Genomic DNA, 72089 nt, shown 5'->3' on the forward strand with positions numbered 1-72089 from the left:
AAGTGTTGTAGGATGAGGTAGAGTTTGTAGGGTACAGATGTGTGATCACAAATGACAGGGGGAGATGGAGGGACAGTGTCAGTGGGGGTCTCTGGCCTTGTTGATGAGGCCAACTGCAGAGGGGAAGAAACTGTTCATATGGCGTGAGGTTTTGGTCCTGATGGACCACAGCCTCCTGCCGGATGGAAGTGACTCAGAAGGTCTGTGTCTAGGGTGGGAGGGGTCAGCTGCAACCTTACCTGCACGCTTCCGGGTCCTGGAGGTGTGCAGGTCCTGGAGAGATGGCAGATTGCAGCTGATCACCTTCTCCGCAGAGCGAATGACACGCTGCAGTCTGACCTTGTCCCGGTCAGTGGCAGCAGCATACCAGATGGTGATGGAGGAGGTGAGGATAGACTCGATGATGTCAGAGTAGAAGTGCACCATCATCGTCTTTGGCAGGTTGAATTTTCTCAGCTGCCGCAGGAAGTACATCCTCTGCTGTGCTTTTTTGATGAGGGAGCTGGTGTTCAGCTCCCACTTCAGGTCCTGGGCGATGATGGTGCCCAGGAAACGTAAGGACTCCACAGTGTCCACCGGGGAGTCACACATGGTGATTGGGGAAGGTGTGGCTGGGCTCTTCCTGAAGTCCACTATCATCTCCACAGTCTTTAGAGCATTGAGCTCCAAGTGGTTCACACTGCATAAAAACTAATAACGTGTAGCGGTGACCTCACTGAAGAGAAAAGATATGAATCAGAAGTGACTTGGTGGTAGATTTACCTCAGTGGAAGTAAAGGTCAGCACACAGAGCTGTGCAGCTCAAAGCAAGTGAACTATTATGTTTATTATGTAATAAAGATTGAAGGCGCAGGGAAAGCCACAGACTCAAGGTTTTAGTTGGATATTTTATTGGTTCCACTGCTCAACAAAGGGAAGATATAACTTTACGTGCTTTCCTTTGAGCGCTTTAAGACATGTGAGGAGCACTCACGGTCTTCAGAGGGAACATTTCAGAGACCTGTGTCAACATTTAGATTCAGGCCGAGCAGACTTCTCTCCTCCAACATGGAGCGTCTAAAAACACACCTCCGCCTGTTTCTGTGTCTCCACATATAGGAGGCAGAAAGTGTTTGTTCTGGTGGCCGTGCCCCTCAGGACAAACCTTAGTGATGTAAGTGAGTGCATCCTCCTCCTCTGAGCAGCAGCTCTGATGAGCACCACTTTACTCACCAACATTTACAGGCACATGCCTCGTCACAATGAACTTTTGGCCTTCTTGAAATATGAACCTTTTCCACTTTCCAGCTAAGTAAGACCTCCCAAACACAAGACAGTAACGTTTGTAAGGCGACACGTAGTTCAGGCATTCTTCTCTGTGGGTGTTTGGTGATTGAGAGTAAGCAGAGCACAACACACTGTGAGCAGCGACATGAAGACTCGATGTGTGAGTGATGAATCTGTAAGAAACTGAAGGTTTCCTTTAGCTCACTGTGGTTCCGGACTGAAGTATCTATATGATTGACAATGAGTGAATGGATCCTCCTGGAAGCTTCTCATGAGGTGATATGTCTTTCAGTGACATATCTTAAACTGTTGGATGTGTTGTTCATTTTTGGAACTGATACAAAGGTAAAAGTTTACGATGATGAACGTTAAACAACGATAAAACCTTGGGCTAGCTTCTACTAATACTAGCTAGCTAACTAGCACTGTGGACGATATGGGAATGATGAGGAAACGTTTGAGGAAACGTTTGGTGTTACGACCCTCATCAAACTCCCCGTGGTCCACAGAGGAATCACGGTGTACACACGGGTCAGGTGCTCTCCGTAAACAGCACTACAGTCAATGTGACCACAGAAAAGGAAGATCAAGGTAACTAACAGGAGGGAGGACTGGGGGAGGAAGGCTCTCAGCCCACAGAGACACGCTCACCCCCCCCCCCATCACTGAAAACATTCAGCTCTGGGTGGATTGCGACATCGTTCTCCCTGTGAGTGCGACTGTGTGAAAGGGGGGGACATCTTTGACTGACCCTCAGGCTGCTCGATACATCGGCGTTGTGTCATGCTACATTGGTGTCGCGACGCTCACATCCAGCTAGCCTTTCAGCTGTGACTCAGTGATCCAGAAGATCATATCAGATAATCTGATTTGTGTCTCGATCTTCAGGCCTGCCGGTTTGAAAGGTTTGTTTCTGGGCAACAGGACATCTCTAAAAGCCAGACTTTGACATTTTGAGAAATAGGATTCTCTGCTGAGAGTGAGATGAGAACAGGCTAACAGGCTGTAGCTTCATATTTACCTCACAGACATCACGTTAGTTATTATTATTATTATTATTATTATTATTATTATTATTATTATTATTATTATTATTATTCTTTCAAACTTAAATAACTTCCTGAAACAATTCAGCTCCATGTTGTTAAACTGTCTCCTGACAACACAAAGATGTCTTCATGTGAGGCTGGGCCGTGTCAAAGCCTGCTGACATGTTACCCAGGACAGCGTGACCAGACTGTCTCCTGGGGGGGGGGGGGGCTCCTCTCCCAGCATCAGACCACACAGCTCAGCCCTGAGACCTGTCAAACACAGCTGGGACATCTCCCCTCCTCCCCCTCCTCCCCATCCTCCCCCTCTCTCCTCCCCCTCGCTCCCCAGACTCCAGCAGGAAGCTTTGATTCAGGCTTGTTGAGCAGCGAGGGGAGCATTTCCATTTTTATCTGCTGGAAGAGCCTCCTCCTTGAGGAAATCTGCTCCTCATCAGCATAAAGCAGCGCCGCGTCCCTCCTTCAGATGCACTGTAATTGATACAGACATGATCTGGGAGGGGAAGAAGCAGAAATCTCTACGGCCGATCCGCCATGACTGCTTCTGCTTCTTTTGTTGCAGGTTCAGCAGAAATGACGGGCTGTGTTTTCTGCACCGGCTGTCACAAACTGCGAGTCTGTCCTGTGCAATAAGTGTCACGAAACATATAGTCAAAGTCTCCACTGCCGCGCGACTGTCATCTCCTGAACTTTCATCGCCAAACACAAAGTGAGGCAGCTGCTGAAAATAAATGTTTTGAAATGTTGTCGCCTGATGGCTGCGGTGCACGCTGCACAAAGACAATAATAGGTGTGGAGTGTTTGAGACATCACTTCCATAGCTGCCGGCTCTTTCCCCACTCAAAGGTCATAAATCAAATAGTCTTGGTGAGCTCACAACGGATTAGTGCAACTTGTTATCAGGTGCAGGTCTTGAGCAATGTTCAGGTGTCTCCACTTCCTCTCTATTGTAGCTGTAGACACAGGATCAGTGGTGTGTCTTCAGTATAAAGAGTTGATGATTGTCTACTGCGCTGTGCGTCTTCACACATGACGAATTATGCTGACGGCTACATTTCAAATACGCCTGAGTGTGCAGAGCAACAAGACGTCTCGTGATGCCTCGTGTATGAAGGTTAACAGTCAACAAGTTAACGTACAGAACAATGGGATATGGCAGTAAAGCTGAGTGGGACACGACTTTACAAAACAAAGACCGGTAGCCCCTTGGCCATGGAATAATCTACAAAAATATTCATATCCATTGTTTCAGTTCATCAATTAAAAGCGGGATCACCACCAAACTCCTCTCTTATTTTAGGATTGAGAGACCCCTAGAGGCAGAACATGACCCATTGTGCGTTTAAATGAATGATTACAATAGTTTTAACTTTGTGTATCTAAGTGTTGTCAGCAATAAGTTCATGAGAAATGCAATATTTTGTCCATGGAGCTCACCAGGTGCTAATAAATCAAGTTACTGTGTGTAATACACTTAATGTTTGGTGCATCACTTAGAGCAGTTTAGAATTGTATTGTTATTTTTTCTAAACAGTGAAAATGTTATTTTTTTCTACACATTCCTGATCTCAATGAGAAGACTTTACACATGCACAGTAATGAGTAGTCTCAAATATGAAAGATAATAACAGGAACACTGGAATAATAATGTTGCAGGAATGTTGTGACTAAAATACCATGCAGCTGATTTCCACTGTGCTCTTACAGCACTTGATAAAAGTTGCTAAAGGCAGCAGCAGACGGTGCATCCCTCCCTAACCCCACCCTAAACCCTCCCTCCTCCCTCCTCCTTCACGCGCAGATGGGGAGAAGTTTGCAGCCTGCGGCGCAGTCACTGTACATTTACCGTGTTTCGTTTAGGGAGCAGCAACAAGAAGAAGAAGGAGACGAAGAAGAAGAAGGGAATCTGAGGACTATCAGCCTGCACAGCTCTGCTTTACATCTAATCTGTGCTCATCATTTATGTCGCCAAACTAGAAGCTCCGCACGCAGACTGTAGTCTGTCGGAGGGTTTAGCCTGGTCCCGAAGAAGAAGAAGAAGAAGAAGAAGAAGAAAAAGAAGAAGAAGAAGAAGAAAAAGAAGAAGAAAAGAAGAAGACAGTCCCAGTGAAAGTGATAACAGTCAGAATGAATAACAACAAAACCGAGAAAGAAAACGAGCAGAGTGAATTCACCAACCACGAAGAAGAGGTACGTCTCCGCACGCGACACCTACCTGCTGTGTTTATCACTATAATATTCTTATTAGCTGGTGAAGTGTGGAAACTATATTATTCTAATGATTATTACTATCTGCCCTTCTTTTCTCTGGTTTCCGGAAGGAACTCATTCTTTAACAAAGCTGTGCACCTGTGTTATTTATTTTAGATATAGAAGATTGAAGCGTTTTTTATTTCTCTTACTTTGTGTAACCTCTTACTGTAACCATGTACTTTCCCTTACGAATAAAAGAAAGTACAACACATCCTGCAGCAGCAACACGGCAGACCATCGAAGAATCATTAATAATAACTGTATAATGAGAAGTGTGGAGCAGTAATGAAGAGTTGGGAGCAGTTAGTTAGTTTGCACTGAAGCTGAGGGAGCACTGGAAGTTCAAACAGCTGCTGCAACATGTACGCAACCCCCCCATTACAGAGGAGCCTCTCAATGACATCTTTACACAAACTAGATTGTTTACTTTGTGCTGAGAATTTATTTTCTCTCAAACATCTTTCCTCTGTAAACATTCACTATCTGTCCACAACATATCCTTCTCCCTGGATAAGGAGGGGGGGGGGGGGGGGGTCTGGAGGGGGGGTAGGGTCCGGAGGTTAGGGTATAAGGGTTGGGTCGTCACTTCCTTCCACAGCGCAGTGACGTCAGAAAGGTCTGTGAGATTCTGTGAGGTTCTGTGAGTTCTCTTGGAGAATGAGATTACAGCTCAGTAATCTTGGTCACTTTGTAATTGAATATCAACACAGCCGGCCTGACGGAGCACCATATTTGGTCCACTGAGTTTACAGTGTGTGGATCTCTGCAGCTACACAGAGAAAAGACTTTATTCTCTTTATGTACTCGTACAGGACAGACTTTCAGTACTTCAGCTCTTCAGTACTTCAGTATTTCACTGGACCAGTACAAGACAATAGATAATCTACTTTATTCTATGAAAGGTTGACAAACATGCTGCTCACACATTCTCAGACCGGCGCTACAACAGAAATTCAATTAAAAGTCAAATAAATAAAGATATATATATATATATATATATATATATATATATATATTAGAGACATTTTAGATCCAGCAATATATAATAATAATAATAATAATAATAATAATAATAATAATAATAATAATAATAATAATAATAAGTATATTAAATGACTGAGGGCTGGCCTCAGATTTATTTCCAACGATCAGTTCACACATCATGTCTTCTGACAGCTTTGTTTTAGAGCATTCAGTCCATTAATCCATCAGAAAATGACCATCAGACCGAATACACAACGCATCGAGTAATCTAGAAGAGAAGCGGCAGAGACAGTAACGAGAGGAAGCTAATGGAAATATATTAACGTAAAGTTAGACTGCACCAGTTCATCTGCAGACACACACACACACACACACACACACACACCCACACCCACACACACACACACACACACACACACACACACACACACACACACAGACAGGCAGGCAGGCAGGCAGGTGTGCAGACAGGAATAATGTGACTAATTTGTGAGCATGACTTGCACTTTCCCACATGACTCATGAGCATTAGAGTTCAGTACAATACAAACGTCCTTATGGAAGACCAAGTGACTAATTTGACATTTTCAGCTGTTCTACAGAATCTCCAGACCTCCTCACAGAAACACTGACTGTAAAATGGCAGTAGAGCAACATAAACTGTGACCTCCTGAGAGACTTTCCCAGCCTCTCACATGCTCCTCCTGCCTCTGCCACTCAACGGGTCACTGATTCAGGCAGTGAAGCTGCGCAGCCGGCTCGGCCTCTCGTGCCTGCTTCACTGCTCAACCTCACACGCCATCATCGGCGGTGTGGCGATGCTTAAAGTTTATCTTGTGTGGACCAGTGCGCACCAAACATGGGCCTGCTGCACAGCAGGTATGCAGCTTCCAGCATCTAATCTTCTGATAAGCTTTATTATCAGGTGTCTGGATGCTTTCACGTGCTGCGGCACTCAGTGGCCACGGATGCAGTCGAGGCGACGCGCCGACCCTCGCATGGTGGACGTCAAAGACATGTTTCCAGGCCTTGTATGGCCCAGAGGCCTCTTCAGAGCACATTTCTTAAATGTTTAGTTCCTTCTGGAGTGGAGAGAGGGAAGTGTTTTCATAGTGACGGAGCCAGGTGACGTGTTCCTGTTATCAGGAGGGAACATGTGAAGGCACAAAGCCCAGTTCACTGAAGTTAATCATGTCAAGACTTCCTTCTCTCCTCTTAGTGCCAAGGTGATCTGATCATTGCCCACGACCAGCTTCTGTTCTGTGATAGTAAATAGAAGCTCTTTGGAGGAGTGTTTGGATAAAGACGTCACCTTGGGCTTCAGGAAGTTATGAACTCCATTTTACTCCATTTTATAGAGCAAACTATTATCAAACAATAAAGACATCATCCGTGAGTGTCACCAGTAATCACTGTAGTCATGTGTGAGACACTTTGATCTGCTGGGTTTCTGATCATTGTTGGGCCTGTTTTATGTTAATAGACAGCTCCACAGGGCCGTGCAGCTCGTGAGTTTGTGGAATGCGTCACGGCTATGTCGAAGCGTGACCTTTGACCTCCTCGCTGTCAAGCTAACCGCTGTTTGTTTAAGGAGCGCCTGGAGGTCCACCTGAGTTTTGACAAATGAGTGAACACGGAGGATGGAGACTTGTGTTGTTTCTGCAGCATGAAGTCATATTGAAAGTGGTGTAAGAGTAGCGCAGCAGGAGTTTGAGCCATCTGTTGACTCTACTTCTGACCATAAACATGTAAGTGGATCTTTACAAGCGCCCAAAGAGAAACAGAATATCACTCAAGCAGAGTTCAGCGAATCTCCCCGGGGTGTAATTGGATTGTGCTCGGCCCTCTCTGGGTCTCCAGCAGGTCCTCTTCAAATAGCAGGTCATGTGGCCAGCGTGACCTTTTCCACGAGGAGATGTAGGTGGAGGAGCTCGGAGCAGCGGTGCACTGGGCATGTATCTATGAAAAGGGCACGCAGATATATTAACGCGCTGTGACATGAAACGTTACGAGAGGGGAAAGTGGCCATGATGGGAAATCATACAAGAGCTCACGGATCGTTGCAGATACTGTACTCCGAGATTTAGATTAGGAGTATACAGTCACATGACGCAGAGAAATAAAGTTCATACAGGCTCCACGCACTCGTCTGATAGGTAGGAGGTTATTTATAAAAGTGCGGGGGGGAATTGTCGTCTTATCTTAGCCATTTGTCAGCTGCACGACAAGAGGTATTTGAAAAGACAACAACATGGCTTAGCGTCAGGAGCGGCTGGCAAAGATCCTGCTCACTGAAGAAAGGAAAAATAATTTAAATATCTACAGCTATATATATATATATATATATATATATATATATATATAAAAGTGGCCGTGAGTGAAGTCTTTCTTTAAAAGGCCTCCGCTGTCAGCTTTGTAATTACTGTGAAGACGTGTGAGCCTCCTCAGCGTCGGCCATCTTGTCTTGTGCTTCTTCTGTCACCTCCACTTAATATTGCTTACTCACAAGATGTAATTATCCACCCGCTCCTCTTTCTCACTCAATAGTTCTCGAATTCATCTCTCTCCTCTAACCCCCATCCTTCCCTCTGCTCCCCCGCTACACTTTAATCTCCCTTCCTCTCTGTTTCCTCCTCTCCTTCGTCCCTCCCTTTTCTGCGCTCTTTATCTTACTTCCTCCTTCTTTCCCTCCGCCCTGGTCCTGTTTGTAATTTGCCACTCTTCTCGCTCTTCAGTCCCGGTAGACTAGCTCCTTACCCCTCATGGCCACACGCTGACAGCCTGGCGCTGAGGTGAACAGAAGGACTTTTATGGTCATGGGAAGAGCCTGGACCGGAGAACAAGGAGAAAGTGTCCCGCTCCAACTGTCCGACCGTGAGCCTCCAGCCGAGGTCAAAGGCTGCAGATTAGCTCCTAAAGATGGAACTATAGCTTCTTCTTCTTCTGTGGTGCATTGTAGGCTTTAGTGTTGTCAGACCAGCTCCCAGGGAAGTGAAGAGTACCTGCTCTCCTCCTTCATTCTCATGTAGTCTGGTGGAAATGATGTTAATTTATTAATCATTTGGTAACATGCCCGCTGCTAAACTGTGAGTATTTCATGGTAGATATGTTTTCAGGATATTTGGCCTGTTGGTGGGATAACAATGAATATATTCAAAATAAGTGTTTTCTGACATCTTACCGACAATGATTACCGGATGATGAAAATACTCCCCTCATTTTACTAAACATGTAGTAATACAGCTGTTTCCCCTGTATCAGCCTTTAAAGCAGAGTTACAGCAGCTTCAGTGAACGTTATGGAATAAAATGCTAAAACACGATGCAGTAGTTGCACAAACAGATCAGAAGTTAGCAAACATTGTCCAGCAGCCGACGCCTGTGTGCATCTCACGTGCTCCCGTGCACTTTATTAGTTAGAGGCCGATTGAGTTGTGACACACATCCTGGAAATAACATATATTTAGAGCTTAAAGTCAGTCAATTGATTCATAAGTTAATAGACAGATGATTATTTAACAAGGCAGAGAAATGTATTTTATAATTGTATATTAATCTTCAAAAGAATCCATAAAACCCATAACAAATAATCAGAGCTGTCTCTAAGGCAGACGAAGGAGCCGTCCTCGTCTTCATGCACTCTGGTCTCCATCCCCGCCCTCGCCCTCTGGAAAGCAAACAGTTTAAGGTGTCCACTTGGGCAGTTAATGAGCGCTGTGGAGGAACGTGAAGTCCTTCATGGAGACGCATCAGAGGACAGAGAAGAGACTGTGATGGACTCAGAGCTGACAGCCCTTCACACGTCACCCACATGACACCTTAGGGCTGAGCAACGAGCACATGTGTCTTTAAGACTCCAGCGTCATGTCTTCCAGGGGAGGAAAGAGCTGGAGCAGGGAAACGTCAGTGAAGTGCTTTTCCGAGGTCGTTTGTTTTAAATGTCTCTTAAAGGTTAACCTGTTGGAACATTTACAGGCCGCCGCTGAGCTGAGTCGTGACGTAGAGAGTGTGCTTAACCTCTCAGGTGACCCCTGACCTGCACAGTAACCTGTGACCTGCCGATCTCTGCCCATTAATAGACACACACAGTCATCCATTTATGGTCTGACACCTCCCAGAGTCAGTGTGAGAGAGGGATGGGGGGGGGGGGAGCGGAGTGAGTCTGTCAGTCAGTCAGTTAATATCGATGTTAGAAGCTCTCGCAGGCTTCAGCTCAGTCCCAGAGAACAACACTGTGTTTACAATGAAACATAGGATGGCAGCTTTGTATCACACACAGATGCTACAACAGGCTGCCGGACCCTCTTTAGGCTTCAAGGTCGGAGCTGCCGCATGTGAGTGTATCTGTTAGCACACACACAGGGAGGGAGAAACACACAGTAATCATCTCACAGCTCTCCAAGGTCGCGTCCCTCGTTCCAGCCACAATCAACGGTCAAAAAAGCACTCAATTAAAGCCCCAGCAAATGTCTGAGAAAGTCACACAGAGCGGCGCCGTGTAATGAGGCATTTCAGGAAATAGGCGATACACGTTTACGCACGCTGAATAGAAATGACACATTAATAAGTTGTGAGGGAATTTGATTAGACAAACCAAGCATCAGATGAAGTGCCTTCTGTGCTGCAGAAAATGTAAAATACTTAAATGTAAGTTTAGAAAGGTGTTCAGATGTACAGCAGTTCTTCTTCACGGCGTTTGGCAGTGAAAGGAGGTTTGGAGAAGAAGAGCAAAGGAGAGCTCAATGCTTCTTCGTATTCCTGCGTGTGGCTCGTTCAAGGATCATTGAGTTTATTACAAGTTGGATCTTATTTCTCCAGCCGTAGTATATTCACTAAGTTAAAGGCTGACATTTCAAACAGCAGTCACAGAAAAGAACGTCCAGGTTAACCAGACTCGGGGAGGGGAACAGTAACACTTCCTGGTACACGTTTGACCTGCTGTTCTTTTGGTTCTACTTCCAGATGAAGTGGTGACCCGTTGTATGATAGTCTGAATGACTTTGTGTATCGTTGCTTGTTCCATTAGTAGATTAACAACAGAAAGATGAATTGTTCCAGTAATATTCAAGCAAAGATGCCAACTGCTTCTCTGGTTCCAGCTTGTCCAACATGAATATTTGCAGCTTGTGAATATCCCGACACCTTTTTAAGAAGGTTGTTGTTGAGTTTGCACGATGCAACAAGTCCCCCACCGGCTACATGTGCACGGGACTATAAGTGAGTATTGATTTTCATATGCAGTAGGAATTTTTGGAATAATGGTGTGAAAGTGTTGATAAGGCGAAGATCATATCATATCCCGCCCTCCTTCTGCAGCAGACCTTCAAGGTGCACTGACGGAGTATCAATGAGGGGAGGCTCTCTGGGTGGGGGTGCATTGATCTCCTGGGACTCGCTGCAGAAGTGGCCTTAATAGGATGTGATGTTTTTGGCCGGGGGCTGCACGCTCCGCTGTCTCAGGCGTTGCCAGGGAACTGCAGCGGCACGCCGGCTGTGAAGCCCTCCGCTGGTGTGCGGTGGGTAGGGGCTGCTTCTGATCCTGTTGGTGTGTGAGCACGCCATAAATGGTCAATGATTCAGAGGCCTGGAGCCTGCACTCAGCACTATGGAGATGTAGCTATGTGACTCACGAGGAAGCAGTAAAACAATGCTTCTGAAAGCCAATAAAACAGGGGCCATCGGCTCTATGCAGGATGACCTTCAGTTAACTTTACTACATGAGGAAACTGATGTTTCACCTCAGCAAACATGCAGAGTGATCCTGTAACAGCAGCAGAGAACATCTGTATCCAGCCCACCGCTCATGTATCACAACAGCTGACGTCAGGAAGTGTCAGGAGCGAGTCAATGCCCCATTGTTCAGAGTGCTGGCCTCAGACCTCCATTTAAAGATGTAACTTGTGAGACCTCCTCAGGATGTGTGCCAAACGTCTGAGGTACATGATCCTCACGTTACGAATCCTACTTTAAAAGTCTTGCTGGGGTCATGTGCAGCTTTATTTCCAGCACTACTACCAGTGTTTCTGCTGCTCTTTTATATATATATATATCATATATAATACGAATAGCCTTCTGTGCTGTCCGTGCCTGGTGCATCCCTCCTGTTCTCTCTTTGTTCTCCCTCCGCATAAGGAGAGTTTATTTAAGCAGAAGTACCAGAGACAGCGCAGTGCCGGCCTGCAGCTCCTCTCAGATAAGATAAGATACGAGCGGAGGTGAGAAAGTCTCGCAGGGTGAGATCTTTTGGCAGGACGACGCGCTGACTCTCGCTGCCAGTTGCTAAGCTCCTTTGTTTGTGTGTTGCTCTGCCTGGCATCAGCTGGTGTCAGGTTACATGTGGGAATGAGGCGTTGTGTTAGTTCAGCAGCTCCTTTGTGAATCTACTATCTAATAAACCTTATTCTAAATATATAATATTTAAATGTCACATTATTGATGTGGGTGTTTAGGTGTCTATTCTTTGTTTTTCTCATGTGCACTAAAGCAATTATTTTTCTTGCACCAAGCCAACTTCAATTAGGTGATAATTCCAGGTATGAGGTGTGATAAGTGCCTGTTTATTAAAATAATAATTGAATGTTTGCCCCAGTTATCTTATAAAGGGGGATGTTTAATTATTAGTAATTGTATTGTTTTGTAAAGCCTAAGAGAGGTTAAATGCAGAAGAAGACAAGAGGACATGTCTGCATGTGCAGAGAACAGGGCAGCCATGTTTTCATCCTCTGAGTGAAGGAGTGAGAGTGTCAGTGTCTGCAAGTACCCACAGTACTAAAGAACACATCAGGTCTGACCAGAACGTCTCAGAAGACTTGTTCTCTTTCTTCCCTTTCTATACATTTCATTATATTTTAAGATCAAACAGACTAAATATAGAAACTACAAGCAGCACAATCAAAGTGTTTGTTTCTATGAACTAATAACAAGTTATATCAGCGTGGAAAGATATTCGATATGGAAGATATTTAATAAACACATTAGCTTTCTTTCCTAATTTTTCCTAAATCCTAACTTTGACCGTTGATCAGATTCTTCATCTAAAATGTCAAAGTTGTTACTTTAACAAAGTATTTCAAGAGCAATCAGAACAAAAGTCCTGCTCATACTAAATGTAGCACAAAAGTGAAGAGCAGGAGAGAAGAATCTGCCTGTAACATTATACACAACACATATGGTACATGAATACATATCGCTGGTACTCCTGTGTACAGACTGAAGAAACAAGACATAGAGTGTTAATTAGTGACCTTTACGAGAGCTCTCCTTACCTTCGGACTCTATTTTACTTTAACATTGTTTCTTAAGTCTCTTTAAGTCCTTTATGAACACTTATTGTCTGCTGATGTTACACAAATTTGAGGTTGTAGGTCACATGTGCACTTTAATAGTGTACTTTGAATACAGCAGTAAAAGTTTACCTGCATTCATTCTCTTCTTCATCAACACATTTAATAATAATAATAATAATAATAATAACTTCTGTTCACTCTCATGCTACCCCCCGCGTGGTTTCTGTACAATCACATTTCCTCTGTGTGCTAACAAGTTGAAAAGTAAAGTGTAAAACTGAGGCTGGAGCTGCCATAAAGCCAGCAGCAGAACACGAGCAGAGAAGTGTTTAACGGGTGCTCAGATCCTCTTCCTCCTCACCTCATCTGTTCCTGCCAGGTCTGAGAGGTAGCTATTAATACCTGAGGAGGTTAATGAAAAATACATGCTCTCCTTCTTGTGCTCCTCAGGTCCGAACACTCTTTGTCAGTGGGCTGCCGCTGGATATCAAGCCGCGGGAGCTCTATCTCCTCTTCAGACCTTTTAAGGTATGTTTGTATGTTTTAGACGGCTGCAGCTATTCTTAGCAGCCGTCGATGGACCTCCATTAATGGTGATGAAATAAACGGCAATGGAAACTCTCCTGCGAGCTGCAAGTGTCTGTGTTCCTAAAGCCCAGGTTCAAATACATCTTGATCCACAGAAAGCTGTGTGTGTGTGTGTGTGTGTGTCTGTGTGTGTGCGTGTGTGTGTGTGTGTGTGTGTGTATGTGTGTGTGTGTGTGCGTGTGTGTTCATACTGTGTCATGTATCACTGGCTCGCTGCCTGCCACACAGAAACAAAGCTATTTGCTTCAGAAACTCCACCTTGTCCCAAAGAGTCCTGCCAGTGACTTCAGGTGACTTCAGGTGACTTTAGGTGACTTCAGGTGACTTTAGGTGACTTCAGGTGACTTCAGGTGACTTCAGGTGACTTCAGGTGACTTCAAGTGACTTTAGGTGACTTCAGGTGACTTTAGGTGACTTCAGGTGGCTTCAGGTGACTTTAGGTGACTTCAGGTGACTTCAGGTGACTTTAGGTGACTTTAGGTGACTTCAGGTGACTTCAAGTGACTTTAGGTGACTTCAGGTGACTTCAGGTGACTTTAGGTGACTTCAGGTGACTTCAGGTGACTTCAGGTGACTTCAGGTGACTTTAGGTGACTTCAGGTGACTTCAGGTGACTTTAGGTGACTTCAGGTGACTTCAGGTGACTTTAGGTGACTTCAGGTGACTTCAGGTGACTTCAGGTGACATTAGGTGACTTCAGGTGACTTTAGGTGACTTTAGGTGACTTCAGGTGACTTTAGGTGACTTCAGGTGACTTTAGGTGACTTCAGGTGACTTCAGGTGACTTCAGGTGACTTCAGGTGACTTACGGTGACTTCAGGTGACTTCAGGTGACTTCAGGTGACTTTAGGTGACTTCAGGTGACTTCAGGTGACTTTAGGTGACTTCAGGTGACGTCAGGTGACGTCAGGTGACTTCAGGTGACTTTAGGTGACTTCAGGTGACTTCAGGTGACTTTAGGTGACTTCAGGTGACGTCAGGTGACGTCAGGTGACTTCAGGTGACTTTAGGTGACTTCAGGTGACTTCAGGTGACTTCAGGTGACTTTAGGTGACTTTAGTTATTTCAGTTAACGCAACATGTTCTTTCTTTGTTGCAGGGCTATGAAGGCTCCTTGATAAAACTCACTTCTAAACAGGTATGAGTGTTTCTATACATGAATTAACCCTCCGTTCCCCAACACCCTCACTTCTCTCTGCTTTGTCCTGTTTCCCCTCTCTGTGTTCTCAGGTGACTATGACAGATTAGCACTTTTTGTCAGGAAGTACCTGGACATTGTTATTGGGGGGAGGGAAGGGAAAGAGTTGCACTAACTTGCCTTTGGCAGGGGGATCGTCTGCTTGTAGTCCGTGGACTCCGCTGGGATGTGCGGGGGGTATGGAGACGGGGAAAGAATTTGAAGTGTCAAAGCGAGCGCTTTGACGACAGCAACACTGACGGCTGAGTTGTGCCTCCGGGGGTGCATGACTGAAAATGAGCTCTACTGGCAGGTGTCCACATCCAGAGATAAGCAATTTAGCTTCATGTCAGTGTTCTTATTAGTTTCCCATACAGACAGCACACGCTCATTAGAGAGGTTTAGTGTGAGTTTAATACCTCTAACACCAAGAACAAAGGACTTCTTCTGAACAACTAAAACCCTTGGCATGCGTTGGGCTTTCTCTCTTTGTGGCTGCATGCTATCCAACACTTTCAAAAGGCAATTAGCAGCTATTGTAATATACCCGTTACATTTGAAGTTGGTGGGGCCTATGGCGATAAGTGCTAAATGCAGGTGTGTGTTTGAAGTTTCATCTTCTGTGGTCGTCGCTCTCGGTTTGTCCGCTCATGGTAGTTGTGAGGTGTCTCACAGACCCCCAGCTGCTGTACCAGACGTTTACATGTGCAGCGTCACTGACCCGGCATCATGCTGTTAGTGAAGCTAACTTCACCTGCAGGTTGAGCTGTGTGAGACTCTCAGACGTTCATATATCCTCCTGACAGATGTCTGCAGATGTTTCTCCTCTCTCTTGTGAGACAAACAGTAATGACAGTGGCGGCGTAAATCAATCGATCCCCCTCCAGGAACGCACGGCCCTCCATATATAGAGCTTCTATTTATATTCCTGAGACACTCCTCCTGCTCCTCCTCCTCCTCCTCCTGACTCTGTTTTCATCTTCCTCCTACTCCTCCTCCTGACGTCTCTCTGTTTTCATTTTCCTTCTCCTCCTCCTCCTGACATCTCTGTTTTCATCTTTTGCTTTCTTTCCTCCTCTTTTCCTTCTCCTTCCTCTTTCTCCTTCTCCTTCTCTCCCTCTTTCTCCTCTTTTCCTCCTCTTTCTCTTCCTCCTCCTCTTTCTCCTTCTCTCCCTCTTTCTCCTCCTCTTTCTCCTCCTCCTCCTCTTTCTCTCTCCCTCTTTCTCCTCCTCTTTCTCCTCCTCCTCTTTCTCCTTCTCTCCCTCCTTCTCCTCCTCTTTCTGCCACAACACAAGACTGCTTTTCCAGATCACACACAGCAGTGCCCCATGGGAGCAACATGTTTAGAGATTTCATTTCTCCTCAGCCCCACCTCTCAGCGCACACACACACACACACACACACACACACACACACACACACACACACACACACACACACACACACACACACTGCAGACGTGTGTATTCTTTGTTCATATCTGCAGCAGTGGTTAGAGATCTGACAGAAAACCTGCGTCGCTGTGCTCACTCACCAGAATACACAAATACATAAATATATTTATATTTATATAAAACATAGATTTATTGCATGAATTTCAGCTGTCAGGTCTTAACTGTGGTACCTCTCACTTCCTCTCTTTTTATTTTACCTTTAACCTCTAATCTTCTCATTTATCTTCTTCTCTCCCTCTCTTCTCCTCTTACAGCCCCCCCCCCCCCCCCCCCTCACTCACCCTCACATGCACTTTCTGGCGCTCACATTGCCGTATTTGGGCATAGTGGAGCTGAACGATGAACTCTGCTTGTACAAAGTGAGCGTCCAGCCTCCATCTCTCTCTCTGTCGCACGCTTTATAAACAGGGCAGGGGGGGGGGGGATAAAAACCATGTCTATGTCAGTCAGACAGAAATGCCGACTCAGTTTTCTGCCTTAAACCATGTTTCTCTCTGTGTTCTGTCTCCTTGTCTCCCCAGCCGGTGGGGTTTGTCAGCTTTGACAGCCGATCAGAGGCGGAAGCTGCTAAGAATGCCTTGAACGTGAGTGTCATGCCCTCTCCGCACTCTTCTCTCTGCCTTCTGTGCAAATGCTTCTGATAAGAGGGGAAACTACACATTCCTACATGCAGAAAGACAGAAAGGTAGACTAACATGCTGTAAAGACGTTTCTGTAGCAGTAAAGACGGATCCTGAAGGTCAGGAGGAACATTAGCTCTTCTACATATAAGAAGCACATATTGATCTGGGGTTTAATTTTAATCTCACTTATTTCACAATGCAGCTCAGTAGAAAGCCTTGATGAGGCAGAATATGAATTGTTCTCAGGCCTTTATTCAGCTTTATTTCCCATTGTGTTCTTTAGGTGTGTAGATATACAGCAGCCCTTCCCAGGCTTCTTAAGTTTGTGTTGAAGCCTTTGTCACAGAAAAAGATCAGCTTCTCATCCTTCTAAAGTGTGACTGTCACAACTTTCAGATGTGGAGATATCAAAGGCAGAGAAGAGAGCTGGAGAAAAGATAAAAATGAGCCAACAATAGTCAGACTGTTTCCATAGAATCACTCAGTGGGGCTGAGGACTGAGCACGGCTCGTGTTTTTCGGGAAGGCTGGGTCCCGGGGGTCGTATGTAGATAAGCCAGATTTTGCAAACATCTATCTGCATATTGAAATATGGGAAAGAAAACTGAGGGAAGGGATTTAGTGTTAAAAGACAGACTTCAGTAAAACACTGCAGAACACATTGTGAGGCAGAGATTGGACACAGCTCAGGCCTCATTATATCCATGTACCTTATTATACCTCTGCAGCTGAACTCCACGGGCAGAAGCTGCGAGCGCGCTGAGCCAAGGCAATCCTAGTTAATACCCCCCCTTCATGAGAAGTTTCAGCTCAGCCTGCAGGGACCAGCCCAGCCAGAAAAGCATCCTCGCAGCTTCTCGCTCTTCTGATCTGACCTTCTTATGTGTCTTTTACATCAAACCAGCTTCATTAGTTCTTCCACTGCAGACAAACAAACAGCCGCTTTGTTTTTGGATGAACACGACCTCTGTGTATGCCACATTCCTTGTTTTTCCTCAGGCCACAGTCATTGAGAAGAAAGAAGATGTGGAGTAGTGCACATGTGGGGATCAAACTGTGAGGGAGAAAAGCAACCTTTGCTCGTCATGAGCTCTGATGTATCAGAGGGCTTGTAGCAATGGCATGTCAAGAATTTGCCAGGACTTTTGGCTCTCTTTAAGCGGTGATGCGTGCAATAAGTCATGGCCAATGTTGGATATGAAGTTACAGCTACGGAGTTCAGCAGGCACCAGAGCGAGGGCCTTGTGGTGTAAATGACATCGTGCTTCAGCTTGTGATTTCAGTTGTGTGGATCAGCTGTCCTCCAGCCCAGCAGAATAACACTGTAATCCACAGTGAGCCCTTTACAACTCTCACAACTGAAAACGTCTCCTCACACTGTAAATTCAGTCATAAAATGCTGAGAGATGAAAAGTGTACAAAGTGACAATTCCTGATCCCACTGCGCATCTAAACAACACGGCGAGGCTGAGGAGCGAGAGGAAGACGAGCATGGGAACTTAATGAAGCGGCTTCATCACCACTTCTATCAGTTGCTCTCTTCAGGAGGAAAACAACATTATCTTGTGTTGACTGGAGACAATATGCTGTCACGTAGGAAATGATTGAAACATGCAGAAATCTTTAAGTATATGACATGGATTACCCAGTAGAAGAATAAACATCATGGATATCTGCAATCAACGCATCCCAAGTATACAATCTTTACTACCACAATATCTGATATTTACCTTTTCATCAAATAATAAAAAACTAGAACGGACTCCGCCAAATGCCCCATAATACAATGTTATCAAAGGGGGGAAATAATTCTCTCCCAAACGCTTTGTGTTCTTCACGTTGCATCCTTCCTCCATGTTTCTTGAGTATCGGGTCGGTAGTTTCTGTAATCCTGCAGACATACAGAGAACATAACCTGCTCGGCAGAGGGGACGATGCCATGCGAGTCCTTGTGATATTTTCTGAGGATAAGTGTGGGTGAGAAGAGCTTTGCTGACACATGTGTGTGTGTGTGTGTGTGTGTGTGTCTGTGTGTCTGTGTGTCTGTGTGTCTGTGTGTCTGTGTGTGTGTGATCTCAGGGGGTCCGCTTTGATCCAGAGATCCCCCAGACTCTTCGACTGGAGTTCGCCAAGGCCAACACCAAGATGGCCAAGAACAAGCTGGTTGGCACCCCCAACCCCCTGCCCTCGCAGCAGAGCCCCGGGCCGCAGTTCATCAGCAGAGACCCATGTGAGTACTGGCTGTTACCGGTCTGAGGTGACTGAGACTGACTTGTAATGTTAAGTGATCTGTGAACATCTCTTCAGATTCTGTGCCGTGATGGGTTAACTTGATCCACAAGCACTTCATGTTCCCTGTGTTAGTTATTAGGCCTCTGAGTACCAGGCGTGGACGACGTCTCCTCTTCCCTCTAGTTAAATATTTGTCTCAGGGGTCAGGGATTGTGCAAGAACAGCCATTGATAGTTGAACAGAGGCCAGCTGTAGTTGTACATTCTTCCTAAATGACCAAACGCTCTTATCTTGGATATTTTCTTCGCCAGAATAAGGGTGTGAAGGAAAGGATTAATGATGCCATGAGGTAATGAGCAGGACAGATTAGAGATGTTAAAAATCAGTGTTCTGCCCATGCTGTGATGACCAGAGAGCACGGGGAGCTGCTGTCTTTACTCTGTACCACTCTGTCTCCATCTCCTCACTCCTCGCCTCAGTGAGTACATCATCATCTCGTGGATGCTTTCCTCTCAGTTCATCCTGAATGAAGTCAGCTTCACTGGCTTCAGGGGAGAATAATTGACTGTCTGGTAATCCCTCCCCCTTAGTGAGTGTTGCTACGCCTGTTCCCTTCTCACAATAATACCGGAGACAGATCGCTCTCCAAACAAACAAACAATGCGTTGGTCTCAGACAGAGGTGCACACATGCAGGTGTTTCATTTGTAAGTAGAAGGGCACTCGGCCATTTCCATAAGTGGAAAATCATTCTTGTATCTGCGCTGTAATCTGGATCCAATAAAACAGAGCGTGAGTAGAAGCAGTAAAACTTCCAGCTGACGATGTAAAGGGCTCTTAAATATGCACTGGATGCTACATGCTAGCTTCATGCAACATATTGAGCAACAGTGCAGTTTAACGCAGTAAAGAAAAGATACATAAAATGTTGCACAAGCCTTGTGAGATGACAGACATAAATACAAATGAGGAAATAAATCTTAATAACATAAAACCATAATAAATATACATGCTTGTGAACTGTTTAAATCCAATCTTAAGGTTACACCTGGTTACACCTGGGGGCGGATGGCAACACGTTCTTGATAGACGTACGCGTTCACAGGGAACTTCTTGTTTAGGGTTAGAAAAAGATCGTGTTCAAATGACTAAAAACTATTTGTCAGGCATGTGAGGACGTTACGTATGTGAAGTAACTTCACTTGCGTATGTAACTTATAATAACGCTGACACAAGATCTCCTGTGCCCATCCACCCTGCCCCCTCCCTTTGTCACTCTTCATACTACGTCACCTGACTTCCTCATGTCTCCCGCCATATTAATGAGCACGTCATGGTTTGAAGCGTCGGGCCATTGACCAAGCCTCTGTATCTGCTGGTGGATGTGGATCCATACACCATATTTATATTCTCTTCCCCACCCCCACCCACCTGTCCCTTGGCCACCTTCCTCACTCCACTCCTCTTCTTCTTTCCACAGATGAGCTCACAGTGCCCGCTCTCTATCCCAGCAGCCCAGACGTCTGGGCGTCATACCCGCTGTACCCGGCGGAGCTGTCGCCGGCCCTCCCACCCGCTTTCACCTACCCCTCCTCGCTCCACGCTCAGGTAACCTGCAGACCCCCCCGCCCCCCCACCATCAGCACCACCTCTATCTGAGCTGCTGCCGTCACACACACCACCCAGAGATTAGCTCTTCATCTCTGCTGCTTCCTCTTTGAGAGGAAGTGTTCACAGTGTTTGTGGGGCTCAACCTCGCAGACCCCTCCAGGGTAGTAGTATACAGTACACAGTATACAGTGTACAGTATACTGTGTACTGTATACTATGTACAGTATACTGTGTACTACATACTATGTACAGTATACTGTGTACTACATACTATGTACAGTATACTGTGTACTATATACTGTACTATATACTATGTACAGTATAATGTGTACTGTATTATGTACACATGATACAGTATTATGTGTACTGTATACTGTACACATGATACAGTACACAGTATACAGTACACATACACACACCCATACAGATTATACAGTATAATATATACATTATAATATACACATTATACAGTATAATATATACATTATAATATATACATTATACTGTGTAATGTATATATTATACAGTATAATGTATACAGTATAATATATACATTATACTGTATAATGTATATATTATACTTTATAATGTATATATCATATATTATAATGTATATAGTATACTGTATAATATATACATTATAATATATACATTATACAGTATAATATATACAGTATAATATATACATTATACTGTGTAATGTATATATTATACAGTATAATGTATACAGTATAATATATACATTATACTGTATAATGTATATATTATATATTATAATGTATATAGTATACTGTATAATATATACATTATAATATATAATGTATACTGTACAATGTATATATTATAATGTATATATTATACAGTATACATTATACTGTATAATGTATACAGTATAAAGTATAATATATACATTATAATATATAATATATACTGTACTGATAACCAGTCATCATAGCTTCAAACTGATATTTGTGAGTGGCATGAAGTCATGTTCATCTGCTGTGAATGAGTTCCAGAGCAGCAGGAAGTGGATCAGGAATTTGACATATGAAATGAGTTTATTGATAGTGAAACTTTATAAATATAAAATGTACAGGGTGGAGTCGTCAGTGTTTGTATGTAATGCTGTTTTCTCTTTGAGATGAACTGCTTTCTGATCACGCTCCCTGAGAGAAGACATATCCCATGATTCAGATGTTCATGTTCATACAGGAGTGAATGACCAATCAATGCTGATGTCTCACACCTTGTCACTGGATGTATCCCAGTCAGTGGCCTCCTCCGTACAGCTGAAGGCTTGTTTCATCATCATTAATTAACGCTCTCTTTGCTGCACTTTATTGAGGCTTTCTAATCTGCACAGCTCCTCTGTGAGTTCACATCACAGTTCATTATTGATCTCTTTACTTCTTCTCATGGAGCCTGACTCTGACCACTTCTCAGTATTAGTGCTGTTTCTTACTTCTGCTGTGTTCCAGTATCTGGGTTACATTAATGTCTTTCATCTCTGTAGAGTTTATTATCATATATAATGCAGATACTCAGGTTATTTCAGTGTAGAGGCCCAGAGCAAAGACACTAAAGCTGAAGCTCAGGTGACGTCAGAATTTAAAACGAGTGCGAGATGAATCTGCCGAGCTGGCATTTTTATGGATATGTGAGAGCACACACACACACACACACACACACACACACACACACACACACACACACACACACACACACACACACACACACACACACACACAAAGAGAGTCTGGCTTTGTGATTTCACATCCCCGCTGACTTTGAGTGGATAAAAATGTGTATTATAACAAGACGAAAAGATCAAATATGATTCAACATGAGCAGCTTCCTGGTTATGTTGCAGTAATCATTAGTAAATGTTGTTGCTTATTAAATATGCTTATTTGCTTTCTTGTCGGGAGTTAGATGAAACATTCAAACTGCACCACACTCTGTACTGTACTGTACTGTACTGCACTGTACAGTAAACATGCAGCCGTTAGCCTAGCTTAGCATAAAGACTGGAAACAAATTAAATATAACGTGTTAAGTTTTAGACGTGCTGGGAGGGGGATTTTGTCTTTGTGCTAAGCTAAGCTAACTTGCCGCTGGCTGCAGATATGAGCGTGAATGGCATCGAATTGCATCTAACTCTCAGCAAGAAAGCAAATATGTGAAACTATCCCTTTAAATGTCCTTATTGCCCGAGGGTTAAAAAAGAAGTTCATAATAAACTGAATATTACATTAAAGTGTGTCTGAACATAAATTGTATGTAATAATATATCTGTGTTTAGTTTCGCTGGCTCCCACCTGCAGATGGAACTCCTCAGGGATGGAAGTCCAGGCAGTTCTGCTGAAGTATGTGTGAGTAACACACACACACACACACACACACACACACACACACACACACACACACACACACACACACAGGTTCAGCTCATCCCAATGTTAAACACTTCTCCTGGTGCATTGAAAGCATTACTCCAGTCAGCAGCTTCATGTTACTCATGTGTACATTTCTATGAATAATGGACTTTAGCAAATGTTTTGACACTTAGTTTGAACAGGGACAGAGATCTGTATGTGTGGATCATCAGGGTGTTACGTGCTCGTGGTGTCCAAACCTCACATGAGAAACCTCCAGCGGACATCAAACTAACCAGCTAATCCGTCACGTTTCTGCTGGTTGACTTCAAATACAGACAGAAAACAGGCTTTTAGAAGTGAACGTGGGAGTGTAAAGCCACATCATCATGAGACATGAAAGATGTGATTTAAAGGGAAGTGATGTGATGCTGCATCAATAGAGCAGCCCGATAATACGTGTTAATGAAACAGACGATTAGAACCAGTGGTGGTGAAGTCACTCAGGCACTGTTTTCAGATAACTTCACTACAGCTCGGTCTGAACTGGTACCTCTTACCTGCGGTGCAGCTCGGTCTGAACTGGTACCTCTTTCCTGCGGTGCAGCTCGGTCTGAACAAGTACCTCTTTCCTGCGGTGCAGCTCGGTCTGAACAAGTACCTTTTTCCTGCGGTGCAGCTAGGTCTGAACAGGTACCTCTTTCCTGCGGTGCAGCTAGGTCTGAACAGGTACCTCTTACCTGCGGTGCAGCTAGGTCTGAACAAGTACCTCTTTCCTGCGGTGCAGCTAGGTCTGAACAGGTACCTCTTACCTGTGGTACAGCTAGGTCTGAACAGGTACCTCTTACCTGCGGTGCAGCTGGGTCTGAACAGGTACCTCTTACCTGCGGTGCAGCTCGGTCTGAACTGAAACGCTCTCTGGGATGCTGATGGACTCTGTGTGTCACGACCCAGTGTGCTGGGGGTCGGCGGCTGTTGGTCTCGTCAACTCCGGGGTAGAACAGGCTGGAGCAAAAGTTCTTCAGCACTAGAGCTTAGCGGATCCGATTGAGAAGGGGGTGTGATTGAATCCACAGTTCACACCCTCCTGTTGTCCCATCAACGAGGAAGTAAAGGTGTCGTTGCTGTTGAGTTCATTTCCTTTTTAATCAAACATTTGTCTGATTAACTGACATGTTATGTCTAAATGCTAATCAGTCGCTTTGAAACGCGGCTTTATGATCTGTAGGTGAATGTTTGTTTTCCTGTCTCCGGAGCTGTGGGGACAGAATGCAGTTTAAGTTATAGCGGAGAGCAAACGACCATAATCAGCTTTTCACTCTTTCTCTTTCTGTGGAGGATCAGAGGGAACGTATTGCTTCCACACATCTGAAGGACATTGCCTGGTATTTATTGCTCTTGTATGCGAGGGTGAAAATTGCCAGAATAGCCGCAGAAGAAGGGCGTCCTGCCGGAAACAACCGTGTAGAATATTAAACAGTCAAATTGTAGTTCTGGCCTAGTCAGGGATCCAGCAAACTGTGTCCATGATCTAAACCTGACCTGAGAGTGTTGTGTCTTATTTTTATGACTTATATGTGAGGAAAAGTTTAATATTGTCATAGAAACCCTGAATGTTGTGCTGTAGTACTGGTGGCACTGTACAGCAGATAATAGGGCAAGGCACGTTTCAACAACAGGGCAATTGAAAGTGCTTTACAAAACCATTACAAGCATTAAGACATGACATTTTAAAATGGTATTTAAATACAATTTAAAACAGTTATTAAATATCCAAAAGAATAGAAATAAAAGCGAGCTAAAATAGAATAAGACAGGTATAAAACACAAGAATAAAAGTTACAGTACTGTGTAAGAAATGAATAAATATATGATTTAATAGAAGGCAAACAGAAAAGTCCTCAGCCTTGATTTTGAAAGAAGTGAGAGTTGTCGTTTTCTGGGAGTTTGTTCCAGATATGTGGAGCATAAAAACTGAACGCAGCTGTGACTTTGTGACAGAAAGCAGAGCTGACCCAGACGACCTGAGAGGTCTGGATGTTCATAATGAAGCAGAAGATCAGAATAAACATTCACTGTTTTATAAACCAGCAGTATGTTGGAGTCTTTGACAGACAGGAAGCCGGTGTAAAGACCTCAGAGCTGGAGGGATGTGATGAGTGAGGAGCAGTAGCGTTCAGAATCTGTAAAGACACTCTTCCAGTAATCAAGTCTACTGAAGATAAATGCATGGACAAGATCGTCTGCATAGTTATGGTAACTTCTTTTGTTGTTTTCTACGATCTGCACCAGTGGAAGCATGTAGATGTTAAAGAGAAGAGGCCCCAGAATGCAGCCTTGAGGAACTCCGCATGTCATATTTGTCCGGTGAGATGTGTAATTAGCTATAGACATAAAGTAGTCCTTGTCCTTTAAGTAGGATTTAAACCAGTTTAGCACTGTACCAGAAAGTCCCGCCCAGTTTTCGAGTCGGCCTAGTTGTTGTGGTCTACCTACCGTGTCGAATGGAGCACTGAGATCAATATAATACCAAGACTGAGATTCTGCCACTGTCTGTGTTTAACAGATGTTGTTGAAGACCTTAACAAGAGCAGTGTTAGAGCAGTGGTGAGGTCAAAAGCCTGACTAGAAGACATCAAAACAGTTGTTCAGAGCCAAGAAGTTGTTCAGCTGTTGAAAAACTACTTTTTCAATGATTTTACTTAAAAGTGGGAGGTTTGAAATAGGCCTATAGTTGTTCATTAGTGACGTGTCTAGATTGTTCTTTTTTAAGATTGGCTTGATGACTGCAGTTTTCAGGGCCCGTGGGATTTCACCTGAGATAAGAGACGTGTTTACGACTTACGAGATCTGAGGCCGTGCAATGTGAAAACATTTTATAAAAAGCCTGTTTGTAGAATATCAAGGAAGCATGAGGAGGATTTCAGATGTTGTATAATGTCTTCCAGGTTTTTATAGTTGATCGGATAAAATTGTGTCATGGTATTTGAATTGACTTTAAGTGGACACAGGGACAACACATTTGTACCTGACATGTAGGCACTGCTTGTCTAATTTTCTGAATTTTGTCAGTGAAGAAAGGGTCAACATCTTTGCATGAGGTTCCTGACACAGGAGGGACTGTTAGTCTGTCGACAATAGCAAACAAGTGCATCAATAACATTTGTAGCTTTAGAATTGAAATGATCTACAAGCTCATTGGCTGAGACTTTGGAGAGGGCGTGTGGAAGAGAAATTCTGAATTAATATTTCACTAGTGTTTTCAGATGATTCCCTCTCTTTGAACATTGGTGTGCACACAGCTCTTAAAGAAAGGAATGATCAGATTAATGGGTCACCACAATCTTAGAAATGTTCGGAGATAATGAAGTCCAGTGGGCTCCAACACATGCTGAGTCAGTCCATAGTTATCAACAGCACAGTTCTTTAGCCCCTCTGTCCTGAGGGTTGTCAACATGGACGTTAAAATCACCATTAATATCTCCAGTCAAAGTCATTGATTAGAAATGTTTTTGATATTTAATAAAGCTTTAGTGTGTGAAAAGCATCATCTGTCCAATTTCTTTGTGACAGGCTGTGGCTGTTGGGGAATGGATGCTAAATTTGATACATTTGCACAAAATGTTGAGCGCTTCCTGTTTCTTAGCAGATTCGCCATTATTGTTCTGTTACCTATCAAGACTGTCGGCAAGCAGGGCCCCGGCTTGTCCTGGAAAGAGTCATGAGTGCCATTAGCTCGGCAGCCTGGACCTGAAGTCTGGTTCTGGCAATGACCAGCTCTTTCGTTTGGTCAGTGAGCTCCAAGAGGGGGAAAGGAACCTGGAGAGAAGAGTGAGTGGATGGGGTTTGGGGGAGGGTGAAGGAAGAGTATCTTCATGGGCTCATTGGTAGGGGGGGTGGAGACTCCTCCTTTCATCTTTGAAGTCTCCAATGATCAAAACTGTCCTCAGGTGGGTGCTGAGGTGGTTCTCCTCCACAATGTCTGCCGCGTTGTGTTATGTCTTCCTGCTGTTTGGATTCCTCTTGTCGCTTGTCCTTGGCAGAGGGAACAGATCGGTGACGCAGGAAGTAAAACAGGTTAAAGGTGAATCATTTTACTCCTGACTTGAGCATGTTCTTGTCCACTCTTTTGAGACATTGATAAAGTGGTGTCGTTCCCACATAGTCCGTTCACTTCCACGTTCCCTTCCAACCCGTAAATGTTGGTTTCCAGCTCTGCAATCTTCTGAGGAAGTTTGTGGTAGTCATCCATGGAGACTCGCTGCTATTGAGCTTTAGCTAAGTAGCACGTTTCCAGACTGCAGTCTAGGCTTGTGCTGTTGGTAGGCCACGCTAACGTAATACAAATGTTGAACGATGGCAAAAGCCTATATCTGCAAAAAGCACAGTTCCAGTGATTTACTCGTATCCAGGAGCCGCTACTCGAAGTTTGTCACAGAAGAAAAACAAGAATATCAGCAGAAAAATGCAAGCAGAGAAACATCTGCACTAAGAAAGCAGGCTTTTTGTCATTTTGTCAACCCCTGTCAGGATGAAATACATTTTTTAATTTAAAAAGCGCATTATGACAAAGCACACAGTGGAGAATTGTAAAGGCAGAAAGAGACGGAGGAATGTCGTAAATGTGGAACATGCACCGTGAACTGCTGAGGTATCCGGGTACTGCCCGAAGGACCGTTCTTATGAATCTTCATTAAAAGATTATTAGCACGGGGCTTTATTTCAAATAGAATACAGATGAACTAATGTTCGTGGAGCTGCACACAGCACACAGAGCAGTGCTAACAAGTCCACAAGTCCACTGCACCCAGCAGCACTGCTTCAGACTAGAACAACAAAACCTCCAAGCACAACAAATCCCCTGCTGCGTATCCTTGGATCTGTGTGTGTGTGTGTGTGTGTGTGTGTGTGTGTGTGTGTGTGTGTGTGTGTGTGTTTGCTCTCGGCGCCAGTCACCCTGTCACCAGTAACCTCCCTCTACGTCTCGGGAGTCGGGACAGGAAGCAACATGTCGTGCCGCCCCCTCAGGGAGGCTAACACTCATCAGGCTGCTGATTGGTGCTAGTCCCTGTAACCCTGCATCACAGCTCACCTATATATTTCCACACACTGAAACATGCTGCATGTTGGAGTAATTTGCTGTTTCGGGGGTTTCCTCTCTGTCTGTCGGGGGGTTAAGTAGGAAGGGAGGGGCTTTGAGGAAATAATTACTCCTCTATCTAACCAGGAGGAAGTGATCGAGCCGGTCAGTGAAACAACAACATCCCACATCCGGCCCTCACTGAAGAACATTATAATAATATAGAACTACAGCAGATATACACACATCTGCAACACACACACACACACACACACACACACACACACACACACACACACACACACACACACACACACAGGTTCAGCTCATCCCAATGTTAAACACTTCTCCTGGTGCATTGAAAGCATTACTCCAGTCAGCAGCTTCATGTTACTCACTGTGAACACATTGTTCTAGAGAAACATTGTCCACAGTGACCTGAGAATGATCCATAATAACACATATTCACATATCATGTTTCATGTTGTGAGCTCAGAAACAAACGGATATCTCCAAACCTAAACAAACCATCTACATGACTCGCTATAATGAGAAGATATATCTGATAGAACAAACCTCCACTCCAGTTCATATCACTTTCTGGTCCTTCTTGGCATTCCCCAGACATGAGATAATACGTCTCAATAAAACCTTTGGAGCAACAACCTCCCAGATCTGAGGAGTGAGCCTTAAAGGAGATGAGCCCGCAGTTATACAGACTTTATTCCTCATATCCACCAGCATAGCCTTTAATGTCATAGAGAGCATGAGGTCTGCAGGTTAGTGGGGGTGTGGCCTAAACTCTGTGTGGTGACCATGAGGTCCTGCAGTCCTGTCTGTCTCTCCCTGACATGTTGCAGCTCTGCAGCTCGTGTTGTTCTGTCTGTGAGTACGGTTACTGATGTTTTGATGTGGGCGAGACCGGGGTGTTACTTATTTGTGCAATGCAATCCTCTAAGCACAGCGCTTGTGAAACACTTTTAGCTGCAGACAACAAGAACAAACTTGAGCTGAGGCCTGTCTGCTGTACAGTCTACTGTGAGAGTTACTCACTCTGAAGTGACAGACACCTTCACAATACTAACAAGTCCTGAGTGTGTGTGTGTGTGTGTGTGTGTGTGTGTGTGTGTGTGTGTGTGTGTGTGTGTGTGTGTGTGTGTGTGTGTGTGTGTGTGTGTGTGTGAATTATTTTCATTATTCATCACTGCGTATTATTTTCTACATTAATGGTTTGGTGTATAAAATGTGATAAAATAGTGAGAAATGTCCCAGTTTCTCAAAGTCCAAGCTGACGTCTGTAATGTCTTGTTTTGTCCGTCCAGAACCCAGAGATATTCACTTTCCACGATATAAAACAAGTCAGCTCTAATCTAGTGGCATTTATAAAACCTTATTACAGCAGTGTTAGTTGAAACGGGTAGCTTCAAAAACATATTCAATTCTATGTTTTTCTTATTGTAATAGCTCTGCAGGCTCAGGCCAGTCGGTGCTCTGCATGTCTGTGAGGCAGAATGATATTTGACATTCATGCTCCGGCACAGAGCTCCATCCAAAGACAACCTAACAGCGGACATTAAAGCCTAGTGAACTGCAGGGAAAGGTAATCCGGATTTTCCATTTGACAAGACATGGTGTGTGTGTGTGTGTGTGTGTGTGTGTGTGTGTGTGTGTGTGTGTGTGTGTGTGTGTGTGTGTGTGTGTGTGTGTGTGTGTGTGTGTGTGTGTGTGTGTGCGCGTGTGGTGTGGTGTGTGTGTGTGTGTGTAGTCTAGCTTCCTGTCCCGAGGAGTTTTTTGGCCAATAGCCCGATAAAACCAATGGTTCCTGTGCAACGTTGGACTAACTCCCACTGGAGAGCTGAGGGCCAGCTGGGGCCCCTCTAATAAGGAAGTAGGACTTAAGTCCTTCACTCCCTGCTGACACACACACACAGATACAGTGCAGCTCCACTGTGGCCTCGGCCCTGATACATGTCAGCAGCTGTGTTCATCAGCAGCAGCTCCAACAGCTCTGCCTGGTATGTGAGAAACACGGCCGGGGCCTAAAGGCTTTCCTCCGGATTAAAGGGGCTTCAGACTCATGGACGCGCTGCACAGGTAGAAACCTTAGCGGACCACACCACAGCTTTATCTCCTGGATTATACGCAGACAGTTCTTTACATTTTCACTCACCCGTTTTGAATATCAGCTATGCAGTTTTTGGATGTTTTCTTCCCACAGTTATTAGTTTACATAATCTTCTTGTGACTTGTGTTGCGTAACCCTTCGCCATGAACTACAGGCTGCAGCACCTCAACACCCTGTCCCCACTGACAGATAAAATATCAAAACTATATTTTAAAAGAGCTTTATGACCTGACCTGCCAGGCCATTTGAACAAATCCTCCTTATTCTGAATACTTGTAATAATATATTAACATGGGCGCCACCGTAGCTCACCCGGCAGCGCGGACGACCCATGTACAAAGGCTTAGTCCGTTCCACAGCGAGTCCGACCCGGCAGCCCACATTTTATTTCTCATTACTAATATCTGCTCTTTAAAGCATTGATCCGGTAACCATTAATGAAGCCACACATTCTAAAGCCTTTTAGGAAGCAACAGTTTGATAAAGATGCTTATTAAAGAATTATAACCACCAGGAAGGGAATACAAAAATACACAGCGCACTTTGAGTCCTTATTGAGCTCAGATATCTTATTTATCTACATGTATTTGTTCCTTATCAGCAGACATGTTCCAGTATCTATGTGAGGAGATGAATATCAACACTGAGATAAGAAGAAACACAGTGTGGTGATTCTCTTCATACAGAAACCCATACTGACCTTATAAACCTGCAGAATGAGTGCTTTGTGATCTCTAACATGGACTAACTGTTAGGTATACATGTGAACAGGCCTCCTCTTCATGTGCACTGATAACAGCTGAACACACATTCATGAGAAACATTCTCTAACTCTAACCCGGTTATTGGATGTAACACATTAAGCCTGCAAATCACTAAACCTCCTCTAATCTGCACAGACATGTTCAATGATCAACCCAATCTTTAACCTTGCTGTCTCAGCCAGAACAAATACGAGCTCTGGAAGTATGCGTCGCATCAGTTTAGCCGAGCGGCTCTTTAACGCATCGATTCCCTCGCCCTTCATTGAACGCGCAACAGGGCATTAGCTGTGCCGTGCCCCTTCGAAACGCTCCCAAAATCTGATTCTCTCTTCCTCTGGAGCTCAGTTTGCTAAGTGTTTATTGTTCCAGACAGTCCCCAAGACATTTCTACTCCTGCTCCTACATGTGGGACTGCGGGTCCAGGGTTGACCTTGCTCTCCGGTCTGCTGCTGGATCATGGGAGTCATGGTTGTTAGGCACTTCAACATGAGTCTTTAAGACTTCAGTCAGCTGACATCCTGTTTGTCTCAGCTGGACTTTTTAAAGGGGCAGTCTGCTCACAAGTGCTGTGTGTGGACTCTTGTATAGAGGAACTCTGTCTTTGGGACTTTAGAGGCATCACTTGAGTCATCTCGACACATTTACAAACTCATGTAACGAGGATGCATCATGGGAAGAGTAGGATCCTCTGTTATCACGACCGTGCTCCTCTGCTGTAAGGAAGTGCAACACTAAATGTGTAGTAATGCTTTAAACCATGAGGGCTTTGTCCCTTAAAGATCATATATATATATATATATATATATATATATATATATATATATATATATATATCTAACAGACATGTCCTCATGTTGACCTCAGTGAACTCCTTCCTGTGCGCAGGTTCCTGATGTGTGATGGTGGCCGGCTGTGACGGGCGTTGCTGATTGCCTCTCGTGTCCAATTGGAAAGCAGGAGGACTGACCTGACTGCGGCTCGTGGAGCAGCGTACCGTCGGTGAGTTTAGGCTCCGACTTCACGACCATTGATCCAGGAGGTGTAAGTCTCACCTCGCCGCCCCCCTCGGGCCCACTGTCTGATCGTGTGGATATGTGGGAGAAGCTGTGAAGGCACAGGGTTTTTATTTCGAGGGGGAAGGGGAGACGGTAACACGCTGCCACACACATCTGAACATAGCAGCGTGGCACCGAGTGTTAATGTCGTCAGCTGTTTCTATTTAGGGTTAGTCCTGTCCAGACGTCCTTGTTAGTTTTCATCATGTTTCCTTTTTCTAGTCAAGTGTTATTTCAATGTTAGTCAAAGAGAAGCCTAACTATTTTAGTTTCAGTCATGAAAGGGTTTTATTCATCAGAACTTAACTTCAGTCAGTAAGTTACTCCGAGTCGTCCTGACAGAGCTGCTGCTCATATGAAGAACGCAGACTTTAAGATTTCAGGTTTTTCTTTGGTCACAGTTAGTGTTGGATGCCGTCTGCTCTTTGTCGTGGACAAGAAGCTCGTTGAGTCAGTTTTCTCTTTATTAACCGAACTCTGATGTTTGCACGTTTCAGAAAAGCACTGTTAGGTATTATATTTGATATGTTTGTGAGATTACAGTGTGTGTGGTCTTTGTGCGTCACAAAGGAAAGTGAGGGGAAAACAAGAACCATGTGTGTGTGTGTGTGTGTGTGTGTGTGTGTGTGTGTGTGTGTGTGTGTGTGTCCTGTGTTTTCATTAGTGTGCAGGGCTGCTGTGCTGTCACCATGGTAACTTCTCGTGTCTCTCTCTCAGGCAGCAGCAGCCTCCTGGGCCTCAGGACAAACCAGCCCCCGCCTCCATCACACATCGAGCCCCCCCCCCCCCCCTCCCAACTCTTTTTTATACTGTTACATACTCGAGACTTAGCGGCAGTGCTCGGGCTGCACCTCCTCTGACTCCTCTCTGAAGGTGCACCTCCTGTCTCACGTCAAGCTGAAGCGCTGCCGGCTAAAGTTATTATACGACTATAATTATTACTATTCTGTATATCATTCATATTAATGTTATTACTATGATTATTAAATACATGTTGAAGCATGACTTTGCAAAAAAAACAAAAAAACCCAATGCTGTACATTTTTAGATATTTTAAAGAAATACAAAAAAGTATTTTTGTAATCAAGACTGTTTGAAATGTTTGATTGGTTCATGTTGTGCTTAGTGTGTGAGGAACTTTCATACTTCCTGTTTGTGTGCCATTATAACATGGCGAGTCGCCCTGCTATACCAAAGCAGCCCTGTGTGTCCGCTCTTTCTACACACTGTGTGTTTGTGTGTGTGGAGTCCTGGTGTGCTTCAGCCGCCCGTCATCCTGCAGCTGGAGACATCAGAGGCGCGACAGCACGAAGGTAGAGTGACCCGGAGACAGAGTGAGCCTGTGCACAGAGAAGTGAAGACCAAAGCTTTCCTGTTTTTTACACTGGAGATCTAACGAGGCTAGTGGAGTTATTCTGTGTCTGACGGCTTTGTGGTCCTCAGTGTGATTTCTTATGAAGTATGACGTTATTTTTGCTGCACGTCTCTTTTGGTGTCGCTCCAAAGAGCCACTCTGCATCTGAAAGGATTTTCACTTTAAGCATTTTGTCTCTTTTGTCTATTTTTAGGGAGCCAACGTTTGTAAGATTTACACATTGATGATTGGAGTGTGGATAAAATAATCTTTTGTAATTGTGTGTATTCTGGGCCTGCAATAATAACGTCTCTGCTGTTTGACATATCAGTGATCATATTTCTGTGACATTTTGACGGCAAAAAAAATCCTCATTCATGTCGAATTCTTACAAAAACAAACTTTTCTGATGAGGCCGGGTCACATGTCAGTGAAGTGACGATGAAAAAGTGAAAAACAATCTTCCCTGTAATGTTCATAATCATATAGCCAGTGTTTGTAATGAATAATGATATTAATAATAATATGCACATCGTGTCTGCTGATTCTCTGGAGCAGTTTTTTAAAGCCAGATGGCACCAAATTTATTAGAACCAGTATTTATAAGGTGTGTGTGTGTGTGTGTGTGTGTGCGTGTGTGTGTGTGTGTGCGTGTGTTTTTATGGGTATCATGTTTTTAAGGTCAGATGCCCATCATATAATTCATTGTAAAGTTTAATTGTATATTCATTTGGTAATTTTCTAGCTTCTCTTTGTGTTTGTACCTATGAAACCGTTTTATCTTGCTGACTGTGCAGAAGCTGCTCTGCTCGTCCTCCCTCTGTCCCTCAGTGTGTTCTGTGCATGTTCACGGCATGTGTGTGTTTTCTTTTCCTGATGCAGAGAGTACTGTTGATGTGTATGTACTCTGGCCGCTGTGAGGAGAAACTGTATTTCAGTGAATTGCAGAGGTTTGTTTGAAAAAAACAAAAAAAGGTGATCAAAATGAGTTTTTATGAAAATGTTAAATGAAGACATTTCAGGCCAATTAAAGATTGACGTCATCCCTGCTGTCATGATTACATTTAATCATTGTTATTGTTTCATTGTGCTTTAAGTTCAAGTAGTATAAAGCCGCAAAACTGACATTAAACTAAAATCAAATCTGTTATATGTTACATGAATACTCAAAGTGGAGATTCAAAAGAAAAACCAGTACAATGATTTATAATTATACTTTGATTCTTCACAAATATGTTTGTCATCATGCCCAGGAGACCGCTGTGAAACCAAGAGTCCACGTTGACGTGTTCCAACTTGCATACGTAACTCAGAGTAAAAACAAACCTTGACATTTCACTAAACTAAGTATTTATGTTTCAATTCACAACCACATGTGTGTAACTGAACGTAATCCAGGAGAAAATACGTTTCCCTCCAAACCGGATCGAGACTGCAGTTTAATTTTTAGCAGAGCGGGGTTTGTGCGTGTGTGTGGTGTGTGTGTGTGTGTGTGTGTGTGTGTGTGTGTGTGTGCGCGACATCAGTTGAAAGGAGTATGTTGTTAGCCATAAGTATTAGTTTTAAACATTGTATTTATTTTATCCACTGATAAGTGGGAAAAGGCTTTTTTCTGTAGTTTTTTTACCAGCTGATTGATTCCTTTTGTCAGTTTTGGGGCCCAATATTTGAAGATTTAGACATTTTGACTGTCACATAGAAGTTGCCTTTTTACCCACAAAGAAATCCACCTGCATGAAGCTCATTTTCCTCTCACACTTGTCATTGGATATCACCTCCACACACTCCCAGGAGGCCCTGAAAACACGATGTGGGATCCTTTAAAGTGGTTTGTGCACCAGGGGAGCTGCAGACCTCTCACTGCCCTCTATAAGAATAACCCAGCTCACTCCGGAGACCCAGGCCACAGCCAATCTACTTCCTCTCTGCGCTCTCTGCAGCCTGTTCCGTCACACCAGGGGGCACACACACTCGGCCGGCCTGCAGGGTCACACACACACACACACACGCAGGGTGTCAGAATGGAGAAAGTGCCTGTGTGTGCATGCGTACGCCCAACTGGCAACACTTAGTAATGGTGTTACTCCCTTTGACAAGTCCATTAAACAAGTGTTTCTGTCTCTTTCACTCTCCTACAGCTGCAGCATGAACCATCACATCTACAATTCTAAACCTTTTGCTTGGATGCATCCATTACCTGGCTCGCTGCAGTGAAACATTGGCCACTGCTGAACATAAAGACAACAACATAAAACATTTAGCGCTCACACACGTTCACTTCCTTCAAATGAAGCAATGCTGTGCACCGGTATTCAATATGTTCAGGAGCAGTAAGCAGTGGTAGATTTCCCTTCAAATAGATTTACTGAGACACAGTGGTGCTGTGAGCTAAATGCTAGCGTGCTAACGTGCTCACAGGGTCAGATCAAATGTTTGCCATGTTAATCGTATTTTAGTGGGTTAGCATGCTAGTATTTTGCTAACTACCAGCAAACACAAAGTCCAGGTGAAGCTGATGGTATGGCTTTATTCCTATAGGTGCTTGTTCACAAACCGAAGTAGACGAGCAAGAAAGGGCTTGGTCAAGGCCGACCCCCATCAAGGCCGTGTCCTGTCTCGCCATGTTAACGAAAGTGAATAATGATGCATGTGTGGCCCGTGATTCTGATCCGCTCTTAATGACTTCTTGCTTGGCTCATGCTACAAGTCGCAGCAGTTTTTCTGTAATCCTGCTAATAGAATATTTATTTATTACAATTCACATTTATTTTAAACTCTTTTATGCACAAATTGAAGGAGAGAAGATTCAGGTGAAACTGACTCCAGTCAGACGGAACAGCAGAACACATCTGAGCATGTGCAGCATCAGGAGTGTCGGCAGAGAGGACAACTGACACTCTATAAAGACTACAGACACTCCCTCTGAGTACAACTGAGACTATAAAGACTACAGACATTCCCTCTGAGGACAACTGACGCTATATAAAGACTACAGACACTCCCTCTGAGGACAACTGACACTCTATAAAGACTACAGACACTCCCTATGAGGACAACTGACACTCTATAAAGACTACAGACACTCCCTCTGAATACAACTGACACTATAAAGATTACAAACACTCCCTATGAGGACATCTGACAATATAAAGACTACATACACTCCCTCTGAGGAAAACTGACACACTGTAAAGACTACAGACACTCCTTCTGAGGACAACTGACACTATATAAAGACTATAGACACTCCCCCTGAGGACAGCTGACACTCTATAAAGACTACAGACACTCCCTCTGAGGACAACTGACACTCTATAAAGACTACAGACACTCCCTCTGAGTACAACTGACACTATATAAAGACTACAGACACTCCCTCTGAGGACAACTGACACTCTATAAAGACTACAGACACTCCCTATGAGGACAACTGACACTCTATAAAGACTACAGACACTCCCTCTGAATACAACTGACACTATAAAGACTACAGGCACTCCCTCTGAGTACAACTGACACTATAAATATTACAGACACTCCCTATGAGGACATCTGACACTATAAAGACTACATACACTCCCTCTGAGGAAAACTGACAATATAAAGACTACAGACACTCCCTCTGAGGACAACTGACACACTGTAAAGACTACATACACTCCTTCTGAGGACACCTGACACTCTATAAAGACTACATACACTCCCTCTGAGGAAAACTGACACTATAAAGACTACAGACACTCCCTCTGAGGACAACTGACACACTGTAAAGACTACAGACACTCCTTCTGAGGACAACTGACACTATATAAAGACTACAGACACTCCCTATGAGGACAACTGACACTCTATAAAGACTACATATACTCCCTCTGAGGACAACTGACACTCTATAAAGACTACAGACACTCCCTCTGGATACAACTGACACTATAAAGACTACAGACACTCCTTCTGAGTACAACTGACACTATAAAGACAGCAGACACTCCCTATGAGGACAACATACACTATATAAAGACTACAGACACTCCCTCTGAGTACAACTGACACTATAAAGACAGCAGATACTCCCTATGAGGACAACATACACTATATAAAGACTACAGACACTCCCTCTGAGGACAATCAACACTCTATAAAGACTACAGACACTCCCTCTGAGTACAACTGACACTATAAAGACTACAGACACTCCCTATGAGGACAACCGACACTATATAAAGACTACAGACACTCCCTCTGAGGACAACTGACACTCTGTAAAGACTACAGACACTCCCTCTGAGGACAACAGACACTTTTTCTATAAAGAAAAACAGACATTCCCCCTGATTTCAACAGACACTTCACAGTAAGGCACTGAGGTTCATCTCACAACGGGGGAGAGAGGGGTGTTTTCTTCCTTCACTGTCCTCTCTTTCACTCCTCTCTCTGTCCTCCCCCCCTCTCCCCTGGGTGGGCCCCTGCTCCTCTCTCTCACAGTAATCTAACTCTCCTCTACTTCCGGTTTCTCCCTCACTTCATGTAGCTTCAGTCTGCTCTTTGATTCCACCTCATATTATTTTAATCATTTGAGCTGAGATCCAATAATCGTGTGTGTGTGTGTGTGTGTGTGTGGTGTGTGTGTGTGTGTGTGTGTGTGTGTGTGTGTGTGTGTGTGTGTGTGTGTCATATGATAACTTGACTGAGGATGACATCATAGAAGAGAAAATGAGCTCCACAGCGCAGCCTGATGGTTATAAAACACATTACAGTGGGTGACCAGAGTAGAGTAAAAATACTCCATTACGTAGAAGTGCTGCTCTTTTAACACTTTTAACTCTTTTATTCCAACTTGATTGTCGATAGATATTTGAATTTGCTTGTTTCAGTTTCATAATTTTAGTGTTTTTGTATGCACTTCCATATATTTTGCATGTTTTTAAATTTGAACTTGAGTGTAGAACATGAATGCATTTATTTTGTAAGACCTAATACAAAAAAAAAGATGTTTAAATGTATTAATATCAGAGAAAAAGCAATATGAATTTGTTGTGAAATATGTTTATTATTCTCAAATTGTACATCCATCACAGTCAATATATGAATGTGTGACTGGACACCGATATTATTAAGAGCAGATCCAGCTGTGTGCTCTACAGGCTCTCAGAGGACTGACTCTTCGCGTTGCATTCAGGGCAAACGTGTTCAAAGCTGCCTCAGCCAGATCATGTTGTGATGACAAAACACTTTGATGAATAAATTCAAGCAAATTCTGGTTCAAAAGACGTTTGTGCATTACACTGAAAACAACTTGCAAAATATCTACCTAATATAACCCTATTGTATGGAAGCCTGTTTATGGCAGGAAAAGAAACATTTGATGAAAGTTATTCATGATAAAAATAAAATGCTCATTGTGTGAATTTTATTAATAATTTTGTCTGAATTTTGACATAGCATGAACAATTTTACCTGGTGAGCTACAGGCACAACCACTCTGACCCTGACCCGTGCAGCAGAGCCTTGGTGTGTCTGTAGTGGTGCTAAACCTGAAGAGTTTCCTGCTGCTGAAGTATGTAGTAAAGTAAAAGTAGGCATAGGCCGCCCTCCTGTGGTCACAGAGGCTCAGTGCTCATCATTTCCTGTTTCTCTCACCATCGCTCAGCAAACATGTTTTCACCCTGAATGGATCCTTTATAAAGCGTCATGTGAGGAGGCTCCTGAGGAGTTTCTGAGAGCAGAGCATGACTGCACAAGACCTGGTGACTTCTGTCTGTCTGTATGTTCTAATTTAACCTTTAATAAAGAACATTATGAACTTATGATGCTGATAAATGTTTGATTTGTATCCTGATGATTTTAGAACAGCTGACTTCACTGGCCTGCAGGAAACACATCATTCATTCATTCAATCTCAAACATAACACCAACAATACAAGTGACACATGAAAATGGCTTTATTGTTACAGATTATTATATATGAGTACCATTAGTGCAGACTTATATATGTTCTCATGTTTTAATAGCTCAGAACAGCGATGTCTAAAGGTGGGCAGAGAGCGAGCGCAGTTCTCTGCAGGGCTGGAGCTGCAGAGTCTTCAGGTTGTTCAGATCCCTCTGTGCTCTCAGGCTGACTTCACTCTCATCAACTGAGATCTGATTGTGTTCACCTGCCTGCCCAGCTGCATGGGCTTCATGTTGATGGTTACAGGCCGTGCTGCACTCTGTGTGGACTACTCTCTGAACACTCTGGGAAAAGTATATGTATATGATAGAGGAAATCTACATGATGTCAGCTATATACAAATAAAACCTGAACTTTAGACTCTGTTACTGCTTCTTGAAGATCCTCGTAGCGTCCACTCCCTCGTAGTTGTAGCTCTGCCGGGGAAGATAAACGAGGTGTTACTAACATTACTGTTGTTTCATTACCATCCTGCACATCATGATGAAAGTACGCACCTGTACGAGCTCTCCTCCCACCACGGCTCTGCTGGTGCTCAGCACTTTGCTGTTGTCTTTCCTGGTGAATCTGCCTTTCAGCGTGTCCCCCTCCATCTCCCACGTACCCTGGTCCACACAATGTTTTAATACTCTGCTCACGCTGTCTTACACTCGTGTATATCGGAGTTTCATTTGCAATATTTGTCCATATTTTCCACATTCTTTCCAGCTACACATCCACTGTAGAGTAATTATTCACAGGAACTTGTCCAGTGGCCTTATCTGGCTAGTTTTGCACTTTCTAACCCAAAATAAAGTATTTTAATCATATTGGTTATTGCTATTGATTTATGTACAGGAGGTAAAACAACCTTATGTTGATCCATTTAGTCTGATCCAAAGAGTTTTCTCTCCTGTGTTTGTGATTTAAGCTGAAATCAAAGGTTCACGCAGGATAATCTTTCTAAATTACTTTTTTATTTAATCTGTGATTACAGAGGAAACTAAAGGTTTATCTAGGACCTCATCAGGACCATCAGGACCATTTTCTATTGATTGTTTTTCAGATTTAGAGTATATGAATGCTTTTAGTATTCAGAACATGCTTCAGCCTCCTGTGGCCGAAGTAAGTATTACAACAACAAGTCGTAACAGATGAGAATAAAGTAACTAAATATATTGACTGTAATATTTCCGAATATAAAGCTTGCTGTGTAGACTCACCGTGACCTCGGTGCCGTCTGCCAGGCTGTAGTCGAAGGGCATGCCCAGGCTGAAGTCGATGTCTTTGAGGCGGAAGGTGCTCGACTCTTTGATGTGGAACGTGTCCCCGCTCTGCTCGATGGTGATCTTCAGGTTGTCGTGCTCGGCCAGCTTCCGCTTCATGATGTTGATGCCTTCGTTGGTATGGATCAAAAGATTATTTGGTGAAAATGTCACTCAAACTTTTATCTAAAGTTTTAAAGTCCAAAGAAAGATTTAGTGACTGCTATAATAATGGGCAACACCATAGACAGTCACTGCTCACACACACACACACACACACACACACACACGCACACACACACACACAAACACACACACACACACACACATACACACACACACACACACATACACACACACACACACACACACAGATTACACAAACACACACACTGCTCACACACATACACACTGCTCATACACACACAAACACACACACACACACACACACACACACACACACACACACAGATTACACAAACACACACACTGCTCACACACACATTGCTACCACATACACTGCTCACACACAGATCACACACACACACACACACACACACACACACACACACACACTGCTCACACACACACACACAGATCAAACTGTATGGAAACATGCACATCACACACACTGCTCACACACACACACACACACACACACACACACACACACACACACACACAGATCAAACTGTATGGAAACATGCACAGCACACACACTGCTCACCCACACACGCACAAACCTCACACACAGCTCTCACACACACACACACACACACACACACACACACACACACACACACACACACAGATCAGAAGGTCGTCCAGCTGCAGCAGAGTCCACACTCACCCATCTGCTCCATGAACTTGTCGTAGTTGTCGTTGCGGTCGACCTTCCAAGTTCCGTTGAACGCCATGTCTGCAGGCTCGCTGTGGGCTGAAGAGATGAAGCGGACCGTGGGATAGAGCATGCCCGTTGGCCTCCGTTTATATACCCCCGTCCCCCCCCCGAGCTGGCATGGACGAGGCACTTCTTTATCTCGCTGATTATCTGTCTGCTGATGTGGACATTTACAGACTGAGTCAGAAGCAGGGTGGGCTGCCCGGCCCGGAGGACACAGTAAATGAGAGGGAAACAGTGAGCCTCTGTTCTGTCTGTAAGGCTGCACATGGCACTCACTCAGCTCAGCCCGTTCTGCTCCTCAGTCTCTCTCTGGCCCGAGAGCAATTTCTATTGGACGGTGACAACTGCAGCTGGCATGCTTGCAAAGAGGAGAAAACAGAACTGGAAACTTTACATCAGTCCAGGATAGAAAGTTGGACCAAACCGGCCTGTTTGTACCTTAAATTCAACCCTGTCTCTAAAACTATGTTCCCGTAAAACTAAACTGCATTCTCAACTGTTGTCCAGGGAAACATATGTTCTGTCGTTTTAAATACACGGTGGACGTTGTGAATTGAAACAAAACTAAGTTAAAAGTTAAGATTAAATAAATCACACACTACAGACACTACACACACTACACACACTACAGACGCTACAGACACTACACCCACTACAAACACTACACACATACACAACACTACAGACACTACACACACTACACATACTACACACACAACACTGCACACACTACACACACAACAAACACGACACTACACTACACACACTACAGACACTACACACACTACACACACAACAAACACAAGACTACACTACACACACTACACACACTACAAACACGGCACTACACACACTACAGACACTACACATACTACACACACAACACTGCACACACTACACACACAACAAACACGACACTACACTACACACACTACACACACTACAGACACTACACACACTACACACACAACAAACACAACACTACACTACACACACTACACACACTACAGACACTACACACACTACACACACAACAAACACAACACTACACTGCACACACTACACACACAACAAACACGACACTACACTACACACACTACACACACTACAGACACTACACACACTACACACACAACAAACACAACACTACACTACACACACTACACACACTACACACACTACACACACAACAAACACAACACTACACTGCACACACTACACACACAACAAACACGACACTACACTACACACACTACACACACTACAGACACTACACACACTACACACACTACAAACACGACACTACACACACTACTGACACTACAGATGCTACAGACACTACACATACTACAAACATTACACACACAACACTACACACACTACACACACTACAAACACGACACTACAAACACTACACACAATACACATACTACACTCACTACAGACACCAGCATGTTTTAGTCACCACAGTTCACCATGTATTCATCATTCTCATCCTGTATGGTCAAAATACATCCCGGATCGAAGGATTCCCATGTAGATGTAGATGGAGATGAATGAATTCATCTGATTTGAATGTTCTTTATCGTTCAGTAACAAAGGTGTAGACATAACAACTGTGATGTTTAGAACTTTATAATAGTCTGGTTAGGGCTGGCCTTTATGTTAGAGCTTTTATCCAATCATATTTCAGCCATAATGTGTTGCCAGGGTCCAAGAAATCTGCCCTTAGGCCTTCAGAATCAACAGTGCGGGCGCCTGTAGCTTAAAGTGAACGGAGACAAAACTGTGGCGTTAACCAATCAGATTTCGAGTTGGCGACACCGGGGCCAGCTAGCAGGCGTACGATAACGTCAGCACGTCCATGTCTTTTGATTGGATACGCACTATTGAGAGGCAGAGCTACGCAGAGCTAGCAAACTTGAACGAGCTAATTTGTGTAGACTTCTACAAGCTGTTTTTTCAACCTACAATGGCTGAAGGAGGAGAAGAGATCGATTTGGTCGCAGATATAATTACAACGCCATTTTCGAGACGAACTTTTCAAGAAAAGCTAGATATCGTTAGAAGAGAAAGGCCAACCCCAACACTAGCGAGACTCGGGCAGACTCGGCTTTCAGCATTAGCCTCCATGTCTATAGAAAAGGACTTATTGGTGGAACTGAAACGCACAGATGAACTGTACAACAGTCATTGAAGTCTTCTTGAGGAAAGAAAGGAGGATGGATTTTGTGTTCAAATAATCAGTTGTTTTGGTGAGTAACAAGCATTTTGTTTTTTGACAAATATATAAAATGTTTGATTTTTCTGCAAGAGATGTAGAGATGTGTGTGGCGCACTGGCTCAGCTGTGCAGTAACAGTACTCAAGGAGACTTGTTGAATTGTTTTGGTTTAACCTTTATCAAAGTGGACATTCAAGGCTAGGAATACACTTTCACCACTGTCGCAAAGATATCCTCATGAACAAATACAAATTATTTGTTTGTTTTCTTTTATTTTCAGTGAATAGTTGATGTGTCTTTATTCTTTATCGTCACGTTTCTTAAATGAAACTGCTTTAGGTGCGACAATGTGCTGTTTAATGAACACACTTGTTAAGGCTCACATACTTTTAGTGGACTTAATAAAACTTTGTAGACTAATCCCTTAAAAGCGCCTTTTATTTTTAAGTTTTGACAGTATCCTAGTGATCTTAAAGCTGGTAGTTTAACACTCTTAATTGTAAATGCGGATTTATTGATTATAAATGCTTCGGAAATATTAATATAACTCTGTTGTACTTGATTATGTTAAGGTGATGCAACGCCCGGTTATACTGCGTTTCTGTCTAAATGTATAGTTTCTAGAGCCATGGCGTCATAATGATGATATTAAGATGTGGAATAATTCAGGTAGGACTGTGTAGGACATCACTGAAGGCCTAGGTGTGAAATGCATGGCCCGCCACTGACTTTGACTCTAACTCTAGCTCACCTTATAGTTTTCTATTTCTGCTTTATCAAGACAAAGAAACTCCCTCGTCTGACTCTATAAACCTGTAATGAGATCAGTGACCTTTTTACATGTTGATAGGCCCACATCACATCTCCACACATACGCACGCACACACACGCACACACACACACACACACACACACACACACACACACACACACACACACACACACGCACACGCACACACACACACACTTTGATGCATGGGGCTGGTTATTTGGACAAAGCAGTAAACTGCATCACACACACACACGTATTCAAATAAATGTTGATATTTCACCAAAATAGTAGCCCGGCTGCAGGCAGTGATAGAAGAAGTAATCAGTAAAAGATCTAATACTACAGTGTAGAAATACTCTGCTACCAGCACATATTTATAAAAGTGAAAGTGGCAGTGGGGGTGGTTACAGCGCCGCCTGCTGGGGACAGACGGGACTGTCTCAGCTGGAGACACAGCTGGACAGAATCAGGTAATCAGTGACAATATAAGTCTGCTAGTGACCTGGTTCTGTCTCCTGCAGTAGACTGGGTCCAAGGAGAGATGTGGACCCACACACAGCTGGAACAGAGACAGAGACAGAGACAGAGACAGAGACAGAGACAGAGACAGAGACACAGAGACAGACTTCATGTGTGAACGCTTTCAAGCAATTGAGTGGAGTTTTAGTTTTTACCGGGAACATCATTAAACTGTTTTTGTTCACCGAACATCCTTCTCCTTCTGTCACTTTATCTGGGTCAGAGCAGGTTTGTCTCACAGTGACATGTATAAATGCAAAATAAGGAGACAACAGAACCAAATGAGGAAAAGAGATGAAACGCATAGAATTGATGCAGCCACACAGGCCTTTATTATCCTTCTAAATAGTGTCCCATTCAGTCACATGTGTGTTGACGTGTCTGAAGCCTCGTAGGATCGGAGGTCTCCATCTAGTGGAGCACGGCTGCTGATGCAACTGTTGTCAGTCTTTCAGGGATCGGAGCTTCTGGATTTAACTTATGTTGAGCAAAGTTTAACAATGATCTGTAGAGGCTTAGATTAGTCAATTAGTAAATTGTCTCATGAGCACAAAGATTAGTGCAATAATTACAACAACTTAATGTTACATTTCTATCAGGGCTGGCTGGGGGTGGATAGTGGCCTTGCCTGCAGCATGTGATGGCAGAGAAGATGCATAGTGTGCATAGTGTAAGAAAGAAAAACACAACACCTGAATATATAAATATGTATATATTTGTATATACATATATCCCTGCTGTTGCCTCTGGAGAGTAAGGCAAAGTCAATATTACGGAGGCTCAGCGATGTGGCGGTATTTGAATGAGAAATGAGTGTCAGACAGCAGAGAAAGCTCACAGCCAGGCAGCACTGACACACAGCCGCTGCACTGAGCGGAGGGAGAAACTGTGACACACAGGGGATAATTGATCCGAATGAGGAGAGCGTGACCTGAATCACTGAGTGCAGCCGCTCCACCTGCAGGGTAATGAAGGAATGTGTGCAGCTGGGGTGAACAGCACTAAGAAGAGTGAAAGTAATTAAATTCAGCAGAAGATATTTTTATGGAAAGGCCTTATAGTTCAGCTGCTCTGCATAGTTTAATTGTCTGACAAATTCTTCTTCTAAATAATATAAAACAAATCCTCGTCTTAACACTATCTCCCTCAGCGGCCATATTTGTTTTCCTGCAGCGACAGTTACACGTCTGCTGCCACCCACCACAGGCCCTCGGCTGCTACCAGCATGACTCCCATGTGGGTTTATAAATGATCCGGGACCAGGCGCCATGCAGTTCACCCCCCCCACCCCCCCTGATCCTGACGCTGCAGCTCATTGTTTTCCAACATCAGCTGTGCAGATAGATGGCAGCAGTAGTTACTGCGGATGGTAGAAGATGCAGAAATGACGCTAAGAGATGGAGCGCCAGTGTGTCTATAGAGGATCCAGAACTGAAGGAAACCTGCTCCAGCAGTGTGAGCAACGAGATGTTTCCATTGGGCTTCACAAACCTCCAGCAGAGCTGCACAGTTGTTATTCCATCAGTGGAAAATGTTCAGTTCACGGTCACATTCACCGACTTTACATGAAAATTATTTAAATCTGTGAAACAGCTTTTGAGGTTTGTGTTTATCCACCAAACTTCTTCCACTTGATGCAACTTATTTAAAACAGTATAAATCATATTTTACATACATACAGTATTAATCATACCTCTGAATGATATGTTTTATATATTTACTGTAACTAGTAAATGTACAATCCTAAATATTTTGATAATAATTCATTTGAATTAGTGGTAATCCTGTCCGTCCTGTCGGCGTGTTCTGATGAATAAGTATTTGTGTATGTCAGAAGTCATATTGTAGCAGCTCAGAGGTCCTTGGAGTTCAGCCATGAATATAAAACATGAATCTATAATTCCTACACTGCAGCCTGATTGAAGAGATGTTAATTACAATCTTCTCATCTCCCTCGCTGATTTTAATTTGCACTCGACCCGATTTAGTTTGACTAAAGTTGGCATTTTCAGTAAAGTTCAGCATCATACACACAACAATATATCCTGTATATTAAAGGATTGTTTCTGTGCTTCTCAGGACTTCTTGACAGCTTCTCCTCCTCAGCAGATGTCCACGTATTCATGACTCAGCCCAACATATGGGCCACAACCAGAGGCTTGCTCCTGATGTGTGTGACCACAGAGGTCGTTAAAGAGCTTCATTGTCATCAATAGTTATCAAATCCTCTTCCGCAGGGTGTAAGGTGACTGTATATTCTGTGACAAACAACTTGTTCTAATTCCCTCGTAGCACTTCCCACTAATCTTGACGCTTCCTCTCCACCACCGGCTCGCTGGCGGAGGGTTTTGTGCTGAGAGGACGGGCTGTAAGCTCTTAATTGCAGGTGGTGTGTGTGTGTGCTTCTCCCAATCCCAGTCCTTTTGTTCACAGCGCTGTGGGACAAACAAAGGCTCCTTTTTTCACTCCCTGTCTTGACTCTCACAAGCAGAAAGGATTAAGTCAACATTTCTCATGACCTCTGAAGACTGGGGTTGCTGCTTACAATAGGCAACCTGCCAGAGGTGTGTGTGAGAATTCAACATCTCTCCTACAGCCCAATGACAAAATGCATATGTGAAGATCCTCCCCATTCAACTCATGTTCTCACTGAAACCTGTCAGTATGGCTGATATTCAGAAATCCCTGTGACTCTCCCACTGAGTGAGTCCTACAGCACGGAGCGGCCGGCTACGCTTATCTGTTGATGTTCATTTGTTTCCCATTACAGAAGCTCCATTTGGGCTAATTAGTCCTGACAGTAACATCTCCCTGTGGTGTTGATTAGATCTAATTAATGACTGCAGGCAACAAGGAGGACTGGAGCCTTCTTCATCCATCCCTGGGTAATTAAAGACACAACTACTCTGAGTGGTGTTTGAATCAATATTCTGTCAAGAATCCACAGCTGGTCTGTTGATATTATGGGATGTCCCTGTAGGGGAGTTGTGCCTTTGAGTAAAGCACCGACTCACTAACGGGATGTTCTTATGTTACAGTTTCTGGGCGTCGGCCTCTATAAAAACGTAGCAACCAGGTGTCAGGGCTTAAGAAATGAGGAAAATGGCCGACACAGTACCGGAAAAATGCAAATATAGCAAAGACGCGAAATCCAAATCATATTAAACTTGTTCCAAACCGAGAGTTCACCCGCTGGAGGAGGACTTCAACCTACCACTGCTACTCATTGTGCCTTCAAATGAATATGAAGCAGGCTGCAAACCTTCTCTGGGTTAATCAAGTTTAAATATTATTATGTTGTGATGTGAATCTTAATCTCTCTGTATAACTCGTCCAGAGCTGCCTGCACCCCCCATCAGTCCCTTTCAGGGGATTAGATCTGAGGTGAATGTCTCGTAGGAAAACAGCATGCAGAGCTATGCATGTTGCAGGGGAGCAGATCGTCAGGACAATCTGATTAACTGTGTGAAAACGTTCCTCATCTGCCACCACTTGAAACCTCCAAACAAAGCCCAAGAGAGGAGATGAGAGGATTAGGGTGGAGATGATTCCTCACGTATGTCCAACATCTGCCAACATGTCACAGCAACACACAGCAGGTAAGTGCTCACCATGATCCGACTGACGCTTCGTCTTCCACTCACCTTCTGAAGGGGAAGTTTTAGCGATGGCACACTCTGGTTTCCTGTTGTCACTTGTTGTATTTTATTATGTTTGTTGAACCTGAGTCAATGTGTTGAATGTTTTTCCTGCAACACAAGGTGCTAGAGTTCACGGTGATAAGTTAAGGCTTTATTTTTAGCATTTTTCTGTAACAAAATCCAACTACCAGCATCTCTAAAGTCACTGACATTAATTAGTTAAATGTAGTTTCACAAATATACATAGTCATCATTATCTTCCAAAGAATAAAAACTGTGTTACACTCTCCTACTTAAAGGGACAGTGTGTGGGATCAATAGTGTTGCTGAATCCCCCTCCCTACAACATGCCGTGGGACCTTTCAGGACCTTTCAGGACCTTTCAGGACCTTTCAGGACCTTCTCCTCGCTCAGAGGCCATGACACCACTTTAAAAGCAATAAAATTCAGGCTGCGGCTGGCGTTACCAGTTTTACAAGCATGTACGAGAACTACTCTGGGCTTCTTGCCCTCTCTAGGGTTTGGCTTGTCTGCTCTAGGCTACTGTAGAAACACGGCTGCAACAACATGGCTGACTCCCTCTACATGAAGGGCTCAGTTTAAGGAAACCAAAACACAACCCTATTTAGTTTCAGGGGATTATACACTAATGAAAACATGGTTATGAATATTATATTCCATTTTCACTGCTCCATGATGGTTCTCTATACGAGTCTGTTTACGTTTCCCTTTCCTCCCATCTATGCTGTTGGTCCATTAGAAAGCACTTTATCCCCATGCTGGTGCAGATAACCCGAGCAGAGAACAGTATTTTCAGCAGCCCCGACACGCAGAGTGTAACTACATGGGAGAGGAGAGATATGGGGGCTCCCGGTGAGCGCAGCAGGGGCTGGTGTCTCTTGATGTTTATCTGGAGATACTCTGGAGTCTGATCACGGCCTCTCCCGCCTCCGTCACCACCTGCTGAAGAAGTCCAAATAATTACCTGCGTGGTAATGTGGGTGGTGGTCCTTATCTGCAGCCAACGAAGCGTGGAGGAGGCGTTGCTCATTTCCTCTAAGATGGAGAGGGGAAGGAGCTCATTCACCTGGATGAACTGTGTTAAATATTCTTTATTTGCTGTAGATTACTTTCAGTTTGTTGTTCCTTCTGTCCTCTAACGGTTGTGCACCTGAGACTTTAGTTTCAATAAAACGCTGCTCAGGGGTTCTGTATGTACACTGTATGTACACTGTATGTACACTGTATGTGCACTATATGTACACTGTATGTACACTGTATGCGCACTGTATGTGCACTGTATGTGCACTGTATGTGCACTGTATGTACACTGTATGTGCACTGTATGTACACTGTATGTACACTGTATATACACTGTATGTACACTATATGTGCACTGTATGTACACTGTATGTACACTGTATGTACACTGAATGTACGTAAGTTGGCTCACGTCATGTTTTTGGTTTGTTTGATTGTTTGTCAGCAGGATTACAGAAGAACGTTTGGCCTGATTTTCATGAAACTTGGTGGAAGATACACAAACTATGTTTCAGTCATGGAAATGGTATTGGTGGAGGTCAAATAATGCATTTATAAATGTGAATCTATCCTTTTGCATTGAATGCAAACAAGAAAATAAATGTTGCATTGCAGACTGCAGCGGCCGACATGATGACGAGTCACTGGTTTCAAATTTAACTGAGACACTGACACAGTGTGTTGTTGGGAAAGTGGACATTCGTCACGATAGTGAGTAATGTTTTGTCTGATGCCTTTTAACTGGCAAGTGCTGATTATAAGAGATGGTTTATGATCTATACAACACAGCTAAGAGCCACGTTGATCAGCCGGTGCAACCCTTTGCCCCAGACTGAGTATCTCTGGATTTCCATGACATTTAGTGCAGACGTTCATGGTTCCCAGAGGAGGAACTGGGACGTCTTTCCTGATCACTTCTCTTCTTCTCTGGTGCCGACATGAGCTGTCGATCTTAGTCTTGTAGTCCATGTAAATGACCTCAAACATTGCACTAATAATTATATAATTGATTATGTGAGAATGAACCCTCAGAAGGAACTGATGTTGCATTTCTCCTGCAGGGTGCGGCTCCACTCAACTCCACTCAAGTCGTTACCCGCCGATTCTAGACTCAGTGCGAGGTGAGTTCAAACCAGACCACTGCACAAACCTGGCATTTTTAAACAGCCAAGATTCCCTTAACAGTGATCACAATTTCTTTATTCACTTGACCCACATTTTTTCTAAATTACGGCGTACACTACGTACACCAAGTTTTACATTTGACGTCCCTTTGTTTGGTTGCCAATGAAAGGCTGCAGCGAGTTCCTGTGATGGTCAGCTGACAATCCCGCTTACGCTGAGGGGTACGATGCAAAGTGGAAAATGAAAACGAGAAAAGTACTGGTGCGAGGAGGTGAGTCAAACCCTGACGGACGGACGGACGGACGGACAGCTGGACAGCTGCACAGCTGGGCCGAACTCCCGGGGTTTCAACAATGCACACCCTCCCTCAAACACAGGGAATCATTTGGGGATTACAACCTCAGTTTCAGAGTCAATCAGCTAGAAGATGGAGCCCTGAATGGAGACCGGACAGATATGTGGTCACTGAGGCACCGAGAGCAAAGAGCTGCACTCAACCTCCTCAGGTGGAAGGAGTGCAGGCCTGCTGGGAGGTTCAAATAATGTGGAACAACTTCTGATCATAACTGCTGTCACACTGCACAGAGTCCATTGCTGCTCAGACATCGTTGTGTCTAACTAAAAGAAAACACACGAAGCACTCGAAGAGTTTGAAGCAAAGTTACAATGAAGAAAAATAAGGCAAAGAAGATTTACCCTGTGACATAAGGCTATCACTATTAACGCTAACAACGCTAAAATGGGTTGCTGAGGTGGACTCAGGTCCTCCACCAAACTAGAAGATAAATCTTCAAATCAATGGACCTATTGTCTTTGGCTGATTTGACTTTAATAAACATCCTGAAGTCAAAGTCCAACACATCTGCCAGAGGTTGTGTCTTATAGTCCCAGCAGGAGCAAAGTATATATTATATTATATATACAAAGGATATGCTTTTTACTTTTACAATATGCAGGAGTGAGTGAGTTGCTATTATTTTAACAATACACACACACACACCCACACACACATACAAACACACACACACACACACACACACACACACACACACACACACACACACACACACACACACACACACACACACACACACACACACACTTAATGCTGATTACTCACACACTGTTTTATCTGCTATCATTATTCTACCCCTAACCATGAATTATTCATGGTGTTAGAATCTGTCGCCTGCAAACTCAAAATCACATTTTCACACTTGTACACTTCCTGCCATGACGTGGCACATATTGAGACATATGTTCAGCACAATGCTTTCAGAAGAGGATTGAGGACATGAATGCTTTATGTTATATTAAACTACATAGATTATTTAACACAGAGCTGCAGTTTGAGCAGGAAACTCTCCTCATGAGTGTTCAGGTCCATGTGGGTTTCTATTAGATTAGAGATTAGCGTTGTTTTATTGTTGTTATCACTGTACTGACACTCACTAGTTAAAGTGGGGAATGTGCTGCATTCTGACTCCCACACTCCGCTGCAGCCCGTTAATAAACATCCATGTGCATGACAAAATCTGATTACAGCTAAACCTGAGTTTCACAATGAGATCATGAGCATGTGGCATTAAACTCCTCACAATCTTTCACACAGACAAACTAATGTAGTAAAGATAGTAATGCATTCAATACAATCAAATGCAAGATTAATCATGTTGTATTCACAATATGTACAAACTGGAAATGTGCATATGCTAAGAGTTTAAATCTTAAAACATGCAGACATGTCATGTTAAACACAGCTTAACATAGCAACAGTGTGTACTACATTACATGTTGTTACATTCTGCTCCTACAATGGTTTACATTATGTTTGCTCACAGGACATTTTTATAGAATTTATTATTCCATTTATATTCATGCACATATTGTTGTTTGATTATCCTGATTTTAAATGACACAATGGCCGTTTCTTGTGGGAGCGCTGTCCTCTCCGAGTACCACAGAAAGCTCCTTGTTTTATTAGCTGAGCGTGTTCCTGTAGTTTCACTGTGTTGTCGGGTAAATCCACCTGTGCACAGAGAACAAACACCACACTGTGGTCGCCTTATTCTTCACATTCAAAGGTGGCAGACACTCTAGTATATACTGCACGTCGTCTCATGAACTTAATTTCATTCCGAGGAAAATGTCCTTTCAATGCAGCAGGACTGTGAGAGCAGACTGTGAGAGCGGAAACAGATACAGGTTTGTTGAGTACTAATGAAAGGTATCAAGTGTGTCAGAAACAAACAGCTGTGTTACCTGAACATCCACCTGAGTTTCTCTCTGACATAATCACATTTTGATGTGTTCCTGTTGTGTCAGGTTTTGTTGCGAGGGGGGGGGGGTTCATCTCATTTGCTGCTGGAGGAAGTGTCCTGCTGCTGTGGAGTGGTGTGATGTTTTGTTGGAGGGGGCAGCCTCAGCTTGCCTCCCCATCGGGGGGTTGAAGCACCCTGCCTGGTCTAGGAAACCAGGCCGGCCTTAATCAGACAAAGTCCAGGCACTGATTTGACAAAATAGTATTTGGGATTAGATCTTGCAGCACAAGCAAATCACAGCCGGGGTAAAAACAATTCTCCCATCGGGGGGCCGTCATCCCTTAGGGGACTCCTGGACCCCCGCCTGCCTGAGAGGATCAAAGCATGTCTTTAAGGAAAGGGACACACATTTGTCAAATTTCAGGATTAAAAACTAAACCTCCTTTTCAGAAGGAGAAGAGGAAACCTGCATTATCTTATTATCTGAACAGGCTAAAGGATAATTCCACCCACTGGTATGAGATGAATCGGTATTTAATCATTTAAACAAAATAGATGAGGAAAGTGCGTATTCCAGCCAGTGTAAGTAAAATAATAATAAATACGGAGCCGGGGGGGTAATCTGAATTTTTGAAATTGATGTCCTAATTTTGTGGCTTTAATCTCAGAGAATATTCAAGTTTCTTTCTTGTGTAAATGTACGACTTAATCTCGTAAATTCTTTTTGTTTGTTTTTAACCAACAACTTACACCATCGTAAGAGTATGTGGTCAAAAAACTAAAACACTTTTTAAAGCTAAGAAGTAGAACGCAAGTTTTTTGTCAAACTATTATTTCAAAGAAGTAATTTTAACACTCAACTAGAATCATGTGGTCATGTTTAAATTAATTCATCCCCGCTCAGCCTATTCATAGAAAGAGCTACTTAAAGGGGATTAAGCTAACTCTGGTACAGAAACAGATAAATGAATGTCAACAGGAGAGGGACGAGAATCAGACAAAAGCCACTTTAGTCTCAAAGAGCCTCTCTGCTGGTGCTGGGACATCAGAGGTCCTCTAAGCTGTCCTTTGTGTCCTTTCCTCGTACGCCGTCCACTTCTTCTCACCTGCGGCTTGTTTCTCGTCCTCTCATTAAGTCCTGATCCCAAAATTAGAAGCCCTCCAAACAGCACAAGTGACCGCACTGTGACCCTGTGTCAGGAAACACATGTTGGTGACAGCTAAGCAGCCTTGGGCCTAAAAAACTATTTATTTACCAGTGAATGGCTGACAAATACAATACATGTTGGAGGAAACGTATGGAAGTCCGTACAAAGCTGGATGAAGGTCAGGATTTTGACACCCGGTTTGTGTCCTAGCCTGGGCTAAGATTTGGGGTACTTCATCACTTCAGTTAAGTTAGGGACAGGTCGCACCTTTGGTTTAGTAATAAAAAAGTAAATATTATTTTTTAATATTTAACCCAGACTACGATCTTTCCTTTATTATTACTATTATTATTATTATTATTATTATTATTATTATTATTATTATTATTATTATTATTATTATTATTATTGACATTATTGTCATTATTATTATTATTATTATTCATATATTAATAATAATAATAATAATAATAATAATAATAATAATAATAATAAAAGTGACAGGGTTGCAGGTATGAGACAAGTTGAACTATAGTAAAATAAATGCACAAAATATTAATAATATTAATTCATGGTCTGTGGTCTAAATGTTCCAGCATATGCAGATGACGCTTCTTTGTACCTCATTGTTAACATCAGTAAATTAAATCTTTTTTCAACCAATCATTTCAGCCACTCATTCAACAACAAAGAGCTTAAATAAAGATGTAATATAATATGAAACAATAAATACAGAGCAGAAACGTGTTTTAAAGGTTAAATTCCTCACGTCCTAATCCTTCCCGTTACACGCTGACTCTCTCGCCGACCTCGTGCCAACAGCGATTACTCACTGGTGTCATTTTTTTTAAGCACTCATAGATTACACCTCGCTAGATGTACACAATTACCACACGTGTACTCATGAGATCACAGGATGGCCTTCAAAGACAAACCTGCCTTTTACCCAAACGTTCTGTCTGTAAACAGTTGTATAACTTCAATAAGGGGGACTACTTTCTCACACTCTCTAAAGCTTCATGAAGAGGACCTTAACCATAATGTGAACAATGGCGGCGATAAATTGTGTTTGAGATTCAGGCGTCATGATCAGATAATTCCCTGAAGCCTGTGAACTAAAGGTTGCAGTTCTCAGAATCTAAAGCCTGCATTGATGTTGGGACTGCAGTTGTACAACTATACAACATCTAACCGATAACAGATCATTTATCTCAGGTTTGGTAGATGCGAAGATCTTCAAAACGTTTCCCCAAGATCCACAGAGTCCCACATTTGTAAATGTTTTTGAAAAAGGTGCTTTGTTCACAGCTGTGGTCAGCACTTTATCTGTGTGATCTGCATGCAGCCAGCAGCACAGTGCAGTCTGTAGCAGTGAATAGACTGCAGTGAGCATTGTTATCAGTTCCTCTGTCTCTGCACATGACGGGCTTTGAACCACGTCCAGGTGTCGGTCCATGTAGATGCATGTTGTCAGGTTTGGTGCCAGCAGGAAACTAATCCAAACTTCACCTTCACCTGATGCCGTGCCATAAACAGTGCTTCAGTTCGAATGCCACAAGTAATGAAGCGTTGTTCTGACCCTCTGCATGACCCCGATAATGAGTGCTGTTAAAACGTTGTAATGAGTATGAGCGGATGCTTCACTCCCTCCCAGCAGCCGAGGTGCAAGGTTATTTTAGCACTTACTGTAAAACTGCAAACATGTTGCTGTTTATAAAACATCGGGTTTCACCTCAGGACCATGTTTCATGTTTTGTTGTCTTTTTGAATTTGTGGACTTTTGAATTTTTTATTCAGTGTCATGTAACCTCCTGGTTAGAGAAGTTTTGCTGCATTTTGCTTTTAGATTAAAGTCTTATTTAGTAAGAACACTGTCCAAAATAACAGCAATTAAGTTCATAAATTCATAATAAAAACAATATATTATCTAAATATTTCATTTGTAAATTGGCATATTATAAATTAATTACCTTACTTGATTAATCATATTTTTAAATCTCTGCACCGCCGTCTGACTGAAAGGTCATGTGCTGCGAGAAAAAAGCACAACAACAGGTCAAAGAAGATAAGCTGAGATAAAGATAAGAAAGTTATCTCTGTTCAACTGTAACAGGTGGAGTAACAAGTGGAGCTGGTCTTACTGGTTTCCTGTGTGGGAGGTGAACACAGGTGATGGGGCAGCAGGGCCGGCTCGGGCTGTGTTTGTGCCTCGTGGACATTTATTCCACACGTGGTTCATTTTGTGCTCCTGATTATTCCACTCACACATGAAGGTCAGATGTGTCCCGTTGGATTCAAACCAGTACAACAGAAATGTAATAAAACACATACTCAGATATTCTCATCAAAACACAGTGCACACAAGCTGATTCATGTTTCCTTTAATCTGTCAGCTCTCATCTGATGTGTGCACAGTTTGTACCAGAGACAATGTGGAACAATGTGGAACAATGTGGAACAATGTGGAACAATGTTGAACAATGTGTCAGCTCTTAGTGTCTGGAGTACTTTCCTAGAACACCCTGCAGATATGTGCAGCACTTCATCTGATAGCACCTCCTCCTGCAGACTCACCTCCTCCTGCAGACTCACCTCCTCGTAGAGACTCACCTCCTCCTGGAGACTCACCTCCTCCTGCAGACTCACCTCCTCCTGGAGACTCACCTCCTCCTGCAGACTCACCTATTCCTGGAGACTCACCTCCTCCTGCAGACTCACCTCTTCCTGGAGACTCATCTCCTCCTGCAGACTCACCTCCTCATAGAGACTCACCTCCTCCTGCAGACTCACCTCTTCCTGGAGACTCACCTCCTCCAGCATACTCACCTCCTCCTGGAGACTCACCTCCTCCTGCATGCTCACCTCCTCCTAGAGACTCACCTCCTCCTGCAGACTCACCTCTTCCTGGAGACTCACCTCCTCCTACAGACTCACCTCCTCCTGCAGACTCACCTCCTTCTGCAAACTCACCTCCTCGTAGAGACTCACCTCCTCCTGGAGACTCACCTCCTCCTGCAGACTCACCTCCTCCTGGAGACTCACCTCCTCCTGCAGACTCACCTCCTCCTGGAGACTCACCTCCTCTTAGAGACTCACCTCCTCCTGCAGGCTCACCTCCTCCTACAGACTCACCGCCTCCTAGAGACTCACCTCCTCCTGCAGACTCACCTCCTCCTGCAGGCTCACCTCCTCCTAGAGACTCACCTCCTCCTGCAGGCTCACCTCCTCCTAGAGACTCACCTCCTCCTGCAGGCTCACCTCCTCCTGCAGACTCACCACCTCCCGCAGACTCACCTCCTCCTGCAGGCTCACCTACTCGTAGAGACTCACCTCCTCCTGCAGACTCACCTCCTCCTACAGACTCACCTCCTCCTGTGACTCACCTCCTCGTAGAGACTCACCTCCTCCTGTTGACTCACCTCCTCGTAGAGACTCACCTTCTCCTGCAGACTCACCTCCTCCTGAAGACTCACCTCCTCCCGCAGACTCACCTCCTCCTGCAGACTCACCTCCTCGTAGAGACTCACCTCCTCCTACAGGCTCACCTCCTCCTGCAGACTCACCTCCTCCTACAGGCTCACCTCCTCCTACAGGCTAACCTCCTCGTAGGGACTCACCTCCTCCTGCAGACTCACCACCTCCTGCAGACTCACCTCCTCCTGTAGACTCACGCAGGCTCACCAACTCCTGCAGACTCACCTCCTCCTGCAGGCTCTCCTCCTCCTGCAGACTCACCTCCTCCTGCAGACTCACATCCTCCTGTAGACTCACGCAGGCTCACCAACTCCTGCAGACTCACCTCCTCCTGCAGGCTCTCCTCCTCCTGCAGACTCACCTCCTCCTGCATGCTCTCCTCCTCCTGCAGACTCACCTCCTCCTGCAGACTCACCTCCTTCTACAGACTAACCTCCTCCTGCAGGCTCAACTCCTCCTGCAGGCTCACGCAGGCTCACCACCTCCTGCAGGCTCACCTCCTTCTACAGACTCACCTCCTCCTGCAGACACACCTCCTCCTGCAGGCTCAACTCCTCCTGCAGGCTCACCACCTCCTGCATGCTCACCTCCTCCTTCTACAGACTCACCTTCTCCTGCAGGTTCACCTCCTCCTGTAGACTCACACAGGCTCACCTCCTCCTACAGGCTCACCTCCTTCTGCAGGCTCACCACCTCCTGCAGGCTCACCTCCTTCTACAGACTCACCTCCTCCTGCAGGCTCACCTCCTTCTGCAGGCTCACCACCTCCTGCAGGCTCACCTCCTTCTACAGACTCACCTCCTTCTACAGACTAACCTCCTCCTGCAGGCTCAACTCCTCCTGCAGGCTCACGCAGGCTCACCACCTCCTGCAGGCTCACCTCCTTCTACAGACTCACCTCCTCCTATAGAGTCACCTCCTCCTGCAGGCTCAACTCCTCCTGCAGGCTCACCACCTCCTGCATGCTCACCTCCTCCTTCTACAGACTCACCTTCTCCTGCAGGTTCACCTCCTCCTGTAGACTCACACAGGCTCACCTCCTCCTACAGGCTCACCTCCTTCTGCAGGCTCACCACCTCCTGCAGGCTCACCTCCTCCTGCAGGCTCTCCTCCTCCTGCAGACTCACCTCCTCCTGCAGACTCACATCCTCCTGTAGACTCACGCAGGCTCACCAACTCCTGCAGACTCACCTCCTCCTGCAGGCTCTCCTCCTCCTGCAGACTCACCTCCTCCTGCAGGCTCTCCTCCTCCTGCAGGCTCAACTCCTCCTGCAGGCTCACGCAGGCTCACCACCTCCTGCAGGCTCACCTCCTTCTACAGACTCACCTCCTCCTGCAGACTCACCTCCTCCTGCAGGCTCAACTCCTCCTGCAGGCTCACCACCTCCTGCATGCTCACCTCCTCCTTCTACAGACTCACCTCCTCCTACAGGCTCACCTCCTTCTGCAGGCTCACCACCTCCTGCAGGCTCACCTCCTTCTACAGACTCACCTCCTCCTGCAGGCTCAACTGCACTCATTATGACAAGAACACACAGATTTGGTTGCCTCTCGAACATCAGAGAGAATATTCTTTCCTCTGATCCTTCCTGAAGCTCACAGCTGGAGGAAATCTTCACAGCAAACACAAATTCAGCACGAGGACGTCGACAGATCCTGTAAACAAGTCTTTGGAGGTCTGATTGTTTGATTATTTGTATATGAGGATGAGGACAGGGAGAATCTCCCTTTCAGTAGCTAACAGTTAATCTGAAACAATCAATACAGAAGCTCTTTTTAAATCTACATACATGTACAAATAAATCATACAAAACTAATATTTTGCATGTGTCACCTCTGACATATTCACTAAAGTGCATCTTCGTATTTGCAGAGAAAGTTCTTTCCCACGTTGTGTCTATCATTAACATCCATTTCCTCGTCAGAGTCTGTCAAGTGGCACATCTTTAAGAAACAAACACACACTTAGAAACTTGATTCTTTAAATCCTTCACAGAGGGATGTGCTCGTCTGCCACTAAGTTATGCATTGTTGAGTTCTCCTCGCTAGTGTATCGTTAAATAAAGAAGGAAACAGAAAGAGCCGGGCGAGGAACTGTCGGGTTAAAGCTCAACGTAGACATTCACTGGCACCTGACCTGAAACCTTTCAAAGTACTAATGTCCGTCCCCCCCCCCCCGTCCCCCCCCCCCCCCCCCCACACACACACACACACGTAATTAGCACTTAAAGCACCTAAATGCCTGCACACTCACACACACAGTGAGCCAGTATGTAGAAGTGAACCTGCATCTCTTTACAGATGCACTGTGTTGATGCAGATGTAATATGCATGATTAAAACACACACACACACACACACACACACACACACACACACACACACACACACACACACACACACACACACACACACGGGCTGTGTTTGGCCCTGCATTGTTCCCTGGCAGTGAGGCGCTGCCGGGCTAAGTGAGGGGCCCTGATGGATACCTAGCAGACTCAGACCACCAGTAAAGCTGTGTGTGTGTGTGTGTGTGTGTGTGTGTGGTGGGGGGGGGTCCCTGAATAGGGGATCAGAAGATGGCAGAAGATAGAGAGGAAGGGGAAAGGAGGGAAATCTATTGTCCTGTGTATTCAAATGCACAGGTGTGTGTATGAGTGTAATGTGGATGCATGGCCTGTAATAATAATATGTCAGCTATCTTTACACAATTATTTCCATCCACAAATATTTCAAACAGAAGAACAGAATAGCATTATGAACATTTTTAATTAAAGTGAATTATACCACAATGATCCCTGCAATCAAAGGAACAAAACTCTGCCTCCATGTTTCCGTGTGGATGTTTGCAGCTCAAAGCTCCCGGTCTGATCTCCAGAGGAACATGTGAGAATATTTGTAACTTCTGCTGCAGGCGTCGTAAATAGAGGCAGCAGCAGGCGCGAAAATAAAACCAGGAATGATCTTAAACTAAACTAAAAGCAGGGCCACACATGGAGCACACATCAGCTGTGTCTGTCTTTCTGTTTATTTATACAATATAAATATTCATATAAAGGTGGCTGTAAAGGATGGAGCTGCTGATCACAGCATCAGTGGTGGTCATCCACCCGTCAGGACAGATGAGAGAGTAAACACATGAAGGGGACGACCCTGCTGAAGGGCAGGAATCTGTAACCTGAGAGCTGGCTGTTCCCAAACAATGGAGACAAGTCTTTACTGTGACTCAGAGCAACATGATCTTCAGCCTTCCTGGGCAACAATCACTGTGACAGTATATTATAAAATATACAAGTTACCATGATTTACTGATTCTGCCCCCCCCCCTGACAGTGGGAGACAGAATCAGGTTTAGTGAGATGTGTTGTAGATTCTCAGCCACCTCGCTCCAGATAAGCAGCGGCTCTGATAAAGCCCGGTGCTCTGAGGCTCACGGCTGTGATGAAACACCAAACCTGACATGAGCAGATCTGCTCAGAACACAATTGAGACACTGTCTACTCCAACTGCACCTCCTCTAACCCCATCCTTGTGTGATGCGGAAACAGACCGTAGAACTGGACCAAAGGTTTTCTATAATGCAGAGTATGTGCTAGCTGTTCTGTGTATTTGATTAAGAGTAGAAATTAGCTTGTCTAGAGGTGAACCTGATCGGGTCTGAAGGCACTTTGAAGTAATCCTGACACCAACAGAAGAGAGTTAGGGAGCAAATATAACATATAGCTAATATAAGCTTTAACCCAAAATCCAATTCAAACAGTGTTTTTGTCCCATTCTCCTCCTCAGGGTCATTAGAAGTAAGAGTGAAACCTTTCTAAAGCTCAATATACATATTATATAGTACATAATATACATAGTGACACACATTTACACAACAGCATCCTGCAGATAAAAGCTCGACCTGCTCCATAAACGTTCTGTATAACAATCCAGGAGAGAGCAGCTTCATGTGCCTTCCACAGAGATGAAATGATAAACACTGCATGTGCCATGTATTTATGTTTTTAGCATTCTGTGTTGATGGATGCATCTCAAATGATGTCCTGCACAGCTGCAGCTAACCCCTGCCCATCACCACTGTGGAACATCTAAATGGACTGTTTTTATAAAGCGCTTTTCCAATCTTTGCGATAACTCTGTTGTAACTCTGCATGCCTTTGTTACACACATACATACATATGCTGTGTTTGCTTGTGCACATGCATTACATCTGCATCCATTACTCCTGTCTTACATCTGCATCCATTACTCCTGACTTACATCTCCATTCATTACTCTTGTCTTACATCTCCATCCATTACTTCTGTCTTACATCTCCATCCATTACTCCTGTCTTACATCTCCATCCATTACTCCAGTCTTACGTCTGCATCCATTACTCCCGTTTTACATCTGCATCCATTACTCCTGTCTTACATCTGCATCTATTACTCCCGTCTTACATCTGCATCCATTGCTCCTGTCTTACATCCACATCCATTACTCCTGTCTTACATCTGCATCCATTACTCCTGACTTACATCTCCATTTATTACTCTTGTCTTACATCTCCATCGAATTACTCCCGTCTTACATCTGCATCCATTACTCCTGTCTTACATCTCCATCCATTACTCCTGTCTTACATCTGCATCCGTTACTCCTGTCTTACATCTGCATCCATTACTCCTGTCTTACATCTGCATCCATTACTCCTGTCTTACATCTCCATCCGTTACTCCTGTCTTACATCTCCATCCGTTACTCCTGTCTTACATCTCCATCCATTACTCCTGTCTTACATCTGCATCCATTACTCCTGTCTTACATCTCCATCCGTTACTCCTGTCTTACATCTGCATCCATTACTCCTGTCTTACATCTGCATCCATCACTCCTGTCTTACATCTGCATCAATCACTCCTGTCTTACATCTCCATTCATCACTCCAGTCTTACATCTGCATCTATTACTCCTGTCTTACATTACATCTATTACTCCTGTCTTACATCTGCATCCATCACTCCATCACTCCTGTTTTACATCTGCATCCATTACTCCTGTCTTACATCTGCATCCATTACTCCTGTCTTACATCTGCATCCATCACTCACATCTGCTGTCATCATAAAACTGTTGGACACATCTCTGGACACTTTTGCAGGGAATAGAGAACAGTGTAAATGCATGTCTGACAGTGCAGTGTCTCCCCAGGTGCCTGGCTGCCTCTGTGTTTGTCACGCTCATGCTGTTTATCTGTGTAATAACAGTCAATCTGCTGCGTGTAACTGGATCCGGTTTGAATGCACAGAAATGAATGAAACATGTGACAAGCTGTGATTAGTGATGCGCCTCTCACGCTGGCTGTCTGTTGACAGATGGCTCTTTTGTCAAGCTAATTTGTTGAACAGAATAACCAGGTAGATAATTACCTGTTGCTTTTGTGGCTATTAGGCCCATTGTTGTGTTAACAGCCTTACTAATGCTGAATATTCATCGCTCAGTAGGGCAGCCACCGAGGCTCATTGTATGAAGCTGACCTGAGGCAACATGGTGTGTCTCAAGTCAAAGTGTATTAACAGGTACACAAACACATGCATCCTAAAGAACATGATGTGTGCAGTCAGTGACACCACTGCATACACAACATAAAGAGCGCACATGTTAAAGACTCAAAACAAAGAACATGTTGTAACTTTCTGTCCTCTTTGGAAAAAAGTTTTCTTTCTTCTTCCTAATTGAACAAAGCAACACGTTGTGACTGATGATGCATATTAAACATACAACACTTCATGTGATTTTGAATATAATTCCCTGCAGATCTCAGTTTAAATGTCGTACAAAGTGTTGTCCTGGGAGGCCTCACTTTTTCTGAACCTGCAGCTGCCTGTAGGCTCGGGAGCATCAGATTAGAGCACTACTCATCCGGGATACAAACAAACATGATCGGGTGTTGGGAGGCTGCAGAGGAAAGGGGAGTGCCGGGTGTTGTATTTCATGTCCCAGCACCTGGAGGAGCCTCTTAAGGGCGCTGCTCCAGGGACCAGTGGCAGTCAGTCACTCAGAGGAGCTGCACCACTGAGTATTAACAGTGCTGGACTTTAACACTTGGTGTGTAATGGAGAGCAGGATCACACCGCTCGGCCTGGCCGGGCACAGAGCCAGCCCACTCGGAGGTTTGCATGTTCCCCCGTCTCTCCTGCGCCCCCCGCCTCTCTTCCTCCGGGCCTGTAACCCGGCTCTGGAGAGGGGGTACCCCCGCACCCCGAAGTGCGCCAGATGCAGAAACCACGGTGTGGTGTCCGCGCTAAAAGGCCACAAGCGCTTCTGTCGCTGGAGAGACTGCGTGTGCGCAAAGTGCACGCTGATAGCGGAGAGGCAGCGCGTGATGGCCGCGCAGGTGGCTCTGAGGAGGCAGCAAGCCCAGGAGGAGTGCGAGGCTCGGGAGCTCCTGCTTATGTACCCCGGGGGCTCCGGAGTCAGTGCCGGGGAGACAGGAGCCCCTCAGGCGGCACCGGCTGCTAGCAGCAGCACTCCAACTGCTCACAGGGTCAATGTGTTTGGAGCAGAGAACCACAAATATGGTGAGTTAGAAACACAAAGGTGTACCATCTTCTGTCTAAATAGGAAATGATTCTTCCATCACTTACTATAAATGATTTGAATTAAGTCAGATATACTTATTATAGTTTATTTGCAGTTCGTGTTCCATTCAAGTTACTGCTAAATACAAGAAGCATATATCATTTACTTTGAAATACTTTTACGCACACGTGATTTTAAACCAGCTGTTTCCTTTCAGATGACAAACTGAGCAAGTACAATTTGTACAGTGGGTTCATGGGTTGCCCCCTGTTTGCCCCACACACCGCACGGCTGCTCTCTGCAGCTGAGCAGAGAGACGTGTCTCCAAACAAGGACAGCCGCACTTCACTGAACGATGAAAGTCCATCCCCGGTGTCTGACCAGCGCTCAGAACACACAGAGAGTCCGCACAGGTCACTCTCCTCCTCGGATCCGGAGTCAGGCAGCGAGTCGGAGAAACCCGGGGACTTCCGAAGTCTGGACCGGGACCCTACCGACATCATGGCCAAGATCTTCCCCCACCAGAGGCGGGACACCCTGGAGTCTATGGTGAGGACGTGTAAAGGTGACCTAGTCAGGTCCATTGAGCTGGTGCTGAGCTCCAAGGAGAACAAACTGGACACTGAAGGCTCGTCTCTGTCTAAGCATCCTTCTGTCGGGCTGCCTGCAGCGCTCGGTGCTCTGGGGAACAGGTCTGCCTTCTCCCCGCTGCACATGCCGCCGCCGACTGCCGGGGGGGACGCTCTGTTCGGGCTCAGCCCCCGCCTCGGTGTCAGCCCCCTCCGGCTGACCTACTCCTCTGCAAACGGTGGTATGGCAGGTTTTATGTCACCGTACATGACCTCTGGACTGATGCCAGTGTTTCCACTGCGGCCTCCCCTGGACACATACTCCTTCCCGGGTATGATCCGGGACCTTTCTTACCTGCAGAGCAAGGAGTCCCTGTGCAGCACGGGCCTGTACACGAGACTCAGCAGTGACAAAGGACTGAATTAAAATATGATTCTTAAATGGTCAGATGTAATGTTCAAGGGCCTGTTCAAGTCAGTTTATTTTTTATCCTGTACAAGTTGTAAATATTGTTTATTATTAATAAAGTTATAAAACCAGCTCTTGTTTAGTTTATGCCTTTGTGCCAATAATATCTTTGTATATATGTGTGTTTCAGGTTCACTGTAGTTAGTTCATTACATTACAGGTCATTTAGCAGACGATTTACAGTGAACTAACTACAGGGAGAGTTTGGAGCAGCTCAGGGTGAAGGTGTGTGTGTGTGTGTGTGTGTGGTACGGCTTCCAAATACAACACCGGAAGGTTGTGAGTTCAACACCAGGGCTGCACCATTGAGCCCCTGAACAACTTAAACCAGAGAGACTGTCTGTAGTGAGTTCACTGTAAGTCTGGATAAGAGTGTCTGCTAAATGACCAATAATGTGTGTGTCCATGTGTATAAATGTGCATGTATGTATCTCTCTATCTATCTTCCCACAACATATTTGAATAAAGAATCTTATCTTCATTAGGGCTATAGTGCTGTACAGTTAAAGTGTCACCATGTAGTGAATGATTACTTTCACTCTTGCGTAGTGTCAGAACCATCTGACATTATTATTGGTTTTCTAAAGTCAAAAGCTAGTTAAATAAAGATACATAAAACAAACAAGACAGCAATGCATTAAATCCATACAGGCAGGTTGTGATCAGTACATGTAAAGGCAGAACCACTTTTAACAGTTTGGATAATATGGCACACATGTGTTAACTTGTTACCATCAGAAATGCACTCATTAAATATATGTGATACATCTGTAGATAGACATTGTGAAATAAAGATGAAAAGGGATGATGTCTTTGTGGTTAAACTTCTGCTCATTCAGCTGGAGAGTTTCATGACTTCATCTTTAATAACAACTAACAAGTGTTTTTATTATCGATTAATCTGCTGATTATTTTTTCAAATACTAGTATAGTGGGAAACGCCCATCAGAGGGCAATGCGATGTCTTAATATATCTTAATCTGATATAAACTCCATAATTAACAGCTCTTTCTGACATTATTGCATGAAAAATTACTTCAACAATTAATCCATTATCCAAATAGTTGTATTCGAGATTTCTGTCTCACTTTTCTTCTCCCTCTCCTTCTCTGTACTTTGTGTTTATTTGATGAGAAGTTACTCTATTTGTACTTTATTTCTTTGTTTCATAATTCACTGTTGAAGCTGTTCGTGTGTTATCGTTGGTATTTGATGATAGTCTCCTGAATATTACAGAGCCATGTTAGTGATCAGTAACACCTGAGCTCGTGCTGCTGCTGCATCACGTTACCCGACATGCATCTGTGACAGTCTGTGAGTGATCATGCGAACACATTACACACACATGAACTAACGTTACTTTTGCAACAATAAAAAGCTCGCACATTGCGAGTCTGTGCATTTTAAAAAGGTCGATAAAGTCTGAATCAGGAACGTGAGCAACATGCTCCCTCGTGATTGGTCATCAGAGTCATTCGCGGCTCGAATTAAAGCCAATGGGAAGGCTCAGAAACGTCACGAGACCGTATGTTTGAGGAAGTGAGGACATGTCTACTTTAAATGCTGGATGTTTGAAACGGGTGTGAGCGGGTTCTTGTCTTCTGACATGCGTCTCCACATCAGTCTGACTTTCATTATTACCATCACCGCGAGCTGCGGTACTGCAGACTCCCGGAAGATCAGAGGGATATCTCCGTCCTGTAAGTTCCCCGTGATGTTCCCGTGATGTTCCCGTGACTGTCCTCCTGCAGCTAGCTAATGTGCAATGTGTCTCTCAGAGTTTAGCCCGGTGTCCCTCAGAGTTTACAGCATTTAGCCCGGTGTCCCTCAGAGTTTAGCCCGGTGTCCCTCAGAGTTTAGCCCGGTGTCCCTCAGAGTTTAGCCCGGTGTCCCTCAGGTTTAGCCCGGTGTCCCTCAGAGTTTAGCCAGGTGTGCCTCAGAGTTTAGCCCGGTGTCCCTCAGAGTTTAGCCAGGTGTCCCTCAGAGTTTAGCCCGGTGTCCCTCAGAGTTTAGCCCGGTGTCCCTCAGAGTTTAGCCAGGTGTCCCTCAGAGTTTAGCCCGGTGTCCCTCAGAGTTTAGCCAGGTGTCCCTCAGAGTTTAGCCAGGTGTCCCTCAGAGTTTAGCCAGGTGTCCCTCAGAGTTTAGCCCGGTGTCCCTCAGAGTTTAGCCAGGCGTCCCTCAGAGTTTAGCCAGGTGTCCCTCAGAGTTTAGCCAGGTGTCCCTCAGAGTTTAGCCCGGTGTCCCTCAGAGTTTAGCCAGGCGTCCCTCAGAGTTTAGCCAGGTGTCCCTCAGAGTTTAGCCAGGTGTCCCTCAGAGTTTAGCCAGGTGTCCCTCAGAGTTTAGCCAGGTGTCCCTCAGAGTTTAGCCAGGTGTCCCTCAGAGTTTACAGAATTTAGCCCGGTGTCCCTCAGAGTTTAGCCCGGTGTCCCTCAGAGTTTACAGAATTTAGCCCGGTGTCCCTCAGAGTTTAGCCCGGTGTCTCTCAGAGTTTAGCCCGGTGTCCCTCAGAGTTTAGCCCGGTGTCCCTCAGAGTTTACAGAATTTAGCCCGGTGTCCCTCAGAGTTTAGCCCGGTGTCTCTCAGAGTTTAGCCCGGTGTCCCTCAGAGTTTAGCCCGGTGTCTCTCAGAGTTTAGCCCGGTGTCCCTCAGAGTTTAGCCCGGTGTCCCTCAGAGTTTAGCCCGGTGTCCCTCAGAGTTTAGCCAGGTGTCCCTCAGAGTTTAGCCCGGTGTCCCTCAGAGTTTAGCCAGGTGTCCCTCAGAGTTTAGCCAGGTGTCCCTCAGAGTTTAGCCAGGTGTCCCTCAGAGTTTAGCCAGGTGTCCCTCAGAGTTTAGCCAGGTGTCCCTCAGAGTTTAGCCAGGTGTCCCTCAGAGTTTAGCCAGGTGTCCCTCAGAGTTTACAGAATTTAGCCCGGTGTCCCTCAGAGTTTAGCCCGGTGTCTCTCAGAGTTTAGCCCGGTGTCCCTCAGAGTTTAGCCCGGTGTCCCTCAGAGTTTAGCCCGGTGTCCCTCAGAGTTTAGCCCGGTGTCCCTCAGAGCTGAGCCCGGTCCTCAGCCTCACTGCACGGTGTCAGTAGCTCTAGTTATGATGACTGAATGTTATTATAGCGTCTACTCTTTTGTATGTTCATATGTTGTGTAACCGCACGTGCTGAAGGTGTCATCCTGCACACAGTTTGTAACAAAGTATGTTGCAGGAGGCTTCACATCACAGAAATCTTCTTCTCTCACTTCTTTTTAGTTGTAGTACTCGTGTCTAGTCTTTCTGTGTTCTCATGTTCTGTATGTGGAGAAGCTTCATGTTTCTTCACACTCTGGACTCTACATGTTGTAGATGCCTTTTTGTTTGGTCACTGTGTGCACATCATGTCGTAATATGTTTTTATATTGTGTGACAGACAAGCGTTTCTACAGGGAGAGGAAGTCCTTTCTGTGCATCGATGGCTCCAAGATGATCCCCTTTGAGCAGGTGAACGATGACTACTGCGACTGTGAGGACGGCTCTGATGAACCAGGTACCAGCTGGAGCTGTTTTTTAATTTTCCTTCAATGTCACACGGTACAATACAGTAAACACTGAACATGTATACAGTTCTGCACAGAAGAAAAACATGAAGCCTATCAATACCAAAACTGGGCCCCTATACGCAGCCGTATAGTACAGTAACAAACTAAAGGTTCGGTGCTGAGACATCGTCAGGTTCTCACGCTCTCCGTGCAAAGTGACCGCGAAGAACCAGGAGTACGTCCGTCCTCTGCACACGTCTGCTGCTGGACTCCCAGCGTCACCACACCTGTATCCATTCAGTATGTGATGACTTCCACGAGGAAATCATTCTAACATAGTTAAACTATTCAACTGAGAACAAACTGACTTTGATCACAAACATAATTCTGTGCTTAAGCCATTTGTCTGAATGTGTGAAACAGAACATTCTCTTTGTGTTTCACATCTTGTTTTGATGAGTTGAGCCATGCAGCAGTGATCAGTGTAAACGTGATAAATCTGAGACCTTGTTAATGTTATATATTATTTCAGTATCCAGTAAATCCAAGATGACGTCTTTAAGTTGATCGACTAATGGTTCAGCTCTGAATAAATGTATTAAATTCATTTTATTTAGGTATCATATGTTTAGATTAATGTGATGCATGGCTGACCTCTGACCCCATGTAGGCACCTCCGCCTGTCCTCGTGGCCGGTTCTACTGCACCAACCTGAGTTTCCGGCCACACTACATCCCATCATCTCGAGTCAATGATGGCATCTGTGGTGAGGCTTTTCATACTGGAGGAACTAATAATAATAATAATAATAATAATAATAATAATAATAATAATTACAATAATAATAATAATTACAATAACTTTAGTAAACTCCACTGACCGGAGGTTTTATTTCTGAAGTTTTAAACTAAATTCAATTTGTGTTTCACAAGGAATTCATATTAACATGAAGTTAACATCTCCTGTCTACACCCCCCCTCCTGTCCTGTCCCCTCCCTCTTTCTGTCCCCTCCCCTCCTGTCCACTCCTCTCCTCCCTCCTATCACCTCCCTCCTCCTGTCCCCTCCTATCCTTCCTCCCTCCTGTCCTCCCTCCTCCTGTCCTCCCTCCCTCCTGTCCTCCCTCCTCCTGTCCCCTGTCCTCCCTCCTGTCACCTCCCCCCTCCTGTCCTCCTCTTGTCCTCCCTCCTGTCCCCTGTCCTCCCTCCTGTCACCTCCCTCCTCCTGTCCCCTCCTGTCCTCTCCTGTCCTCTCTCCTGTCCCCTGTCCTCCCTCCTGTCACCTCCCTCCTCCTGTCCTCTCCTGTCCTCCCTCCTGTCACCCTCTTGTCCCTCCTCCTGTCACCTCCCTCCTCCTGTCCCCTGTCCTCCCTCCTGTCCTCTCCTGTCTCCCTATTTGAGGCTGAAAACAGCATTTAAAGAGATTTATGCATGTACGTGTGTTGTGTTAATGTGTGTAGGTGTGTTAGTGTGTGTGTTGTTGTGTTATTGTGTGTTGTTGTGTGTTAACATGTGTTGTATCTGCTCTCTTGGACATTTCTCCTGCGTCTCTTCCAGACTGCTGCGATGCTTCAGATGAATACAACAGCCACGCTCGCTGCCAGAACACGTGCTGGTCAGTCAATCAGATATCATCTTATCACGTTTATATTTATATAACACAGCCACAGTTTCTATGAGGAGGGTATCAGTGATGAATCCAAACTGTGTGTTTCATGTGCTGGTGGGGGACTGTGCCACCAGGGGGCATGATGTCACTGTGGTTCAAACAGCTGACGCAGCTCAGACCTGCTCATGTCATGTCATGTCATGTCATGTATGTGTATGTGTACATGTACACATGTCATGTATGTGTATATGCATCACAAGGTGAAGACAGATTACACCTTTACATCCGACGGTAGAGTAAATAGTATTCTGTGTTTCTCGTGCACAATTTATTTATTTTCTCTAATTGCCACCCTGTATCAACGTCTGTAAATAAATACACACACTTGTGAGTTCCTGCCCTCTTCTGTGAGCTGTATTAGTAGAGATACGATGCCCGCTGGGTGGAGCTGGGTGTAGTAGTAATACGGTAACCCACCTCTTCTGTTGACTCATTGACTGCCAACACACGAGCCGAGCCTCTCATTATGTTTCCACACGCTCCACGCTCTTTGTGTTTGCCAGACTTCAAAAACATTTCATTTGAGCCGCAGAGCCCCCATCTTATTTATGCTTCTATTTTCCCATTTTGGACTCCCGCTGCATTGTGGGCCCTTAAAAAAATTGGATTGCGCAATCTCAAAGAGCGTAGAAGGGGTGGGGGCGACGTTTTCTCAGTAATGATGGGGCTGTGCATCTTCCTGCAGGAATCTGGGGCAGAGAGAGAGGGCGTACGTGGAGGGCCAGATGAGGACCCTGGACGAGGGTTTGCAGCTGAAGCAGCAGCTGATTGAGGAGGGAGTCCTGCTCTGGAGGGAGAAACAGGTACGCTGCGTCCTGGAAATACCACAGCGTGAGGTTCATCCTGCTCCTGTCGCCTGCGTGCTTCCTTTAGTGCTCTATAGGAAGAAATATTTGAACTTAATCCCTGGATCAGTCTAAACATTTATTACATGAAGTACCAAACGTTCTACAATAAGACATTTTTAAATGAATAATTCTAAATATACCATCATTGTAGCTCCTCTACATACATCTATATAGACATAGATGTATATAGACGTGTAGATGTACAGACATATAGATGTATGGTTTCTGTATGGCCTCCCTAAGAAGGTCATGTTTTAGGCTCGGCTTCCGTTACTAGCCGTTGATGAACCTTGGTGAAAGGTGCAGCACGTGCTGAGGAAGGATTACATTTTGGAGCGGATCACAGGGCGGGTACACAAACTCTGTTTCACGTCTGTTAACATCGTGAGATCGGGCGTTTGTGCTGCATTCATGTGCTGTCGGAATAATCGGAACATATTAGCTCCCGACTGTGAAAGTTCCCGTAAACGCTCCTCAGTTGGGAAGAAAACTCTGGAAGCGTGGCACGCATGTGATGGCACGAACCCACTGAAGTCAGAACAGACTTTTCCCCAACTCGGGACGTGGCAGCTTCAGAGGAGCACGTGGATGCTCTGCGAGTGTTTCTAGTTCTGGAGAGATCTGTGCTGCTTGTGTAAGAGCAGAGTGTAACTGTAGCATGCGAGCTAACGGGTTACTTTGCTTTTCTCTGTGTTGCTCTCAGACTTCCTGCTCTCTATGAGCAGCTTGTGCCCCGTGATGTTGTCACAATCGTACATGTTGATGACATCTGCTGCGAGAGGCGTCTGCTCAGCAGTTTCCAGCACCTTCCTCAGCCTGCTGTGCACCGTTTGTGCCATGTCAGCGTGACATGTTCACTGTTTCTGAAAAAGCTTTGTTCCAGCTCCAAAGTCAC

General features: G+C 44.5%; 4 protein-coding genes and 1 long non-coding RNA gene across 7 annotated transcripts in view; 4 read left to right on the forward strand and 1 right to left on the reverse strand.

Moving 5' to 3' along the window:
• Positions 1 to 4103: 4103 nt before the first annotated feature.
• On the forward strand, positions 4104 to 34341 carry rbpms (RNA binding protein, mRNA processing factor). 2 transcript variants are annotated; one of them, XM_029454995.1, is made up of 9 exons: positions 4104 to 4505; positions 13288 to 13365; positions 14525 to 14563; positions 16578 to 16640; positions 18758 to 18908; positions 20390 to 20517; positions 22823 to 22892; positions 31750 to 31863; positions 32637 to 34341. In XM_029454995.1, exons 1-7 carry the CDS (start codon positions 4443 to 4445, stop codon positions 22883 to 22885), a joined length of 585 nt encoding a protein of 194 aa, XP_029310855.1. In that variant the 5' UTR covers positions 4104 to 4442; the 3' UTR covers positions 22886 to 22892; positions 31750 to 31863; positions 32637 to 34341. The 2 variants fall into 2 exon arrangements, with proteins under 2 accessions (XP_029310855.1, XP_029310856.1); XM_029454996.1 differs by having other exon boundaries at positions 22823 to 22886.
• Positions 34342 to 39191: 4850 nt separating this feature from the next.
• Positions 39192 to 41504, reverse strand: LOC115023393 (fatty acid-binding protein, intestinal-like). Its single transcript, XM_029454343.1, has 4 exons — positions 41318 to 41504; positions 40426 to 40598; positions 39721 to 39828; positions 39192 to 39639 (listed from the first exon to the last, which is right to left on the reverse strand). The coding sequence occupies exons 1-4, from the start codon at positions 41436 to 41438 to the stop codon at positions 39589 to 39591; spliced, it is 453 nt and encodes a 150-aa protein (XP_029310203.1). The 5' UTR covers positions 41439 to 41504; the 3' UTR covers positions 39192 to 39588.
• Positions 41505 to 48115: 6611 nt separating this feature from the next.
• LOC115023394 (uncharacterized) lies at positions 48116 to 51054 on the forward strand. The gene is made up of 3 exons (XR_003834012.1): positions 48116 to 48484; positions 50629 to 50688; positions 50862 to 51054. It is a non-coding gene; the product is annotated as an uncharacterized LOC115023394 (long non-coding RNA).
• Positions 51055 to 63671: 12617 nt separating this feature from the next.
• On the forward strand, positions 63672 to 65242 carry dmrta2 (DMRT-like family A2). Its single transcript, XM_029454887.1, has 2 exons — positions 63672 to 64137; positions 64356 to 65242. Exons 1-2 carry the CDS (start codon positions 63672 to 63674, stop codon positions 65132 to 65134), a joined length of 1245 nt encoding a protein of 414 aa, XP_029310747.1. The 3' UTR covers positions 65135 to 65242.
• A 1465-nt stretch (positions 65243 to 66707) lies between these two features.
• LOC115024065 (glucosidase 2 subunit beta-like) overlaps positions 66708 to 72089 on the forward strand; it is an 88955-nt gene continuing 83573 nt past the window's right edge. For both annotated transcript variants that reach the window (XM_029455452.1, XM_029455451.1), the window contains exons 1-5: positions 66708 to 66876; positions 68571 to 68687; positions 69350 to 69445; positions 70235 to 70292; positions 71032 to 71149. In XM_029455452.1, coding sequence (XP_029311312.1) covers positions 66744 to 66876; positions 68571 to 68687; positions 69350 to 69445; positions 70235 to 70292; positions 71032 to 71149 — 522 coding nt within the window. In that variant the 5' untranslated portion in view covers positions 66708 to 66743. The remainder of the gene's footprint in view (positions 66877 to 68570; positions 68688 to 69349; positions 69446 to 70234; positions 70293 to 71031; positions 71150 to 72089) is intronic.

This window comes from Cottoperca gobio, chromosome 18 (assembly GCF_900634415.1).
Source record: "Cottoperca gobio chromosome 18, fCotGob3.1, whole genome shotgun sequence".
NCBI lineage: Eukaryota > Metazoa > Chordata > Actinopteri > Perciformes > Bovichtidae > Cottoperca > Cottoperca gobio.

What these genes read in the sequence shown, in the direction of transcription:
- rbpms (XM_029454995.1), top strand. Translation starts at nt 4,443, where the DNA reads ATGAATAACAACAAAACCGAGAAAGAAAACGAGCAGAGTGAATTCACC. An exon ending in TCACCAACCACGAAGAAGAG is followed by an intron (nt 4,506 to 13,287) that starts GTACGTCTCCGC and finishes TGTGCTCCTCAG; the next exon opens with GTCCGAACACTCTTTGTCAG. An exon ending in TCCTCTTCAGACCTTTTAAG is followed by an intron (nt 13,366 to 14,524) that starts GTATGTTTGTAT and finishes TCTTTGTTGCAG; the next exon opens with GGCTATGAAGGCTCCTTGAT.
- LOC115023393 (XM_029454343.1), bottom strand. Translation starts at nt 41,438, where the DNA reads ATGCTCTATCCCACGGTCCGCTTCATCTCTTCAGCCCACAGCGAGCCT. An exon ending in CAGACGGCACCGAGGTCACG is followed by an intron (nt 39,829 to 40,425) that starts GTGAGTCTACAC and finishes TGTGTGGACCAG; the next exon opens with GGTACGTGGGAGATGGAGGG. An exon ending in TGGGAGGAGAGCTCGTACAG is followed by an intron (nt 39,640 to 39,720) that starts GTGCGTACTTTC and finishes CTTCCCCGGCAG; the next exon opens with AGCTACAACTACGAGGGAGT.
- dmrta2 (XM_029454887.1), top strand. Translation starts at nt 63,672, where the DNA reads ATGGAGAGCAGGATCACACCGCTCGGCCTGGCCGGGCACAGAGCCAGC. An exon ending in AGCAGAGAACCACAAATATG is followed by an intron (nt 64,138 to 64,355) that starts GTGAGTTAGAAA and finishes GTTTCCTTTCAG; the next exon opens with ATGACAAACTGAGCAAGTAC.